At 47.1% G+C, this 72,089-nt stretch overlaps 1 protein-coding gene across 3 annotated transcripts; it reads left to right on the top strand.

Annotated features, from left to right (window-relative positions):
* Positions 1–33,364: 33,364 nt before the first annotated feature.
* Positions 33,365–60,395, top strand: MPND (MPN domain containing). 3 transcript variants are annotated; one of them, XM_086947071.1, is made up of 13 exons: positions 33,365–33,545; positions 39,080–39,350; positions 41,625–41,855; positions 42,830–42,977; positions 43,369–43,453; positions 45,380–45,476; positions 46,060–46,132; positions 46,434–46,510; positions 52,058–52,226; positions 52,918–52,988; positions 53,618–53,707; positions 54,212–54,304; positions 59,643–60,395. In XM_086947071.1, the coding sequence occupies exons 2-13, from the start codon at positions 39,138–39,140 to the stop codon at positions 59,727–59,729; spliced, it is 1,434 nt and encodes a 477-aa protein (XP_086803197.1). In that variant the 5' UTR covers positions 33,365–33,545; positions 39,080–39,137; the 3' UTR covers positions 59,730–60,395. The 3 variants fall into 3 exon arrangements, with proteins under 3 accessions (XP_086803197.1, XP_086803198.1, XP_086803200.1); XM_086947072.1 differs by having other exon boundaries at positions 33,373–33,550; XM_086947074.1 differs by lacking the exon at positions 33,365–33,545 and adding an exon at positions 36,202–36,323.
* Positions 60,396–72,089: the final 11,694 nt, after the last annotated feature.

The raw sequence follows: 72,089 nt of genomic DNA, 5'->3' as shown, positions 1-72,089 counted from the left end.
GGGAGAACCAATGCAGTAAGCAGGTACCCTTGCCAAAGAAATCTGCCTCTCCGTAACATTACCTAGTAATACCACTATATCCTCCCAGTATGTATCTAATTGTGGGCAATCCCATAGCATATGCAAGAGGCCCGTATCCACCAGCAGACAGCGGGGGCACCATGCTGAGTCGACATGAAAGTATTGGTTGATCTTGGCCGGGGTGAGGTAGGCCCTGTGCAGTATGAAGAAATGAACCAATTGGAATCTGGCATTCCTAGTGCTTTTCCAAGCCCTCTTAACTATTTGCGACCAGGCCAGGTCTGGTATGTCTTTATCAATATCTGTCGTCCATTGGTCGCGTAGTTTCTGCAGAGGCGGCAACCCCATACCAAGCATACGTCTATAAAGGCAGGTGACGGCCTCATAGGTGCCCGCTGCCATTACTACATATTGACACGCCGAGCCCACCGGTGGTTCCGAGAGGCCCCACCCCAGTACTTTTGGATGGCAGCTATCAGGGCTGTATGTATTAGGTAATGACCCCGCGGGAGCCCGAATCTCTCCTGCAGGTCACTGTAGGGCAATAAAGCGCCATCTTCGTATAGGTCTCCTGCAGCCCAAGACCTTCCCATTCTGCAAGGGCTGACCAATCCCCGCCATGTGGAAGGGCTGTACACATACCTAAGGGTATCTCCGGGGCATAAGGGCGCTGCATCTTAATCCGATTGTGGTACCGTCTACAGCAAAGCCTTAGAGTACGTTCCTAAGTGGAAGAGGTGTGGCGCCGCGGCGAGGGCGACTGACTCCGTAATATGGGGAACACGGTTCGATACCCGGTGCCGGCGGCAGATTAGTCCAGCACCATGTGACTCTGGGCAATAGCTTGCTTAATCTTCCCGACGGCCCCCAGCGCCTAGAGACTCTTACGGGTGATTGTTCGCGCTTTACAAATGTAGATTATTATTATAGTGGACAGTGAGTCCAAGTGCAATTTTTGCTGGAGTATAACAAACGACAGCACATGCCGGGCTACATCCGGTTCAAATTTCCGCTCTGGCCTCTGAATTCCAGCACCACTGCTTGGGTGAGCCCTTGGAACTGTTCAGCCAGATAATATAATTAGAAGTCAGGGACTGCTAGTCCCCCCTCCGCTCTCGGGCGTATTAACGTATCTAGCGCCACTCTTTGTCTCCGAGCTGTCTAAAATAGGCAGCAGGTATCCATACCGGCAATGTTCGGAAATAATAAAGTAGCCGGGGAAGTGCCACCATTTTCAGCAAGACCACCTGACCTGCTACCGACAATGGCAATGTTCCCCAAAACTGCATGCTAGATTTAAGACCATGCATCGCCCTGCCAATATTACCGTCCAACAAGTCTTCCTGAGCATGATAAACATGCGTACCTAAATAAGGAAGGCAGTGAGGTTCCCACTAAATGTCATGCATAGATGTAGGCGGGTTGTGCGTTGGGTCGACCGGGAAAACACAGGTCTTCGCTCAGTTGACCTTAAGTCCAGAGATTTCCCCGAACCTATGAAGCAAATCTTGCGTCCCCTCTAAATCATTCTCAACGTCCTTTTATAAACAGCAAAAGATCATCCGCGTACAACGAGATAAAGTGCGGCTGTCCACGGAGTCCTAGGTCCCAGAACGCCCTTCCCAGTCTAGCATTGATAGCCAATGGTTCTATGGCCAAGGCAAACAATAACGGGGATAGTGGGCATCCTTGACGCGTTCCACGGCCCACCGGATATGAGGAGGAGATGACCGTTCCTACCTTCACTCTGGCGCTTGCTGACGGATACAATATTTCGGTCCAGCGGACATAGCCCTCCCCAAGCCCAAAGGCTCTCATAACAAAAAACAAATAGGGCCATTCCAGACTATCAAACACTGTTGCAATATCCACGGAGAGGATTGCTGCCAATTTATCTCCATCGTGGTCGCCACCTAGTATACGTATCAATCGGCGCACGCTGCCCGCGGTATTACGAGTAGGAATAAAACCATTCTGGTCAGGGTGCACCAGACGAACCATGTGCGGGAGGAGCCGAGCGGCCAAAACCTGACTCAAAATCTTATAATCGGTGGTGAGCATGGAAAAAGGACGATATGCAGCAGGGTCAGTAGGGGCCTTCCCTGGCTTAAGGAGAGGGATAATAACAGCCTCCCTAGCCGAGGCCGGTAGCCAGCCCAACTTCTTAGCCTTCTTAAAAACCAACAATAACCTGGGGGCAAGGATGTCTATATAGGTTGAGTAAAACTCGATGGGAAGGCCATCGATTCTCGGAGTTTTGTTTCGCGCCATATATTTAATAGCGCATCTAATCTCAGGCAGCGTAATGTCTTGGCCAAGGGAGACAGCCTGCTCCGCATCCAGGACGGGCAGCTCAAGATCCTCCAGAAAAGCACGCAAGTCAGTTTCACCAGCCTGCAGTTGGCTATCATACAAATCTGCATAGTAGTCGCGAAATCGGGTATTGATCTGACGCTGAGTGTATTCAATTTGTCCCGTCGGGGAGTCCAACGCCAGGATAGGTGTGCTTCTAGGGAGTGGGTCGGCCAGCCACGCCAGCAAAGTACTCACCTTATCCCTTTCGGCATGTGCACGAGCTAAGTAAGCCCTATGGTCAAAGCACCTCAAGCGCTCTACGACTACAGCTACAGCTTCCTTAGATCACAAAATCAGGTCTCGCGCCTCAGAGTTAGTTGAGTGGGTGCGCTCAGCTCCCCTAAGTGTTTTCTCTGCGCAGACAATTTCCTGAAATAACATCTTCCGCACTCCCACCCATTTAGTGATGCACAAGCCCTGGATCACCACTTTAAAGGTGCCCCACTTTGGAGACGCCATTCATGATCCGCTACGCATAGACAACCGAGTTTGTCCACCTTGGCGTTTAGGGAATTTGCCAGGTGTTGAACCGCCATGGGTATGTCCTGCTGTTCCAGTCATTTCCAGAGACACAGGGCCTCTTGACAAAGGGTCTACGACCCCATCCTGCCCTGTTTGTTGCAGTACCACATGGCAGTAGTGTTGACCGTGAACACCTGCACCTAACTTCCCTTGACGTACGGTAGAAATGTTTTCAATGTCAGTCAGATCGCTCGGAGCTCCAACATGTTTATGTGGAGTCAGGATTCCGCCAGAGACTAGAGTCCTCTGATCTCCACCTCTCCCAGGTGGCCGCCCCATCCCAGGAGTGACGCATATGTCACTACTGAGGTATCTGGTTTTGGAAGGGAGAGAGTTCTGCCTCTAACCCAATTGCGGTTCGTTAGTCACCACTGCAGGTCTTTTGCAATTCCCTCCGCAATCTGCACCCTGTTGGAGAGTTTCCCCTGGTACTGCGCCCATTGGAACTTCAGGTCCCACTGCAGAGCCAGCATAAGCGATCTGGCGTGTGTCACAAGCAGGATGCAGGAGACCATGAGGCCCAGCAGCCTAAGAGTCATTCTCACCGAAATCCATAGCGACTGAAACATTGGTATCATACATAGCCTGAATATCCTGAAATCGCTACTCAGTAGGCCAAGCCCGAAACTGCACTGTATCCAGAACAGCTCAGATGAAAGGGAGCGTCTGAGAGAGAGTTAGGTGTGACTTCGGCACATTGACAGTGAACCCTTGTGAATGCAGGAGGTTCGCAACAGTCTGGAGGAGGGAGACGACAGCCTGGGGCGAGCCCACCTTCAGCAGTCAGTCGTCAACATAGGGGAAGACTGGCACCCCTGATCTGCGCAGATGAACTGCGACCATCGCCATCACCTTGGTGAACACCCAAGGAGAGCTGATAAGGCCAAAAGGGAGCACAATGAAATGAAAATGCTTGTGTCCTAATGTAAACCACAGTTAACACTGATGGGCAGGCAGGACAGGGATATGGAAATAGGTATCCTGCATGTCCAACGCTATAATCCAGTCTCCCAGGTCCAGGGCAGACAAAACCTGAGCTAATGTGAGCATCTTGAGCTTCATTTTGAGGAATAGTTTGATGGTTCTCAGATCTAAGATAGGGCAAAGCTCATTCTTCTTTTTGGGAATCAGAAAGTAGCTGGAATAGCAACCATTGCCTCCCTATGGCTCCCTTGGCCAAGAGACCTGCGACTTCCTCGCGGAGCAAGGACAAATGATCCTCCGTCAGACGATTGTGAGATGGAGGCAAGAGGGGGGAGGTTTTGAAGGAAGGGAGTAGCCCCTACGAATAATCAGTAAAACCTACCTGTCCAATGTTATGGACAGCCGGTGGTAGAGATGATGGCCGATTCTACCACCAACAGGACGCCCATGATCTTGTAGGGCAAAAATAGGAGGGCTTAGAGGGTGCAGCTGTAGGAGGATTGGTGGTTGTGGCAGACGTCTGGCTACCTGACCTACGGGGGGCCTATATGAACTGCGTCTTTACCCTTACACAGTCTAGGAGGTTTGTGTGGGGCGGTGGCTGGATTTGGGGAATTTGAAAGCCCCTTCTGTAGCCATGAAAGGGGCAACAGGAAGTCTGGGGATGACGCTGGCAACTGCGTGGCCCAAAGACTTGGTAGTAGCCCGCAAGTCCTGAAAGCGCTCCAGCGCAGAGTCTGCCTTGTCTCTGAAAAGACGGTTACCATCACAGGGCATGTCCATAAGGGAAGCCTGTACATCCCCTGAAAAGGGAAGTGTTCTCAGCCAGGCCTGGCATCTAAGTGACACTTTCGACGAAACCTCTCTTCCCAGTGAGTTGGTCATATCCAAACCACACTGAAAGGTGAACTTCGCAACGTCCCTCTCAATCTTGACCACTTAGGAGAGAACGACTCGGGACACTTCTGAGACCTGTAGAAGCACTTGCACAACCGTGTCCCACAGAGTTTGGGAGCAGCGGCCCTATAGGCATGCAGTGCTCACCAACCGCAATGCAAGGCTTGGGGAAAAAACATCTTCTTACCCATGTTATCTAGCCGCTCTGATTCTCTGTAATGGGGCTCGGCACGGACCGCACCATGGGATGTAGAGGCTTGGATCACCAAGCCCTCAGGGTTGGGGTGTTGGGTGAGGAAGTTCGGGTCCCCAGGTGCGGGGAGGTTGCAGTAGGCAATTATCCTTTTCTCAGTAGCCTCTATACTGGTCTCAGACCAGGTTCCTAGTTGGACATCTGTTAGTTCTTCATTAAAAGGGAGCAGAGGTTGGGCAGCAGAGGCTCCAGGTTGTAGCACTTCCGTCAAGATATTAGTCTCAACTGCCACAGAGGGCTCAAAATCCAGAACCTCAGCTGCCCTCTTGACCACCATGGAATTTGATGCGCCCTTCTCCATAGTAACAGTAGGGGGTCAAAGCATACCAGTATCTGGGGATGTGTCCAGACCACTAGAAAATCCGAGTTCCTCAGATTCCATATCTGGACCTAACTGGCATTCTAAAGGGTCCCATGACCCCTCCCATTCTTCCCCCATGCCTAGCCCTTCAGAATAGGGCTTAGACCTAGGACACAAGGGTCCTGTCAGCGGGGCATCAGCGTCACCTGAGGCGGCTCTGTGTCATCTGGTATCAAAATTGGGCTGGCATCGCTGGTGTATGCTGGAGGCGTCAGGAGCATCGGTGTTCGAGCTAGTTAAGGTCGCTGTGACAAGACCAGCGCCGGTCCAGATCCAAGACCGATCTGCAGGCGCCCATCAGAGCTGAGGCTGCAGCCGTTGGTGAGGAACAAGATGGGACCCCTCTGACACTGTAGGCCCCAAAGGTATGCTTGGTGTCATGGTCGGGCAGGAGGCACCCCAGACACACAAGGTGTGGGTCTATAACAGACATTTCGAGATGACAGGCGCCACACAGTTTAAATTCTGTCTTTTTCAAAGACATCCTTGACCGAACCAGGAGGAAAAAAGTCTGTCAAAAACTGACAGAGGGGTAACTCTCTGTCTGGATCAGCACTAACTGGCAGCGAAGGAAAATAACTGATGTCAGCACGCCGAGGTGGCGCCGGTATAGGTGGCGCAAATTCATGTCCGGCGTGGACGACGCACAGAGCTGATTGACGCCAACGACCAGTGTGCAAAGAAACCTCTCATGCAAAAATCTTCTGGATACAGTCGGACACCTGGGAAATTCAAAGGTAAAAAATCTGCAGCTAGATGTCTCTATCAGATTCAACACTTAATGGATACAGTTTCTGGAATTTGTAATAGACATGGGGTCAACTCACCTCCACCTTCCGACAGCAATTCTCAAACCTTATTAGCAGTTCTACCTTGTACTATAATACCCCTACGTCTCCTGTCTAAGGTAGTTGGCCTGCAAGCATCACTGATCAAAGTAATTTCTCAACATCTTCATCACTACAGAGCCGTAAGAGACTAAAATGTCAACGTCTTCACGAGGGTCTATCCTACTTAGATCTTGCCACATAGCTTATCCGGCTGTGTGGCAAAATTAAAACTGGCTCACCTGCGGATACTCCGAGGCCCTCTCAATTTAGAGAGTCTTTTTCCATCTTTCAGGCTCCGCTTTGCAACATAATCAATGCTTCCTTTTCCACTGCTAATGTACCGTCTCTCTGGAAACAGGCTTACGTGTCGCCCATTCCTAAAAAACCCACATTGGACCCATCTAAACCTGAGAATTTTAGACCTATCTCCCGGCTCCCTTGGGTGGCGAAGGTTGCAGAGGCCCATGTCAACAACGTGCTTACCCAATTCCTGCAATCAATGATACTCTGGATGTCTCTCAGAATGGGTTTCGATCTGGTCACAGCACGGACACCGCTCTCCTGGCTACCTGTGAGCATCTGCGGTCCATTCTTGATGACGGTCAAAGTACGGCTCTTATTCTGTTAGATCTGAGTGCCGCCTTTGACACGGTCTCACACAACATCTTACTGCAGCGGCTTGAGGTGGCAGGAGTGACTGGATCGGCCCTGGAATGGTTTAGATCTTTTCTGACCGAGAGATCCTTCAGAGTGTCTGCACCTCCATTCCTCTCCCAGGCACACCCCATAGATCAGGGAGTTCCCAAGGGCTCTGCCCTGAGCCCGGTTTTGTTTAACCTCTATGTCCAACGTTTGGCTGAGGTCACCAGGCAATGGGACCTTGTCATGGTCTCCTATGCGGACGACACGCAGCTGGTGGTTACTCTGGCAGAAGGTTCATCACCTAATGCCTCCAGGTTTAGAGAGGGGATGGCGGCTGTGGCACGCTGGATGGCTTCCAATTGTCTGCAGTTTAACACCAACAAAACTGAGGTCCTGCTGTTGGGGAAGAACGTTGATCTCTGGAACGAGCAGTGGCGGCCAACTGTTTTGGGCACTGCCCCTACGCCTAACACCTTGGTCAAAAATCTTGGGGTCTGGATGGACGCATCCCTTAGTTTTCGGGACCACACTAGGAAAGTTGCTGGCACCTGTTTCGGCCTGCTGCGAGGGATCAAGCCCTTATTAAAAAATTTAGACCGCACTACACACCAGCTGATTGTACAGGCTACCAATCTCTCACACGCCTTGATTATGCCAGCTCTCTTCTACTTGGGGCTAAAAAGGCCTAAATATGCCGGCTACAACGCGTTCAAAATGCTGCAACCAGAGCGCTTGTAGATCTCCATGGCTTCTGCTCCGCTGCTGATACTATCAGGAAGCTGCATTGGCTCCCCATGGAGAGTTGGGGGCGGGGGGCGCAGCCGTATGCCGAGAGACCCTACTGAGGGAGAGACCACCTTGGAGGTGGGGACAGGGGGCGCCTCGGTGCGCCGAGAGACCCTACTGAGGAAGAGAGCACCTGGAGGTGGGGGAGGGGGGCGCCGCCGTGCACAGAGAGACCCTACTGAGGGAAGTGTGGAGCTGGTCAGAATGCCGAGGCCTCTATCTGCTAGCGGGGGGCGGCATGCACAATGCACGCCTAAAGACTATATACTCTGTAGTCCATTTTGGTTACAGTTTTAATGGCTGATTGCGCAAACACCTGTGTTTGTGTTTAGCGCCTGTTGCCGACATTTTGGTTCACGTCCTGCTGGCAAAGCTGGAACCTGACACGGGCAGCTAATAGTTTCATTTTTCTGCGGTCAGAAAACGAGAACAATTAAATCGGGTTGTGGTTACATTGGTAATTTATAGAGCTGGTTATCACTCGCGTCCAAGAAAGTTCATGTTTTCTCATCTGAGACCCTGGAACAGCAGGCAGGAAGAAAATTACGCCCCACCTCTTTCAAAGTTCAGCAGCCGCCACTGATGTAGCCTTGTGAAGCACACTCTCGCTGAAGGTGACACAGAGGACGCAGCAGCTCTAGACAGGGCACATCACTCAGGGCAGCTCAGTAGGTTGACAGCCTGACACAGAGCTCTGCCTAGTGCCTAAAGGTCCAATTGTCACGTACTCGCCAGGCCTTGCCGTCCCTGTTTACAGCACTAAGAGGAACTTATGTGGAACTTCATGCCAATCTGATTCCGTTTGCCCCAGCTCCCACCCATTACTACGGAGGAGTTGATGCATGACCCTGAAAGGGGAAAAAGGAGTCCCATTTCCAGAGAAGCAGTTCACCCTTGGGACCCACATATGTCAACAACAGAGCCCTGGGATGAGATGCTTTTCTTCATTTATCCACGGCCCAGATATGAAGAACCCCGACCCTGCTCCGAGCAGTGCGCCCCGGTATCACTGGCATCACGAGGAGCAGATTCTGATGGGGAGTCCAAAAGCACACAGCAACAGGGAGGACACTATCTGCCGCCTTAAAACACCGACATTGACCCAAAACGCAAATATCCAGTGTTTTGTCTCTCCCCTTCAGATGCTCGTAGCTCCTGTGTTGTGACACTCGTTTAGTGTAGTCATTTTCAGTTTTAGTACACATACGCCCTTAGCTAGACCAGCCTATGTAGCCAAAGTCATTTGCATTGCAGATCCGGTAGTTTTCCTTTCCTACATGTCCCAGCATGCAGTGTGTTGACTTGAAAGGCAGGAAGGAATGTGACCACATCACGTTATTTCACCTTTAAATTGCCGACAAACCCATGCGTATCGTGGTTCATTTCAAAACACACTCATCCCTTTAACTTTATTTTGTGTCCGCCAGTTTACCAGGGCCAGGCATTTCCCACAGCCGCTTTCCCCGAATGTTTGTAAAAGAGAACACCATTGTTTACAAACAAGACGAGAAACGGATTATGCAGCAGATAATGTGTGAGTATGTAAACCAGCGTGTCGCAGAGTAACTTCTATGAAGCATAAAACAACCGATCGGCATGCGCAGTGGCAACAAACAACCAGAACCCGGGGACTTTGAGATGGCTTCTTGGATTTGCGCCACTGGTTTTATACCAGCATCACAAGTCCTGTGTTCAGGAGCGAAGCTATTAATGTGCGGCAGGTCCAGTGGCACCGGGGCCGAGACTGTCCTTTTTTTGCACCAGGGTCCCACTAGTTTGTATTTTTACCCACGCCTTTGACCCTGCACCCACTCCCCCCCCCACTTCCCATACTTTTTAATGCACTTCGACCTTTGATTACATGGTAGGCGCATCCTTCGTCACATGGCTTCTCAGCGCTAGCACATCCAGCTGGCCTGCTCTCCCACGAACATCCCTGCATGTTTATCAATCCCTGGAGGCGGTGCCTGTGAGAGCCGGGATGAGCTGGAAACAACCCACACCTGCAGCATGAGAGACAGTGTGTATGAGAGACAGCAGTGTGTGTAAGAAAGACAGCAGTGTGTGAGAAACAGCAGTGTGTGTAAGAAAGACAGCAGTGGGTGTGTTCAAGGCAGAGTCAGCAGTGTAAGAGAGACAGCAGTGTGAGACCTTTTATTTGTGTTTTGGTTTTTGAAACATAAATAAAACAAAATATTTGCAATGTCAATAGCACAAACTTGCGTAAATACGTGACCTATTGCATTGAAAATGGTGCTGGTGTCCGTCCCCCCCACCCCTGCTCTTCCTGGTTGTGCTGGTGTCCGTCCCCCCCACCCCCGCTCTTCTTCGTTGGGCAGGTGTCCGTCCCCCCCACCCCGCTCTTCCTAGTATTGCTTGTGTCCGTCCCCCCCACCCCCGCTCTTCCTGGTTATGCTGGTGTCCGTCACCCCCCACCGCCGCTCTTCCTAGTTGTGCTAGTGTCTGCCCCCCCCCCCCCCACACCCGCTCTTCCTGGTTGTGCTGCTGTCCGTCCCCACCCACCCCCACTCTTCCTGGTTGTGCTGCTGTCCATCCCCCCCACCCCCGCTCTTCCTGGTTGTGCTGCTGTCCCCCCCCGCTCTTCCTGGTTGTGCTGCTATCCGTCCCCCCCCACCCCTCCTAGTTGTGCTGGTGTCCGTCCCCCCCCACCTCGCTCTTCTTCGTTGTGCAGGTGTCCGTCCCCCCCACTCTGTCTGTGTGAGAGTGGCTATGTCTGTGTGAGGGTGGCTCTGTGTAGGTGGCTCTGTGTGTGTGAGGGTGGCTCTGTGTAGGTGGCGCTGTGTGTGTGGGTGGCTCTATGTGAATGACTCTGTGGGTGGCTCAGTGTGTCTGTGTGGCTCTGTCTGTGTGGCTCTGTCTGTCTGTGTGTGTGTGGCTCTGTGTGTGTGTTTGTGCTCTGTGTGTGTGTGCAAATGCAATAGGTCTCGCATTTGTGAGAGATTAAGCTATTGGCATTGTAAAGGACAATGCCATTTATTTATCTGTTTTCAAAACCAACACATAAATACAAAATTTGTCATTTACAATGCCAATAGCTCTAACTTTTACAAAGGCGAAACCGTTGCATTGTAAATGCTTGTTTTTCTGTTTAGGTGTCCTCTTGTCTGCGGCCTCTATGCGTTTCTTACCTTGTAGCTGTAAGCGCCGGTACGCCCCTTTGCTGGGGCAGCTGAGCGCTATATAAACTCTATTAACATAACATACCATCTGAATGCCTTCTTAGAGACATACAGAAAGGAGATCTTTAGGTGGCTATAACATATGTAACCTGGAATGGCATGTTTAGAGTCCCAACGGGACGTGATAATCGAATCACATGCCAGAAGATGGAGCTGTGGCTCCCTCTCTACAGGAGGGCGCTGGAAGTGCAACAAACTGGGATTGCACAGCAACTACCTAGAGTTACTGCTGGGTTCGTTTGGCTTCAAATCCCTGTGGCCACAACAAATTGTTCTATTTTCTTGAGGGTGTACAACTTCTCGGCTGTCCAATACATACACAAATTGGGAGGCACACAGTCCAAAATTCTGTCAAAAGATCGCAAAGAATTTCTGATACCATTGCCTTTAACAGAAATTGTCAGTGATAGGAGAGTACTTACTGAGTGAGGCAAATGCAGACTGGTTGTGAGCTCAAGCAACTGATGCATTTATGCAAGACTGAAGGGGGAGTCAGCAGTACGCCTTCCCTCCCTGTGCTTCGATTCAGAAAGTGGTCTCACAAAGAGAAAGTTGGCGGATCTAATCCTACTGACTCCAATTTTGAGTGCACAGGGTTTCTGCCCAGATCTCATGGAGATGTCTTGGGCTCCCCGATTCCCACTCCTCCTTTTCCATAGTTTCTGACAAATCCCAGGATTAAGATCCACCCTTTGGTGGAGTCAGGCCCGTTTCTCCTTATGACATGGGGAATTTCCAGGGATTGTTGGCAATACCAGAACTTTCCAAACAGGCTGCATTCTTAATCAAGAAAACTGGTCAGGCAGGCCTCAAAAACATGTTTTTAATCTTGGAAAGGATGAGTTAGTTGGTGTGTCAAATGGTATTTGGATCCTGTAGAGGTAGACATGTACAAGGTCATAAAGCTTTTGTCTCAACTTGCGTTGGAATGTTCAGTTTACAGAACTATGAACGCTTACACGTCAGCCACTTTGGAAAGCCAACTTTCATCAGCAAGCAGGCCAACTGGTAAAGACCTGCTGACCTGTAAACTACCTAGAGAAATCAGATCGTCACATCTGCTGGAACCCAAGTACACACCATTGTGAGATGTCAGTGTGGCCCTGAAGTCCCTTGAACAGTGGCTTGAGAATGAAGATTTAACACAAACAGCTATCAGCTAAATTGACAATACTGTTAGGCTTGATTTCTTTCAGGAGACGTTCTGATGTCAAGACATTTGATCAGGAAGGCAGAGAATTTTTGCTGAAGGGTGCTTCATTCAAAAACTCAGTGTATTAGTTGGACTTGGCCCTTTTGCAGGGTTATCCCCAAACTTATTGCTTCTTCCTCCTATTTTTGTTGGCTATAGGACTCTGAGCATTTTACCATGGCTGATCAGTGCTAAAGTCCATATGCTATCTGTGTAAATTGTTATCATGATTGGCATATCAGATTTACTGGTAATCCCCTAGTAAAGTGCACTGAGTGTGCCAGGGCCTGTAAATCAAATGCTACTAGTGGGCCTGCAGCACTGATTGTGCCACCCACGAGTAACCCTGAAAAGGTATCTCAGACCTGCCACTGCAGTGTCTGCGTGCAGTTTTAAACGGCCATGTTGTCCTGGCAAGTGCACCTACTTGCCTGGACCAAACCTTCTCTTTCGCTAAATGTAAGACACCCCTAAGGTAGGCCTAAGGTACCCCCATGAGCAGGGTACAGGATGTGTGAAAGGTAGGACGTGTACTAGTGTGTGTGACATGTCCTGATAATGAAATAATGTGCATTTCGTTTTTCATTATTGAAAGGCTATCTGTCCCATAGGCTTATCATTGGTTTGCACTGTAACGTTCTTACATGTGTAACTTGCAATAGGGACAAGATAGAAAAATGGAGTCTAGGCTCTGTACTCAGAATTTATTAACACACCTTTTGGTAAAGGAGGTTTTAAAATTCTGTGTTTGCAAATGCCACTTTTAGAAAGTGGACGTTTTCTTACTTGTGTGCCTCTGGCTGTTTGTGTATTCAGTGTCTGGAGTTTGACTGACAGGGGCGGGGATGTGCATTCACTCTAGACAGCCACTGGGGGGGGAGAGTTGAGGTTCATCTGGCCACTCCTGGATGACTCAAGGCTGAGCAGATTAGACCTTGGCAGCATTTAGAGTAGTGGGAGTTGTACTTGCACCTAAATAGGGCCTGCCTCACTTGCACAATACTGTCTCCACTCCCTGTTGTCATACTACACCAGTGAGGACAGAACTTGTTTGGACTGAACTTAGAGACCCTTGCACAAAGTTGACAAAGTCAAAATGGGGTACAAGTAGTGGAACTTAAACCCCAGAACTTTAGATCACTTCTGGACCCAAGAGGAACCTTTGCCAAGAAGAGCTGAAAAGCTGTGAGAAGGAATACTGCTGCTGTGCTGTGCTGGGCGACTGGAAATTTGCTGTGAACCTGCTTGAAGAAGACTCTCCAAGGGCTTGTGTGTGCTGGCCTCCTGTTCTGAAGTCTCAGGGACACAAATACTTCACCTGTAGCTACCCTGAACTCTGCTGCTGAGAGTTCTTACCTGCCAGGAGATGCCTATTCCAGTTTGGGCCTCTAGAGGTTGTTTCTGCTGCTGGGAGTTGGAAAGAAAACAGAAGAAAATTGACACATCGACCTTCTTGCAGATGTTTTTCCCGATGCAGCACCACTGTGCGAGAAGAATCTCCACACACCGCTGCGGAGACCAAGCAGCGCCTGTCACTGCTGCAATACCTGACGCATCGTGGGATCACTGCTGAAGAAACCGACGCATCGCCGCTTGCCGCCGCCACATCGACAGCCAGTGCATTCGGGATTTCCATGCATCGCACCTGTGCGGCCAGTTTTCCTGACACATCAGTCGCGGACTAGAACCGCCTTAGAGTCGAAGCATCACTTCCCCCTACAGTCCGGATTTGACACATCACTTCTGCTGCGTGCAACAGAACTGTTGCATCACTTCCCTAAGGACTCAGGAACTGGCACATCTCTTTGTTCTTGACATTTCGCATCTCTGTGGTTGTTTGGCCATGTGAATTTTGACGCATCTACAAGTACTTTGTGTAGAATCACACATCCATAGTTTTCTATGGACCAAGTTGCTTGAAACCTTTGAAAAGTCATATTCTTATTATGTGAATATTGGATTTTTTGTCGTTTGGTCTTGTTGAGTTTGAAGATACTTTATTTTTCTAAACTGGTGTGGTGTACATTTGTGATGTTACCACTGTATTACTGTGTGTTTTTAATACAAATACTTTACACATTGCCTTTGGGATAAGCCTATCTGCTCGTGCCAAGCTACCCAGGGGGTGTGCACGGGTTATCTAAAGTGTGTATCCCCCTTATCCTGACTAGAAGCAAGGGTCCCTTTTTGGACAAATGTACCTACCTCTGCCAACTGGAGACCCCCATTTCTAACAGTATTACTTATCAAAGTATTCCAGATAACCTCAAACTTTGTGCTGCGTATTCCCACAAAGATTATTAAGATTGAACCAGGGAGTTCAGAATGAGCAAGAGACCAATTATTTATTACAGTCAAACACTATATAAACCGGTTACCTCAGCCACGGTTTCCAAGTGAGTAAGACAGCTTATAGGGGAAGCAGACATAGATTTATTTATTGCTTGGAATACAGTACAAACGTTATCCCCGCACCATCAGCTCCTGCTGCCTTGAATAGTAAAATACATTAATTGTGCTCTTAATACTGCATCTTGTCATGAACTAATATCAACAATTTTGGACAAATTTATAAAATGACAGTGCAAACAGTACACATTTCCTGGATCTCTCACGACGTGAGATAAAATCACAAAGTGTGTAAAACAGTAAAGTGACAATGTAAGGACAGTACTGGAATATAACCAGCAATCAATAAAGTGACGGTACAAGGCTGAACTCATTACCTCCACTTTAAGCGTTGAAGGCCAGAAAATGAACGAGAATATAAAACAGAGTAAATTGGCAATGGAAAATACAGTGCAAATATGAGCAGTCGTCAGATGCATGTTGGAAGCAATAGGACAACAGTGCGGGAAGGGCCTAGCATATGCCAAATAGCTAACAATATAAAGTGCCAGTACAAAAAAAAAGATAAAGTGCAATCTCCCTTTTGATCAAGCTAGATATCTAAGCAATAAAGTGACAATGCTGATAGAGTACATTATTATGCTACAGCTGGCTGATTGCTAGCTAAACGCCGGCCGCAGAATAAAACGACAGTGCGAAAACCATTTGTGCTATTAAAATACTACTAAAGTGCTAAGCAGAGTCTATATCAATTCTCCAGTACCACAACTTCCACAAAAGATGTCCCCCATATATTTTTATAGCTTTGTATAATATTCAAGTGGACATAATAATACCAGTGTTCCCTGGTGCTAGTTTTCCTCATCTTCTTCAACCACTCCTCAAATGTACGTTTCAGGGGACACTTCTAGTGACTAGTAATAATTGACTGAGCCACCAAAGTAGAAATAAAAATAAATTGAGCACATTGTTTTCAGAACTGTGAGGGGGTAGTGAGGCCAAACAGAATCTTGCTGGGTGAAGATTTAACCTCACAGCCAACCTTAAGTGAAATATGCTATAAAAAAAAACTGATCTAATATTCGGAGTTGTCCTGGCATGTCATAAACATATCTCCTCAATTTCCCACTCACTTACATCTGGGCATTTTCTGGTAGAAGTGCAGAACATTTTGGAAAGCCTCTCTGTGGTGTAGCAGAGCATCTAAACATCATTCTGTGAAAGGTTGCCCCCCTCAGCAACGTAAGTCCATACTCAAATTTCTTGTCATAGGTCTCCATCTCAGTGTTCCCACCATTTTGACTGAATCTTTGCCCACTTATTAATTTCTGATGGCAAATGACACAGGGAAAGATGGGAACAACATGGTAAGGGGGTTTCAGCATGAATCACTATTATTTTAAATGTACAAAAAAAAGTCACTTCAGAGCGATAATGGTCAACAAGGTCTTATACCTCACTTGCTTCAGAATTTTTGGGTTCATTAATGGCTCTCAGCAAACTGGCTATATTACAGTGACCAAGCATATATGAAATTAAAGAATTATCAAATTGGGACCCCTGCATAGAAAAATTGAATAGCTATACTAAAATGGAGGCAGAATAGTAAGTCCTGAGACAGGGGAGTGCCAGGCCGCCCTCAGTCTTAGGCAGGCAGAGTATTTTTATTTATTTTTTATATTTCTTTTTATTAGAAAAAACAAGCAAGGCAGCAACAAATTACATGAAGTGCATAGACTGCGCAAAGGCGGAACATCCTTATATCGACAATAGAATAATCGACACATTGACGGGGGAGTAGAGGAGGGAGCATCAAAAACCTTAAAGCAATCAAGAAGTAATGCGGGGTCAGGGGGAAAGCGGGACATCAAGGACAGGCGTTGCTGGTGGTACACATATGTCACCTCTATACCGGTTTCAAGGACCCAATACTTTGTGCCACTTCCGGGGATGACCCCGAGCCAGGTATACAGTTTTTTCCCTAAACATACACCAATCCATGTTTTCCATCCACACCTCGAGGGTAGGGGGCCTCTGGGATCCCCATAACTGTGCAATATTACGTTTGGCGATCATTGCCTCTAGGGTCACCCATTGAGGTTGAGCCACGTTATGGTCAGTGCGTTCCCAGACATTCAGCAAGCAGCGCCTGGCTTTCGGCAAGAGAGCCACCCCCGTGACCTCCTGAATAACCTCCTGAACCTTCCTCCAATAAACAGCAACTTCCCTGCACTCCCAGATAATGTGGAAAAACGTACCCAGCTGCCCGCAAACCCCGTTGGCACAGACCCTCTTCAGAAAAGCCCATGCGAACCAGACGGGGACCCGTGACATATACTCTGTGTAATATTTTGAGTTGAACTAATCTGAGTCGTGCCGAAATTGCGACCTCCTTGGGGGAGGAGATCGCCGACTGTCAGTCCTCATCATCAAGCTCAAGGCCGTCACGGGTCCACTGATCTTGCAATTTCAACAGTAGGTCTGCCCTATGATTGATCAATTTTTTATATACAAGGGAGATAATGCTGTCCGGTATATGACCATCCAACACTCGGTCTTCCAGTGGGGTAGATTCCGGTATCTCCTCCCCAACCGGGAAGACCGAAGTCAATGTATGACGAACCGGAGCATAACGGAAATACTCAGACCCACCCAATTCAAACTCAACCTGCAGGGCCGAAAACGACTTTTCCTGCCCCTTGGCCCAGTGGTCTCCCACCTTATTAATGCCAATAAGATCCCACTTGTCGAACCCCCTAGTGTTCCACAATTTGCCAAACCTATCAGATCCGAAAAGCAGGATCGCCAAGGTCAAACGATCTTTCCAGCCTAACGCACTAGTGGCATCCTGCCAGACCCGAACGGCTGCCCTCGTCGGACCCGACAAAGACCTCACCACCGATTTAGAATATAGCGCCCTATAATAGTTGCCCCCGGGAAGTAACCACCGATCCATGGCGAAACCAGGGTTTAACTCGGGGCCATACATACCATGGTTGATGGCTCCTAACTGCGATGCCCCCCCGTCGTACCACGGGAGTGTTAATTTGGCAATCGCGATACGGGGCCTGCCATCCCACAACAGTTTCCTCTGTAAACCCTCAACTATCCGAAAGTAACTAACAGGAACTATGTCAAGCGTGTTCTGAAGGGCATACAAAAAAAGCGGAAGAGACATCATCTTAAAAAGGGCCGCTCGCCCAAGCAAGGAAAGCGGAAGCTTCTGCCAGCTCGCAACATCTCGCTTCAACCGATTCAAGGGAGGGAGAAGGTTTTGCTCATATCGAACCCGGGGGTCCATCGAAACATAAATACCAAGATATTTAAACCCCTCTTGCGCTATCTGAATAGGACAGTTACGCGGCAAAACAGGAGTATCACCACAGAGGACGTAAAGATAGGATTTAGCCCAGTTGATAATCAGGCCAGAGTTTTTACCGAAGGAAGTCAAAACGTCACACAAAACTATCAAAGACTTCCTAGGGGAAGTCAAGTAAAGCAGGATGTCGTCTGCATATAGGGAGATGCGATCTTCGTACTCCGGAGACCAGTAAATACCCCTCATGGAGGGCTTCCAACGGATCCAGGCAGCGAGGGGCTCCAGGGCCAGTGCGAACAAAAGGGGGGAGAGCGGGCAAACCTGTAAGGTACCCCGACCGAGACATAACGGAGCCGAAACACGACCATTAACCACAATCTGTGCAAGGGGGTCCGCATAAAGAAGCCGAACCCAACCAATAAAATCCGATCCAAAACTGAATTTTGCCAGCACCGCCCACAAATACGGCCATTCCACAGTATGGAACGCTATAGTGGCGCCCAAAGACGCCAAAATGGCCGGCTCACGCAACGTCGCGGCCCTCGCGAGTACTCCATGCAGACGCCGAAGGTTCAACGCTGTGTTTCTATGCGGGATAAAACCAGACTGATCCGGATGGATTAGAGCACTAATGGTTTTGATCAATCTATTAGCCAGTAGCTTGGCAAGAATTTTAGGTTCGGCATTTAACAGAGAAATCAGTCTGTACGAGGCACACCTATTCCTCGGTTTCCCTTCCTTGTGTATTACAACTATCGTCGCTACCCTCTGGTCGCGGGGGAGAAAACCATGGTCCCGGGACTCTAGGCTTTATGTCAAAAAAGATTCCCTTTGGGCACCTTAATAGAGAGACACCAATTCTTACTACTTCATACACAACTCAAACATAAACAATTATATATTGAAACAATGTCAGAATCATCATCGCGTCCCGGGCGTTTTGGCTATGGTCCTTCGTCGCTGTTAACAAAACTCATGATCCTGCGCCATGACGTATGGTTGGGGCGTCACGTGATCTCGTGCTTTTAATCGCGTTCACGGTGAGCTACGCGTTTTTTGTATCAAACCGTTTGGGACTGCACACGGGACGCTGGCGGACGCCTATCTAAGGTAACTACCAAATTTATTTAGGGTTACCTATAGCAGGCTTAACTCGCTTCCCCATTAGTTATAACTCTGGCCTGTGTTGTATATTTCTTCATAAAAGCCGGAATTTGAAACGGACTGAAATCGAGAGGATGGATATAGCTTTTGATTTTTCAAGTATAGACGTCATCATTTGAAGATTATCTATGTAAGTGCAGCGGCCTATGAATTTCCCTGCCATTTGGTAAAATGAGGGACATTGATTATTGATACTTACGAGTGTCCTTTTGTTTATGTTTAAATTCTTTGTAGATTGCGAACATTGAGACGTGTGTTATTACTGGCAACGCACCATTTCTCGTCCGTTTGGCCAATTTACTGTGTGCACATTGATCACAGCATTATGCTTTTTAAAGTGAGTATTGATATCGAGTCTAATGCCTACGTTGGATATTAGTGGGATATGTCCAGTGTATTAAGGACACTTTTTGTATACTTGCCTTATAGGTTCCAATTCTTATAGAACCACAGACTACATTTATGCTATGAATCTTTGAATACTAATACCAAGTAGCTTTTCATGAAAAGGATGTAAGTATTGCATCTCCATCTTGGGATCTAGGAGTAATAATGGGGATAAATACACCGTTACTTAATTTCTATTCTCCCTTGCCTTTTTCAGCATCCCATATCGATTTTCTGTGGCTGAAAATTATCTTTGAAATATTCTTTGTGGAACCCCGATTAAGGTATAGATATAGGAATTTATGGATATCTCTCTATTTAGGATAATGGCGAACACACGTATTTATGCTCGGTGTATCTTGTATCATGTGTTACAGACACTCTTGTGCAGTTTGAATCCATTACTGGGCATTACGCTGCTCGTGGTCTTTTTTTAAGAAAGGAGGCTCTTTAACCCCTTACGCTAAGGCAGTTTTTGCTTCCAAGGTATGTGTGCAAACGTAAGTTTTCCTTGTAGCATGTGATTAGTTTGCCGCCCTGGTGACATTTTCCATCAGCCAGTATGAACCATACTAAAATGTCGAGACCCACCTAAATATATGGTATCCATCTGTTAACCAATTATATTATTGTTTGGGTTTTGTTTATATGCACACATTATTTGCAGTGATTACTGTAACTGTTTTAATTCTACTATTGCAACCTTTTTAGGTGATATCTCTTTACCAATTTTGTTTGTTTAAATGTCGATATATGAAATGTCTGAAGCATTGTTTTGTATGATTATATGATGAATGTCAATGGCCTGTCATGTGTAATTAATTTAGAAACAATGTGTAGATAACTCGTAACTCCAATTTACTTTGTCTGCACATGTGTCAGGTGTTAAGGTTTTAATTTTTAATTATTATTCTTCTGGATTCTAAAACAATTTGTGTTTTGATTTCAGAAGTTTTTGGGAAGACAGCTAATATATTCCTGATGAAGGCGGCTACTACACACCTGTCCGTCGAAACGCGTTGAGAAATAAAAGGGAGAAGTACACTGCACATTAATTAAGGATTATTCTGACAGCTGCGGAATATCAATTCTTATGGTGTACCTCCTTTTCTAGCAATAGGAAGTCTTTATGGTTTTTGTATATTTCTGTTCCTCTGTATATTGTCTGTGTTCCCAATTTTAATTACGTCTCTATTTTAATTGTTTTTAAGATATCTGAATAAACTGTGCAGACCTAATTTATTTGTTGTTATAGAGTTATGTTACTATGATTCTGACATTGTTTCAATATATAATTGTTTATGTTTGAGTTGTGTATGAAGTAGTAAGAATTGGTGTCTCTCTATTAAGGTGCCCAAAGGGAAACTTTTTTGACATCAAGTCAGTACTGGTACCCTATCCCTTTGGCTTTGGGGTCCCTCTCTCTTTTATTAGAGAACCCGGGACTCTATGAGCATGTCCCTTAAATATGGAGCAATCTTGTCAGGTCGGAGCTTGTACAATTCTATAGGCAGACCATTGGGACCCATCGCTTACCGAAACGTAGGGAACGCATAGCTAACGCCACCTCATCGGCAGTAATTGTACCATCCATAAGTTCCCTGTCTTCCACAGAGAGACACAGTAGGGCAATATCTCGTAACAATAAGCACGAGTCCTCCTCCGGCCTATCAGACGCGGGAGATTACACAGTATGAAAATTATCCGCAAAACACGCCACTATCTCTTGTGGGTCTGTCACAATAGCTCCACTCACTGTCACAATCTCCGGTACCACACTACTCGCTCTATCCTTTCTATCCAACCATGCTATCAACTTGCCTGCCTTGTCTCCAACATCATAAAGACGCCCCTGTTGTTCCCGACTAAGAGCTTTCGCAGCCTCTGTCACCAACATCTTATATTCCAGCTGCTTCAATTGCAAAACATGTAATCCAGAACGGGTCACCTCCCGTTCCAGCGCTAGTTCCAAGTCAGCGATCTCAGTCTCTATCTTTACCACTTCTTCCTCTTTCTGCTTCTTGACTCCAGCAATCAATGACAGGGCTTGACCCCTAATAACAGCCTTAAACGCTTCCCATAATGAGACCGCGGAGGAAACCGAACCTTCATTCTCCCGAAAATAGTGATCCAAAGCCTTTACAAGTTCACTGCGGGTCTTGGGATTGCGAAGATACCAAGGGTTAATCGGGGCTACCCGCCCCTCGGCACCTGATGTTAATTCCAACCAAAGCCACAGCGGGGAGTGATCGGAAATACCCCGGGCCATATGCCTGATCTCTTTAGTACGAAACGCCTGTGCAGCCGGCACCAACACATAATCAATCCTAGAGAGGCTACCATGGGCGCCCGAGTGAAACGTATACTGCCTCTGATCAGAGTGAAGCAATCTCCAGCAGTCCACCAGGCCTAGAGTGTCCATGAAGTCAGGTAGCCATCCAAGTACCCCCATAGATCCCTAGGGGGTGTCTATCGAGCAATCCGAAAACCACAGCGTTAAAATCCCCAGCAAGTATCAGAGACCCCCCGGGGAGATCAAGCAAAACTCGTCCCAAATCAGCAAAGGTAGTGGATTGTAGGCCAGGAGGGACATAGACAGAGACCAAGGAAAGCGTGCGGCCCTCCCACCATCCCGAAATAGCCGCATAGCGACCCTATCATCAAGGACCGTGGAGTCTATCTCAAGTGGGAAAGTGTTCTTAATAAGACTTCCAACACCCATGGACCCAGAGGAGAACCCGGCATGTGCAACTAGACGATACCCCTTCCTGTTCATGGCATGACATGTATTTCCTACCAAGTGGGTCTCCTGCAGTAGAACAATATCAGGGGAGTGACGTTTCAGGAGCTGCAGTACTACCCCACGCTTAATCTTATCCCCCAGCCCGTTAACATTCCAACTCATCAACCTCAACCCCCTACCCCCTATTATGAAAGAGAAAGAGGTTCCAGCCCCATGCAAAACCCAGCACATATATAGGAAAGTCTAGCAATAGAGCGCCTTGCAAAAACAGCAACCAGAAAACAAACACCCCCCTAACCCCACTAAAACAACCCATTATAACACCCCCCAGCCTGCACCCCTGCATACGACTAGAGAGCCACCCCAACTCGCAGTGTGCCTGTCGCCCCCACATCTAAACTAAACTACAAGAAGTGAAGCTGAGGAGGAGAAAGACCCACCGAAATTCCCGCAACCCCCCGTTCAAACCACAATCAGATGCACATCATTAATAGGATATATCACAGTAGCAATCCCACAAATGTCCACAGAAACTGGACAAATGGCACTCATTCCTGCATCCCAAGTCCTCCCTCTGCTCCACCAGGCTGACTCTCTGGTTCCTGTCGGGCCGGCAGAGTGTCCAACCAGTCGGCTACCACCTCGGGCTTATCAAAGAAGTGAACCCATTCGTTGTATTCGATCCTCAGCTTGGCCGAGAAAAGCATGGCATATTTGAGACCCATATCTCGTAGTCTTCTTTTTACTCCCAGAAAACTGAGCCTCTGTTTCTGGACCGCCTGCATGAAGTCAGGGTAGAAGCTGATAGAAGACTTCTCAAACTTCAAGGGTCCACCCGCCCTCGAAGCCTGTAGGATAGCATCTCTGTCCCGAAAATTGAAAATCCTTGCTATCATAGGCCTCTGCGGGGCTCCCACCTTCGGTCTGCCACCCGGGATCCTATGGGCCCGTTCCACAGTAAAAAACTTGCTCAGTCCCTTGGGGGCTAGATGTTTGATGATAAGGTCCTCAACAAAAAGGTCAACCGCTTGTTCCTCCGCCTGTTCCGGAACACCAATTATGAGGACATTGTTCCGCCGAGCCCGCCCTTCAAATTCCTCCAGGCGACGGATAGCAAAGTCATTGGAGGATTTCAGGTTACGGGCCTCGGTCTGCAGATCGACGACATCAGCAGTTACGCTCGACGTGTTTATGTCCAAAGATTAGACCTTTTCATTGGTTTTTGTAAGGTCCGTACGGATCAAATTAACGTCGATCGCCACTGTATCCAATTTATGAGCAAGGGTCTCCATTTGCTTTCAGAGGGAAGACTTGATACCATCGATGGCGGCCATCACATCCTGCAAAGTCGGTTCCGTTGCCGGATCGCTTCCTCCAGCGATCGGCTAGGTCCACTGGGCGAACCTTTAACCTGAGCGAAGCGATCCATCACGTTGGTTTGGGTATAGCCACCTCTTCTCGTGGTTTTTCAACCTCTGTTTGCCCCCCCTCCGATTTGTTTGCCATTTCGGGATACTCCCAGGTATTATCCAAATCAAGAGCGGGGGGTGGGGGGACACAAGCAGGCCAACCAGAAAGCGGTAGACAGCACCCAACTGTAAGGGATGTCGACCAAGATGCTAGAGCAGCATGGAGTCGAGAAAGCGAAAGTCTAAAATGGCTCTCAGGCGAAGGAACAGAAATGGACAAAAAGACAATTTATGGTGCAGTCCAAGGCCAAAACTCCAAATATTGTTCGGCGCGCCCAAGTACCGCTCAGGATTCAAGCTTTCGAAGCGATTGAGGCGTCCTAAGGCCCGGGGTCCAACCCGGGGTCCAACCCAGATGACAAAAACGGAAGCCAAAGTGGAACCAGACCGACTGCCTCAGCTGCCTTAGGCCTTTGTTGCTCAACCGCGCCCTGGGCACCGTGCCAACTCGGGCGCCGGAGATCCAAGATCCGAAGGCCGCAAACTTTCCAGCGCCACAACTCCGGTCTCCGTGGTCCGATTGGGAAATAAATTTCAGTTTTCGCTTCTCCTGTGGTTAATCCACACGAAGACGTCAACAGCAAACAGGATCAGTGACCGGATATATTCGGGAGGTTACGTGGGTCTCGGGAGCCCTATGCTCACGCGACCATCTTGGTTGCGCGCGAAGCTCCTCCTTCAGGCGGAGTATTTTTAATACTAACCCTGGAAGATTTATTGCCCATATGAATGTTGATAAACTGCTCTCCAAATTGCGAAACAAACCTGCCTCCAACTTGCAGGGGACATTTATTAAGAGAAATAATATCAGAGGTAAGTTTGACATCTTTATTAGCAATATGTGCCCGATCAAGGAAATAATTGTTCAGAAAAGGGGGTGGTGATGAACAGAGTGTCTGAATTAAGCAGACCACTCTTACCCAGTCCAAAGATCAGGGCTTGATCCATCACCGTTATTTATCTCACTGCACCATCCCAGCTCAGAACCCGGAAGCTTGTTTCCTTCCCAGTGTAAGAATTGGCTTGGTAGTTTGGTTTGCCCTGTTCCCATCATGCTCTGGGACAGGAACAGACTAATTTGCATATAGCCAGGTTCTGAGCTGGGATGGTGCAGTGAGCTGAAAAACGGTGTTGGATCTAGCCCTGATCTCTTGACTGGGTGAGAGTATTCTGCTTAATTCAGAAACTCTGTCCATCACCACCCCTTGTTGTTAAAGATTTTGTCCACCCTAAGCGTGGAAGGGTATACTCAGATGTGAGTCCCTTGCTCATTGCACCATCAGGATTCAAGCAAGCCGGGCCGACGATGGCTGAAATGCCAGAAACCGGCCCCCGGAAGCTTGTTTCCTTCCCAGTGTAAGAATTGGCTTGGTAGTTTGGTTTGCCCTGTTCCCATCGTGCTCTGGGACAGGAACAGACTAATTTGCATATAGCCAGGTTCTAAGCTGGGATGGTGCAGTGAGCTAAAAAACGGTGTTGGATCTAGCCCTGATCTATTGACTGGGTGAGAGTAAGCGTGGAAGGGTATACTCAGATGTGAGTCCCTTGCTCATTGCACCATCAGGATTCAAGCAAGCCGGGCCGACGATGGCTGAAATGCCAGAAACCGGTCCCCGGAAGCTTGTTTCCTTCCCAGTGTAAGAATTGGCTTGGTAGTTTGGTTTGCCCTGTTCCCATCATGCTCTGGGACAGGAACAGACTAATTTGCATATAGCCAGGTTCTGAGCTGGGATGGTGCAGTGAGCTAAAAAACGGTGTTGGATCTAGCCCTGATCTTTTGACTGGGTGAGAGTATTCTGCTTAATTCAGAAACTCTGTCCATCACCACCCCTTGTTGTTAAAGATTTTGTCCACCCTAAGCGTGGAAGGGTATACTCAGATGTGAGTCCCTTGCTCATTGCACCATCAGGATTCAAGCAAGCCGGGCCGACGGTGGCTGAAATGCCAGAAACCGGTCCCCGGAAGCTTGTTTCCTTCCCAGTGTAAGAATTGGCTTGGTAGTTTGGTTTGCCCTGTTCCCATCATGCTCTGGGACAGGAACAGACTAATTTGCATATAGCCAGGTTCTGAGCTGGGATGGTGCAGTGAGCTAAAAAACGGTGTTGGATCTAGCCCTGATCTCTTGACTGGGTGAGAGTATTGTGCTTAATTCAGAAACTCTGTCCATCACCACCCCTTGTTGTTAAAGATTTTGTCCACCCTAAGCGTGGAAGGGTATACTCAGATGTGAGTCCCTTGCTCATTGCACCATCAGGATTCAAGCAAGCCGGGCCGACGATGGCTGAAATGCCAGAAACCGCTCCCCGGAAGCTTGTTTCCTTCCCAGTGTAAGAATTGGCTTGGTAGTTTGGTTTGCCCTGTTCCCATCATGCTCTGGGACAGGAACAGACTAATTTGCATATAGCCAGGTTCTGAGCTGGGATGGTGCAGTGAGCTAAAAAACGGTGTTGGATCTAGCCCTGATCTCTTGACTGGGTGAGAGTATTCTGCTTAATTCAGAAACTCTGTCCATCACCACCCCTTGTTGTTAAAGATTTTGTCCACCCTAAGTGTGGAAGGGTATACTCAGATGTGAGTCCCTTGCTCATTGCACCATCAGGATTCAAGCAAGCCGGGCCGACGATGGCTGAAATGCCAGAAACCGGTCCCCGGAAGCTTTTTTCCTTCCCAGTGTAAGAATTGGCTTGGTAGTTTGGTTTGCCCTGTTCCCATCATGCTCTGGGACAGGAACAGACTAATTTGCATATAGCCAGGTTCTGAGCTGGGATGGTGCAGTGAGCTAAAAAACGGTGTTGGATCTAGCCCTGATCTCTTGACTGGGTGAGAGTATTCTGCTTAATTCAGAAACTCTGTCCATCACCACCCCTTGTTGTTAAAGATTTTGTCCACCCTAAGCGTGGAAGGGTATACTCAGTTGTGAGTCCCTTGCTCATTGCACCATCAGGATTCAAGCAAGCCGGGCCGACGATGGCTGAAATGCCAGAAACTGGTCCCCGGAAGCTTGTTTCCTTCCCAGTGTAAGAATTGGCTTGGTAGTTTGGTTTGCCCTGTTCCCATCATGCTCTGGGACAGGAACAGACTAATTTGCATATAGCCAGGTTCTGAGCTGGGATGGTGCAGTGAGCTAAAAAACGGTGTTGGATCTAGCCCTGATCTCTTGACTGGGTGAGAGTATTCTGCTTAATTCAGAAACTCTGTCCATCACCACCCCTTGTTGTTAAAGATTTTGTCCACCCTAAGCGTGGAAGGGTATACTCAGATGTGAGTCCCTTGCTCATTGCACCATCAGGATTCAAGCAAGCCGGGCCGACGATGGCTGAAATGCCAGAAACCGGTCCCCGGAAGCTTGTTTCCCTCCCAGTGTAAGAATTGGCTTGGTAGTTTGGTTTGCCCTGTTCCCATCATGCTCTGGGACAGGAACAGACTAATTTGCATATAGCCAGGTTCTGAGCTGGGATGGTGCAGTGAGCTAAAAAACGGTGTTGGATCCAGCCCTGATCTCTTGACTGGGTGAGAGTATTCTGCTTAATTCAGAAACTCTGTCCATCACCACCCCTTGTTGTTAAAGATTTTGTCCACCCTAAGCGTGGAAGGGTATACTCAGATGTGAGTCCCTTGCTCATTGCACCATCAGGATTCAAGCAAGCCGGGCCGACGATGGCTGAAATGCCAGAAACCGGTCCCCGGAAGCTTGTTTCCTTCCCAGTGTAAGAATTGGCTTGGTAGTTTGGTTTGCCCTGTTCCCATCATGCTCTGGGACAGGAACAGACTAATTTGCATATAGCCAGGTTCTGAGCTGGGATGGTGCAGTGAGCTAAAAAACGGTGTTGGATCTAGCCCTGATCTCTTGACTGGGTGAGAGTATTCTGCTTAATTCAGAAACTCTGTCCATCACCACCCCTTGTAGTTAACGATCAAGGAAATAAGCAATAGATATCCAGGACATAATCCGAATAAAATATCCCAAGCTCTTTCTTGGGATAGAAATCATAATTGCGCCCAACATCCTCAGAACAGGTAAAAACAGCAATGACTGTCTTTGATTCATTAATTTTATAGCCCCCCCACCCTCGGGAATCATTTATACCTCTGGATGGCTTGCAGAGCTGTCTCTATATTCTGCCTTTCTGGGAGAAAATACAGGGCAGCTTCATCTGCACATAATTATATTTTTGCCACGCCCAGAAAGGGAGGGTGAATACCGTTATGCAAATGGATAAATTGAGCCTCTGGTTCTGTAAACAGGGCACATACCCTGATGGGTCGCCATAGTATGGAACACTGTTTCAGCGTTTAAAGTGTTTATTAGTATTTGAGCTGATGTATTTTCATACAAGCGGTGCTTTCGATTGGCTATTCTTCGGCAACAGAAACGATTACCCCCCTAGATGCCCTTTTTCTCCAGTAGAATGTGTATCCTACTCAGGACCCCGGGAGCAAAAATGTAAGCCGGCTGCTGATTTGACTTATAGGGGAGCCCATCTGGATCTTTTTTGATTCCTGAAAATGTCTGTTTCCCAAGCATTGAAATGAACACGTATAAAGCATGACGTTGAATGCTATTAAAGGAGGCAGTAAATTAAGCGGCTCACATAGAGAAGCGACCGTGAGGGGGTGGCTCAAAGGCCCCAGGCTTGATTTGATCAAGCAGTGTTCAGCTGGCTGTAGGGAACCCCCATGAAGTTTCGCCAGCAAACTGGCTGGGTCCGAGATGGGGGATTATGAGCTCACTCAAAGCAAATTTATTGCTCAGGCATTAGAGACCTCCGATTCCCCAGCGGACGTGTCAGACGACAGCAAGACCTCTGGTCCGCTATTGAGCACATCAAAAAGGGTGTCCTTGGGGGGAGAGCGGCAGCCCAGATTACATCTCTATGGAGAGGGTGTCACTCACTGGACAGGACTCGTTAAACTTACAGGAGAAGTGGAATCGAAAGGAGACGGCCGCCCTTTGTCTAATGCTCAAGCAATAGGTGAGACGTTCTGTGACCAGTAAATATCTACCAAGTGCCTTGACAATACTCTCAAGGACCAGCGAATCAACAGCATCCAGTGTGTCTTGTCAGCTGACAGACACCTGAAGAAATTTCTCTCCCAGAAATATACACAAGGCTGTCCACCTTTGTCCAAGTCCTGATGAAGACCCGCCCCTGATGCACGTAGTCAGCGCATCACCACTAGGGTCGAAACTTCGACGCACCATGTTAGAGATCTAACTGTAAAAAGTCTAATAGGTGCAAAAGAAAACAGTTTGCCTAATGACCATTGTGTTCACAGTTTACAATCTAGAGCAATTGAACCCCCATGTATTCATGTATGTATGTTTTTAACCTGCACTAGTTCTTCACAAACCACGTTGTATTGTATTGTATATGTTCACTTGTCGTTTGGACAGCATAACTAATGTTTGAAATAAGTCAAAATATTGAGAAAGAGTATTACTAAAGTTTTACTTTCTCTACTAGTTTTGTTTAGTGCTACTACGTATGTACCCCGGCAGGGACATATCATTGCAGTCACAGAGTGGAATACCGTGTTGAATGGTATTTTTTTCCGACAGAACCATTGTTTGTTTAACTACCCGCCCAGGTTCAGAGGGTCACCCCATTATACTTAATGCTCTCCAGGGACAAAGCCTCAAGCTCGGTCTCGGACTCAACTCGCCGGATTTAAAAGGAGATTCAACACCAGCGGAATATTTAAAAGCAATACATTTTTCCCTGGTCTATTAAGTTATTTTATGCAAGATTCTAAATGAGATAAAGTCATTAAAGAATATGCAACAATTGCTAAGCAGGTTACGGATCGATTGTCTAACCTCAAGGGGAAGGTTTCACAAGCTTTTAGCAGGATGGAAAAGATGGAGCAGCGGGAGGACAAACTGACCCAGTTCACTGGGGTAGTGCAGCAGCTTGTGAAACAGTTAGTGGATCTAAAATTAAAGTAAGAAGAGTTGGAACATCTCTCTCGAAGATCCAACCTGCGAATAGCAGGCATCCCTGAGCATAAGGAAGATGATGAGGGCCCAGTAACGTTTTTGACTAATTTGATTAAGAAATATGTCCTCCCTGATCATCTGACATTCTTAACAATTGTTCGAGTGCATCTGGTGCCTACCCACGCCCTGGCTAACGTGAAATGTCCTTGCAGGTTTTTAATTACCTTCACTGATTTCTAGTTAAAGGAAATGGTCTTAAGAAAAGCAATTCAGGCGAAAGAGTTTGGAGTGAATAAAGTGTACTAGATTCTTATTTTCTCGTACATGCCCATAGATTCAGCCCGCAGCAGAAAGTACTTCAAGGCTTTGCTCCCTGCATTTCACCAAGCGGGGGGGGCCAGGCTACAATTTCCCACCAGGCCAACCTGAACGTTTTATACAATGGCTGGTTCAGTCTGTTCACCTCTGCTGAAAAGGGGCAGAAGCTCCTGAAGTCTATATCTGTGAATACATACTTAAGGCAATCTGTTCTTCATAACTTACACATCTGTTTATTTGCAGAAACGGCTGCTGGGTAGGGAAGCTGGGCACGCCACCTTAGTACCAGATGGGCCAAAACTGAGTCTATGGGGCCACAGCAAGGGAGGGCCAGGAAATTAGGGAATGCTGGTGGCGGAGGGGGAAACAAAAGTGTGGTCTAGTTGGGAAATGGTGTTTATTCTCAACTGGATATGCTACTGCAGGAAGTTGTGTCAATGTAAGGGGAAACTTTGCTTGGGTACAGTAGAGGAGTATGGTCTGGAATTCGTAGCAGGGCCAAACAGAGACATTGGTTTCCAGTGTGATACAAAGGGTACATACATGTATAATAAGGGCATGAACTTCATTATAGTCGGCTAGAAAGCAAATGGGCTAAATAATAGACGTAAGAGGGATGCCGTCTTTTTGAAATTGTGGCAGTACCATCCCTCTGTCAAGAGGTGCATTTTGTCCAGGGGAAAGAATGTAATAAACTCCGCTATCCCTGGGTCAGCCAGTGTTTTTTTTCATCCACAGAATCAGTTCACAGAGGGACAGTGGTGGTGATTAGTCGTAAAGCTCAAGCTTGTTGCCCCTTTCCCGTAAGGGTTGAGGGAGGTTTTTGGGTTATAGTTCCCATGGTAATCTCTACTGTAAGATTTAATATGGTTTCCTTTTATGCCCCGATTAATGACAACATCAAGTATTCTCAATAATTCTTATGGGAACTATTAATCTCCCCAGGATGCCTATTATAGAGGGCGATTTCAACTATCGCCCCTTACCTGGGCTTGATTCCTCTAATACGAACCGCAGGCAACATAAGAGGAATACAGAAAGTGTATTTTTAGACTATTGTTTAAGGGTGGAGGTACAAAATCTATGACATAAGCTAATCCCAACAGCCAAAGTGTATTCTTATTATTCTAAGAAGTATTGGTCCGCCTCACGGATAGACTTACTTCTAGTCCCTCTAACCGTGTCAAATATATCCGCCCAATAACATGCTGAGGCCTTCTCAGGCCATTCATTTGATGATTGTCTTGAAATTCTACACGTTTCACTTGAGAGCAACAAGGAGATGGGTTATGCATGAAACAATGTTGGGCCAGGAAGCTTATGTCCGGTCCTTGTCAACAGAGATCGAACATTTGTTCTCTATTAATGCCCATATAGCGGAGGGGGCTACTATTTGAGAGGCATTTAAGGCAACATATTTAGGGGTCTAAATTCTCCATTTTGGCCATCCAAAAGAAAAGCAGGATAGTTTACAAAGAACAGCTGACAAGGAATACTGTATAGTTTTAGTCGAGCAGTCACCTAGCTCTCTAAATTTATGGCAGGAAAAGAAAGAAGCTTTGAAAGATTTCTTTCAGGTTAAGGAAATTCTTAATAGTTGGGCCAGGAATTGCCGGGTGTATGAAGAAGGTGAGAAAAGGGTTAACTTCCTGACCTGGATGGCCAAGGAAAGAAATTAAAACCTATTCACCAGTATAAAAGATCCAATTACAGGAAAGATAGAAGAGCAAATATTTTAGCTTGTTTAGTGTCATTTCTATAAGACGGGCATTGGCTTCCATTTCTTTTGTTTTGCGGAACTGGCTAGAACATATCACGAAGGCTGCAAGCTGGTGTTCAGCTTCCACCTTTAATACTTTTTACCTCAAGCCTATTACAGATATCGCATCAGCTTTGAACAAGCATAATTTGTGCTTCCAGTCTTGCTACATAATACAACATATTATAGCTTACGCAACAATGAAATTTAAACTATTATGGACTATGAGGTAAAGATTATTCCACCCTTTTTACAAGTATTTAATAAACTGCAGTGTAATATTATGTTTCCCACTTAAAATGTCAATAAATTGAACTATTTCTGAAGATTATTTGATTCCTCTTTTTATTACCCCACCTGAATGCCTATTAAAGGAACATTCAAGGTTGGAATTGGTTATGTCCAATGTGTGAAATTCAAACTAGTGCACTACAACCAAGTCATGCAAAGAAAGAGGGAGTCAAGATGGGGTCATCGCTATTCAAACTCGTGTAGAGTGGTCATCATTAGCTATGTTTTCAGTAGTTTTCTTACTGTCGCGTTCTTCAACGTGTGCTTAACAGAATGGCTAATTCTGAATATGACTCGTTACAACGAGTCAGTACAAAGCGTGCCGTTACATCGTGGTCGTTACTACGACCGCGATGTTACCACGCTATGCCATTACAACGCAAGTTTTTACATGGACTTGCGCTAGATGACGAGCTAACATTAGAAAAGTGTAATTTACTCTTCCAGCTCCAGTCCATATAACAGTAGGGAAGGGTTGGGATAGTAAACTACACTATTTGTAATGTTAGCGCGCCATCTAGCGCTAGTCGATGTAAAGACTTGCGTTGTAATGGCATAGCGTGGTAACATCGCAGTCGTTGTAACAACCGCAATGTAAAGGATGTTTCCTGTTCACACACATTATCACTAGTACTATTTCTAGTTCTTTCACCCCCAATTAACCAATCTCAGCAAGGCCGGAGACGCCTTTTTATTCCACTAAGCATTTCCCCAGCAGGCTGGAGCTCTTGGAAGCCAGTTATGAAAGCCTAGGGCCCGTCTAGTGCCTGTGTACCTTTTCCTTGCTTGCACAGGTTCATTGCACCAGGCATGGGGTGGCTTCCAGGAAGGAGGAGAAAGTGAGGGGTGGTGAGGGGAGGTAGTGCGAAAGTGTTAGGAGAGGGAGACCAGATGGTTTGAAAGAAATAAAGAGTAAGTCTACGAGGAGACTTAATGTTTACGGTTGGTTTAAGCATTTTTGCCAGGTCTGCTTTTGGTTCCCCAGTTCGGCCCTGGCCTTTAGCTGTATAATACAAAAGTGGTCAACGGATGGCCACTACAACTCCAACACCCAGAACTCACCGTCCACGAGGTGGGAGGCGCACCCGACACTCAACAGTCACAGAGGAGGCCGCAGTCACACCCAACGGCCTCTCACGACTTCACGCGCAACGTGCTGGCGGAGGGGCAATAATAACATCCCGTCACTCGGACGCGCAACACGTCACGCTCCTACGAAGACGTCACGGTCACTATTCTCACGGACGGAATAACAAAACACACACGCACGCACACAGCGTCAGCTCCGGTGACGTACACTGTCCTCGCGGACGGACGAGTACGTCACACACAGCTTCCTAACGGGACGTCACGTTCACGGTCTTCGCGGATAGAATTAAAACGTCACACTCTTCTTCCTCGATTTGGAGCGGGTTAGAGGTGGCTTGTGTAATCATGGGAGATAACCCTGCCTGTGTACATACGTGACACTGTAAAAGACGGCACCATGCGGGCGCAGAGACACGGTACACAACGGTGGTGGTGGTTCTCTCTTTCGCACCGTTGCACACAGCGCCTGCGCGTTACGCGCTATTCTGTGACTGGCTCCTTTCCATCTTTCCAATTACGTCACGGTGGACGCGAGCCAGTGGAGGTAAGGTGCTCGTGACGTAGGGTACAGGCAGGGTGGCTATCGTCGGCGTAAATTCGTATGTCAACAATGGTCTCGCTCGCAATAATCTACCAACTGCTTTCGGCCCAGAAGCCGGCCCGGTGAGCGAGACCTGCGGGGTCACCTTCCGAGGAACTAGGCAGTCCGTCAAAGGACGGCAGGTCGGTGTTAGAGGTGAGGTACGTGCCATACTTACCTAAATTGATAGGGGAAGGCTGCGGCCTCACTTCTTCCCACTACAAAAGTAGTGGTGTTCGCGAGCTGGTTAGTGGCTGCATTGGAGATACACCGCAGATGTTTACCCGCTTATACACCTACTCTGTGCCAGTGAACAACAGCAGCACAACAAGTATATCGGTGTTGCATCTGTCTGGTGGGGTAGGTCATGTGTTCAGGTACCGGCGTTATTCTCACGCGGGATCCGTGGGAATAAAAGCACCTGCCATTACTGCTGTGCTAAATACCACATACATACAATCAAATTATCAACCACCCACGTTGCAGCCCCTCATCTGGAATGTGCCAGATGGTCCTATTCACCCAAAGCCTATGACAACTGAAGTGTTGTTGCTCTTGTGTTAATCATCGGAGCTCATTTTAATCCAGGTTGAAGAGAAGCTGATCAGAAATTTCCGCAAGACAATCTTTAAGCACAATGACAGTACGAGGCAGGAATCACATGGATAGGTGTGAGCTGGGAGACTTAGCATTTAAAAATAAGCATTTGCAATGCAATAGGTCTCGCAGTAGGAAAGTTTGAGCTATTGGTATTGTAAATGACACATTTTTTATTTATGTGTTGGTTTTGAAAATAGCAAAATTAATAGCTTTGTCATTTACAATGCCAAGATGTTAATTTTTTGCAAATGTGACACCTATAGCATTTGTAATGGTTAGAGCGGCAGACCCTGATGCAGAGGTCTAGCCCGGGACCAGATTTCAATTCCCCGCCTCGGCAGGTCTTGGGCTCAAAATTCCACGGACCTGATAATTCTCGCCTCGGTGCCTATTCTAATCATGGAGTCCCACTCTGCAACTCTGGGCAATAGCTTGCTTAATCTCCACAACGGCCCCCACAACGCTAAGGATGCCTGGCCTTCACCCTTGGGGTGCCCAGGAGTGGACACCTCACAGAAAAAGCCAGGACGTGTTCCACAGCGGTATTAGTACAAGCGCCTTGAGACCCTTGCGGGTGAGTAGTGCGCTATACAAGTATCAATTTACAATTTTACAATGTTTTGTATTTACATGACTTAGATGTATTGATATTACAAATAACAATGGCTTGTAATTTTTTAAAATAATTAATACTTAAATAAAAGTTAATGTAATTTATAATGGCAATAGCTTAAATTCGGAAGCAAATTTGCTCTCGTAACTAAACAAGTCAAACCTTGTGCAAATGACAGGACAAAAGAGCAAACATGAGCTTTTGCAGACATCGGAATGGCTATAGCATGTTATTCTGCATTCTAAGGAATGGGGTATTAGATGAGGATCTGCTTATTAGCCCACCCCGTGCTAATGCTAATGAGTGAGTGCACAATTTACACAATCAATGTGCAGGCCTATTTCTGTAATCAAGCCTGTGACGTTCATATTGCAGAATTGATAAAGCCTTGATTCGGCCCTTAAGCTTAAGAGCACCATCAATCTGCACGCGTTGACGTAGCACTTAGAATTTTCTAGAGGCCACCATAACATTCCCATGCTGCCTAGCCACATTGCAACCACGCACACTTTCAACCGTGCAAGGTTTCTCCAGTGTTTGAAACAAAATATGATTGATTGAGCTATTCGAGAATGCAAAAGTGGCTGCAGTGCGCTATAGAAATGTTGAGTGTAAAAAAATAAAAACATAGTTAATTGGTCTGTGGTTTCCCACTGAAAGGTGTGTGTAATAGTGCAGCTTCCTTTGAACAAGCATTGTCCGTAGGCTTCGTTCTGGGGCCAGGTCAAAGAAATGTAGGTGCACATTCCAACAAATGACAATTTGCACCCTTTGTACTGTTTATCCAGCATTTTAAGAGGAAGCCTCTATATTTGGTGGGAAATATCCGTTTTTATGGTAATATGCAAAATCGCTGCTAAGCAGAAGCTTTTAGACTTATTTTGAGCGTGAGGACAATGTGCACCCAGAGCTCCGTTCAAGTACCCTTCTCAACTCACATTAATTGCACATGCAGTGGTGATGAGCGCTCAGGTAATAGAAACATGCAAGCAGAGTTATGGAAAATGTGCGCAATATTTTTAGCCGGTTGGTTCCCATGATTCCTGTGGTCACCTCCCCAGCGACCTGCCTGACGAGTCACACACAGCCGGGGCTATTGTGTGCTGCTGCCCTCCCAGGAGAACGCCTCCCCCTGGGGAGCAGTGAGCACACGGAGCCTGATTTACGTAAAGAAGTTCTTATATCGCGTGCAGTGCTTATCGATGGTTATTTAATAGAAAACATGAGCAAAGCCGTTCAGAGGTTGAAGTGCATCAAAAGTTTGGGAACTGTTATCCTCAATGGATGGGGAAGGGTCGTGTGTGTTTGGGGCAGGGACAAAGAGTGGCTAAAAAGAGCAAAGTATTAAGACATTATTGTGTGTTTGCAGCACTTTGCACCTTAATGTACATACATATAACACACCTTAAATGAACAATAAATGCAAGTTAAAGTAATATTTGGGAAATACGTTTTTTTTTTTGTTGGGGGTGGATGGGGGGGCGGGGTGGGTATATATGGCACAAACTAGACCTGAAGATGTCAGAGCGCTATACATGAGTACCAGTTACGTTACAGACGGTCACATTCATTTTCTTTTTTGTCAGGCACGGGGAGAGATTACGTGATCTACCCAGAATCGCAGGATGTTGAGAGTCCCTGCGGAGACTCGAACCCGGCTTCAATGAAGTCCACCCCAACCCTTGGGCCACATCCTCGCCCTTTCTTTTACGTTTTGAAAGGTTGTGATCACTATAAATATCTGTGCGTAACCAGTCCCAGAAATGAATCATTGGTGCACTAGTGGGGAATAGTAAGGTGTATCTATGGTGCTATGAGACCCCAGCATGTGACTTAAAGCACTATTTTTATTGAACAATCGCATGATTCTAGCGGCCCTGGTTATATTGTTGGACGTAATCGCAGAAAGCTTAGGGAATGAGAGGCATCAAAATCCAGGTCGGTGGCCACTCCGGGATGTACAGGATTTTAATTGACCCTTTTCAAACCACACCTTTAATTACAGAGGCCACGTGTCTCGGAGAAGATTCCGAGTAAACTTCTTGGGCCACTTACTTTTTGGACAAATCATTGGGCTTTCCTAAAAGGCGTGTTCACACTATGAACTCTGTCACCAGCTCAGAGTTGCGTCTTCTCGCCTGTGCATTAGATCCATCTGCGCCTCGGTGGGTGGAAGGGCCTGGCCTCGCGCTCCTTTACAGGGGTGTCCAGGGGTTACCTAAGAGCCGGGACGTCTTTATATAACCGGCCGGGCTGGGACGGGACCTGCGGGCGGAGCATGCTCCGCCCCCTCGCGGGTCTGTACTAGAGGCTGCGAGGAGGGGGAGGCGCGGCCAGACCGCAGCACCCCGCGGCCGGCGCCCGCCTGAAGTGAGGCGGCTTCACCACCTCAGACCCGGGGGTGTCGGACATCTGCCCCCGCTTTGCAGCCCGAGGGAGGCCGGAGACACACAGCGCCAGCGCGGACCGGGTAAGTGCAGGAAGCGCCCCTTGGTACATTCCGCGCGCCTGTTACTGCTCCTGTCCTCCCAGCGCCCCTGCAAGTGCAGGGACCTGCAGCCAATGGGTTCAGTGGGTGACGGTACAAGGGTTGTCCAGATAAAAGCAAACGAGTTCATAAAGTAAATAGTCAATCATGTGTTCATTATTCAGGATCGTGATAGGGTCCGTCCAGCACTCTTGTTTTTCGTTTGTTTTCTTTGTGATTTAATCTTTTTCGTTGTTGTGCACCATTACCTAGTGTTTTAGTCTAGAAACACTTCTTGAATGTATTGCGAAAAGTGAGACACTGGGAAATCCCAATGTCTAAGTGGTAACGTTCTGCACACTTTCACATGAACCGCTTGGTTCTCCTCAGGTATACGTGTAAACCAAAATAATAATGATCCATACAGTTTTCCTTATTTCAAAGATCTCTGTTTATTACTTCTTTATCATTCATCTGAATTCTTTCGTTTCCAGGACAGCTTTAATTATCATCTCCCATTTACCCAATGCATTTCGGGTCTATGGGGACCCTTCTTCGGGGGTCTTTAATACTCTAGTTGTTAAAATGCATGTTCTCTTGGCTTTTCCTAGAGATGTAGAAATTATATTCAACTTGCAGGTTTCAAGGTCATGAGTTCCACAGCTTGGCTGGAGCAATTGAGAAGGTACTTTCTCCAAGGTCGCAGTTTTTACTTTGAGAGCTACAAACAGATGATGACTCGTAAGCAATGTAGGCGAGAAACACTGTTGTTGGCTTCCTGATTAACAGGAGCCCGCAGACTGAGTCAAAAACACACTGACACCAGGCAATAAGTGGGGGTAACCATGCTTGAAGGATCCTTCCTACCTATATAAATTAAAGACATTCTCGCTAAATGCTCACACACCCGTACTCCAAATTCGACCAACAACCTCCTCATCAACTCTCCCAAATAGCTCTCCACTTAGACATTGGGATTTCCCAGTGTCTCACTTTTCGCATTATTCAGGATCACCATACATTTTTCGAGAGGTGCCAAGCGCAAGAATCCGGCCACATTACTAAAAACAAGGGCGGACGTGAGGAGTAGACATAGACAAGGGTAAAGCGACCATGAAGGGATACAAGGGAATTATGAACCAGTGAGAACCAGTGGTGCGCGCGCACCACAGAGGAGCAGGGCCGGGAATCGAAAGTAGTGGTGCGCGCGCACCACAGAGGAGTGGGGGGAGGGAGCGAAGCGAATGCGCGTTGCAGCGGGAGGCGGACGAAAGGCAGGGGGCACGAATCCTGCGCAGCCTCCGTCCTGCCCCGCCCGTGCACCGCAGCCCCCGCCTTTCCCGTAGTAGAAAGTTAGCGGGCTGGAAGTTGTTAGCCTGTCCCTGGCCGCGTCGCCCCCGCCCACCCATTAGGAGCCCAGGACCCGGCGCTCCAGATATGATGGTCAGCAGTCGGAAGCAGGTGAGAGGGAGGCCCCGCGGGGCCCGTGCAGGAGCGGACTCCCTAAACTCAGACTCCACCCTGCGTGTGTGTGTATGTGTGCCTGCATGTTTGTGTGTGCATGCGTGAGTGTGGCTGTTGCTTGTGTGTGTGTGTGCATGTGTGTATGTGTGTGCTTGTGCATTTCAGGGAATGTGAGGCAAGAGATGTGCACGGCGCCGGCCTAGACGTGCTTGTCCACAGACACCAATCGCTTAGCGTGCCCGACCCCTGTCTCATATTCCCAGGAGGAGGACGACATTAGATACTTCCCTGGACGCAATGCTTCGCATTGCTTTCTCCAGCTCGACCTAAAAAATAATGTGGCCTATCTTTTGATTAACATAGATTTTTGGGTGTGACTCAGTACAACGTTTACATGCTTTATTAGCTAAAGTAGAAATGGAGTAGTCAGTTGTTAACACTTGCAGGTGAAGATAGTTCTGAATAGTTTGAACATTTATGCTAGCTTTACCTGCTATGCTCATTATCTTTCTCCCCTGCTGTGTTTTTTCTTTCTTTCTTGTGCAGGAGTACCTCTAGGTCTTAACCTCTTCAACAGCGATCTGGTGATTTTGATTCCTTAACAATGGACTCGCAGTCCCCAGGGGCAGAGGAAGGCCCAGAGGAAGAGGAGGAAGAACTGGAGACTAGCATGGAAGACCATGAGAGTGAGATCCCCGTTAAAGTGATGCCAAGTGGGCGAGGCTGTATCCTGACTCGGCGGGGGATCACATTGCGGGTGCTGCTCAAGGATGCCTTGATTGAGCCGGGCGATGGTGTACTGTCCATCCACTATTTGGTGAGGCTGAGGGGGTGCTGGTTATGAACTGTGCGTGGACACACGCGGCGCTTCATGAAATTGTGCAACGTTTAGCAGAAGAAAACTACACTGGTGATCTCTCATCTGCTAAGCTAGGCTGTAAATTTTGTGAACCATAATGGGTCAGAAGCTTGGATAAAAATTTGAGAGCCTTTCATTCAATTAGGACAAGATATCAGTAGTTATGTAAGTTTGTAGCTTTAAAATACCTATAAAGATGGTTTAATGTAACATATTTGCCATGGATTACATATGAGGGGGGGACTGAATGACCACTTTACCAAAACAAGTATTCTGAAAGCCTATAAAGCTCGCCTTTGGGAGCTATTGAATTTTCCAATGAGTTTTAGCTATGCTGTCCAGCAGCCCAGATGCTGTACACCATAGCTAAAAAACATAGTAAGAAATGGTTCTGTGACGCAGCATTTGTGTCAATTTGTAGGCACACGCACTACTCACACATGCGCCTTCAAAATGACATGCATGTTTTTTTATTTGCCTATGTAGATCGGTAAATAAAACATTTTTAAACGGTAGTGCGAATGTGTCATTTTTGTAATTTGGAAGTGCTGCTGGGGAGCTGCAATACAGAGTGACAGATGGGAGGAAGCAACACGGAGGGTGGAGATGGGGTGTAGCAAGTTGGAGGGGAGAGGTGTAATAGAAGCAACACAGAAGATGGGGTGTGGAGGAGAAGGAACAGGTGTGATAGAAGGACGCAGGCAGGGGAAAGCAACACAGAGAGTAGAGATGAGAAGTAACTGGTGAGAGAGAAGGGCGCACAACTGAGGTGGAGCAACACAGACGATGGAGAGGAGAAGCAATGGGCAAGGGAAAAAGAGGGTGTGGGTGCAGTGAAGCAATACAGAGGATCGAGTGGGAAGAAGAAGCAACAGCATTGGAGAGCTGGTGGGGAGAAGAACACGGATGAGAAAGCAATAGCGGAAGTATACGATGGAAGTTCAATATGTTGGGGAGGGGGGGCAAGTCAAATGACACCAGTGATAAAGAGCAGCCTAAAGTGCAGTGGGAGAGAAGTACATGAGAGTGATAGCTGGAAAGCACATGCACACCTGTAGAGTTCGTAACCCAAAAGAAAATAGTTGTGCTTGAAAATAAAGCAGTAAAAGCTAGCCAATCAAACACATGGTAAACTATGTTCCATGGAAGCAACAAACACAAGATTGAAAAGCTGGGACGCAGATAAACAGGCAATTCAGAGTGACTGGAGAGCCAACTAATGGTAAGTAATGGGTGGGCTCCAATCCCCTGTATGTTCTTAGTAAGCCCATAATATGTCGCCGGCAACAGACAGTGAAAGCATTGTACAGTATGGTTGACGTGAAAAGTGACCACCCCACCCCCCAAGAGAAGCCAGTCTGCCAATACAACCTTCATGTTCGTTACCTGATACAAGCCCTGACTGTTTGGCCAACATTAGTTTCTATTTTGTCATGTAATTTTCCTTGTTCCAATTAAAGTATGTACCTTCCTTTGCTGGAATGAAGGATGGTGTTAGCTGAAATACGAGGACAAGCAGAGGGTGTCTCACATGGCAGGGGCCACTTAGCTGCTACGATTAGCATAAAGATATAGAGACTATAGTCCCTCCCATCCAAAATGGCATTTTCACGTTTGTGAGCAATTAATGGCTGAACTGAGACAGAACTCTTTTTGCTCTTGCATGGACCAAAGCTTGAACGTCCATGTAGACTTCTCCCTTCTAGTTATTAGAGGGTACTTAGGCTGTGTTGCAAACCCCCATAGCACATTTTGCTGTGATGCATGGAAACTGCGAGTATCAGACTTAGGTATTCTTTCTATTGTACAAGGCCTTCCTGTTCAGCTTTACATATATTTACCAGGTGAATAAGCTGTTGTCAGTTAACTTTGTAAATTCACATAGTTGGGTTTGCTAATGACCTACGTCTGGGCGATGTCACTATTTGCACATTTTGCAGTGCTTTCTTTATCTTAAGGCTACAGTATATACCCAGAGCCATGAAAAAAGAATCCAGTAGAAATGATAAATTGAATGGGTGGAAAAGATCCTAATGTTATGTTGGAGGGAGAGGGTTGGGCCCTTTCCTTGTGTTTGCTTTTTCCCTGGGATTACATGAGAGGTTTAATTGAACTTGTACAAGTTACTTTGTCTTATCATTTAGGTGGACAAAGGGTAGACAGGAGAAGAGTTGCTCAACGTCATGCGCTTTTATCTCGTGTGTCTTTTCTTCTCCCATCTGAACTTCTTAGGGTAAACGGTTTGTTGGCGATCTGTTGGCCGATGGCAAGATTCGGTGGCAGGAGACGGGGCAGGTCTTCAATTCTCCCAGTGCCTGGGCCACACACTGTAAAAAGTTGGTGAACCCGGCCAAGAAGTCTGGGTGTGGCTGGGCCTCCGTGAAGTACAAGGGGCAGAAACTAGACCAATACAAAACCAACTGGCTGAGAAAGCATCAAAGCAACATTCAAAACATGGATGTGGTAAGTATACACTTTGATAATCTGCTCTCTCACTTTTCTTTGTTACTCAGAGGGTGTCTAAGTATAAGGAGGCCAGGAACCTGGTATGTTTAAAATTATATCAAATCTGATTCATAGGTTTTCAGGGGCTGGCGTGAATAATGCAAAAAAATATATACTTATTTAGGTAGCAGTGTTACTGCATGAGCTGCAGTCTTTCTTTATTAAGCACATCATAAGTTTTACACATCAGGAATTTCCATACTGTAGATATGTTGCTGAGATGGAATAAGTTAATGATTCCAAGCCCCAAGATGAGATGTCTGAAACCCATGCAGACATTTAAATAATAATCCTTCATAGCGTATAGCAACGATTAGGGTCCTCGTCTTGGATGGGGGAACGTAAGGGCTGTAAGACTGGGAGCTGCAATTCTCTATTTCCACAAATGCCATCTTGTCACAGTCTTGTTCTGAGATTTTGCTATGGAGATGCTTCATTCTGAGGCCCCGGCATCTGTCAGCTTCTTGTTTTCTGTTAAGAAAATTCAACTCGTGGTTTTATTCATGTGTAGTGAGTGAGTTGGTCCAGTGTTTTGTCTTAATATAGTAGTATCTGAGGAGACCACCAGAGATTTGTTTCTAGAGAGGGTGCAGTATTTTTGTGTAGAGTTCCTACCAATGTTATGCACACTAAGGTAAGTATCGACTCAGTGCTGTGTTTTAAGAGACCATGGCACTATGCTTTCTACCAAAGGAGAATTTAAGTTAGACTATTTTTCTCTCAGATAGGCTTGATATTTTGTCGGAAGATGCCTTAACACTGTGTTTGTAGGCGGAGGAGAGCTTTGTCCTGTATTTTGTCTTTGAAGTGAGACCCGTCCTTCTTTTTTGTCTCAGAAATGTCTCAGAGTTTCAGGGTTGAGAAGACCTTGGTTGGGTTGGTGTTCACTATCTTTTAAGTGTCAGGGTTGACATCAGTTCTTTTTCCCACAGAGCCCTGTTAGCGAAGGAGAAGATGAGGAAGCTGCTGATGAAGATGACAAAGAAGCAAGAGAGGGCAAAGCGCCCACCTCGGATACTAAGAAGGCTGAAGACATGAGCAAGAAACATCTAAGCAAAATTCTCTTGGATCAGAACACTGGTAACAATAGGCAACTCATCTGCTAATGGAGAGAATAAATCTGTAGGACAGAGAGGCAACATGTATGGTGGGTGTGCATTTTTCGATGTGACAAAGTATTAAAGGAGTCTGAGGGCTTGGGCGAAGGAGAGCCAACAGCTATTGTGGAGAATGGGACATTCCAGGGAGGCAAATGGATGAGGTTTTTGGGAGAACGACCAAGGGGATTGGAGGAGGAAGCAGAGAAGCTGGAAGAAGATAATGAAAAGTGAGCAAGAAGGTACTGATGCTATTGAGGGTGGGGTAAGTTTAGATGGTATGACACTGAAGGATGTGTAGGAGAGCAGGTCACACTTTGCAAGTGTTAAAAAGGAATTGACGAGCGTTGAGACAAAACTCTTTATTCTTGTAGATAACTGCCAGAACGGGAAGCGCCTGGAAAGCAAGAGCCGCACGCCTGTGCGCTATGCCACCCTGGGAGCCAGAGATCCTTCCAGGTATCGGACAGCGCACTGTCCTCTTTCAACCTTTGCTGTCGCATTGATTCTTGTGTTTCTTTACTTGGGTATCTTTCTTGCTGAACACTAGCCACTTGCCTGTCTGCATCTTTCATTCTGGTAAAAGAGGGAGAACAGTGGCAAAGGCTTGTCGTCCGCGAGGGTAAAACCAAGTGAAGCATAGGTTCAATACTGTATTTCATGAGTACATAGTCATGCAGTGTGGCACTCTGTACCAGCCATATATTCCATCCTTAATGTAAATTCTGATGTTCGTGCCAGCCACGCGATCTGTCCCTCTCTCCTTTCCTTCTCAGGCCCATATATAGAGGTATGGAAATGCTACGTGGTCAGGGCGTGATCCACTAGGAGATTTTACATGGACGTGATCCACTAGGAAATTTTACAAGGACTACTTACAGGGAGGGGTTAAGCTGAGTGATGAAATGCCTCCGGTAGAAGATGCTCATTTCCTCTTGGATCGTGCCTTCTATCAATAATTGTTTCACTCCTTAAGAATTCATGGCACCATTTTGAGAAACACAAGAGTTAATACTGCACCCATGGGGTACAGAAGCCAGTGGTATTGATATTTATCGGGTGTAGTATATGACCTCCCCAAAAAGCACAGTCCACGGGTTGCTCATCTTTGGTCTGTGTGTACATTTTGGATGCAAAGCCTCAAACAGATTGTAATTTTCGGTCCTGCCAGGTGGTGGCACTTGGTTTGTAGCAGTTGGTAATGGAGGAAATTCTGTGGCGTACAAGTTAACTGTGGCTCAGTGACTTTGTAGTTCACATACTGTTGTTTGTGTGGCCCAGGAGCACATATTCAAAGGGTTAGATTTTTGCAATGTACAGCTTGTCCCCATACTTGTTTTAGGGGCTGCTCAGGGTGTCACGGTGGCGGCGCTATTGTAACGAATAGACTCGCACTGACTTTTACTTTACACATGCAGCCTCTTTTCGTTTTGTTAATTTAACGACTTTTCAGTGAAATATGTTGCTTCCAGTACAGTAGACAGCTGAAAGTAGCGAAATGCATCCCCATCTCTTCTGCTTGTCCGGTGTGCCCTCTACTGAGGTGAGGTGTCCCATGCTGGTACACTTCATGCAAATGGCTGCTTTGCCGCCCTGGAACAGTTGCTCCTCTTAAAGTTTATATGCAGTGCTTGTCCCTGTGGCCGCCAGTTCTAATGTCTATGGCTGGAAGTGAAGCTTTCATCGTCTTGGGAAAACTGAAGACTGTTTGCTTAAAGATGGCAGTGCTCTGGCCTCCACCACCAAACCTTGTCTTTGACATGTTTGGTATGCTCACCCTACGGTGAACAGATCCCACCCTTCTTCCTGCTGGAATTCTGTTGGGCCCATCTCCTCCCACTCCAGTGTCTCATTCTGCCATCAACATCACACAGATGATCACGTACATCCTCACCGTCTCTATTGCGCATTCATGCACAGCCCTACACCCTCACACAGCTATCTTTGCACATGCATGCACACACAGGATAGAAATCTTGCACTTTTGTAACATGCATTAACGTGGTGGTGTCTGTCATATGTGCACACTTGCACCGAGGGTAGCTAGCTCAGGTGTGTGTGAGAGACAAAGCATGCACAACTTCTGTTTCTTCTGTGAGTGAAGTTTGGACTGCTGTTAATGTTTTTCTTGTTCTCGGTGTGTGAGGTTGCGTGACTGCTGTTACTTGTGTTGTACCCATACTGTGTGTTAGGGAACCTTGCACTACTTCCAGGCACCCTTCCCGTATCTATTGTTAGAATTTTGGAAGCTCACACAGATGTCATTCAAGCATTCTTGATCCAAAATGATCTTTGAGGACCGGATAGATTCAGACCGTTGTTTGTGTGTATCGTACAGATGCGACACACAGCGTAGAGTTTCACGGCTTGTGCTTTGCCTTATAGGGATCCGCACACCCTGGTGGAGATAACTTCCTTTGCAGCAGTGAACAAGTTCCAGCCTTTCAATGTGACAATATCCAGCAATGTGCTGTTGCTGGTGGTACGTATTAATAACTGTATAGTGTCTCCTCCTCACACTGGTGTTAAAACTCACCTTTCACATCCAGACTGAATGACTGAGATGGTCTTTATCTATCTTCAGACTTTGCACTTTTTAGTTGCACTGCTTTTAGATTACAAGGCCTGAATCAGCAGAAAAACCCTGCAGTCAGCACTGGGCATTGAAGAGCTGCATTCAGATGACTGATCAGTGCATTTTACCCATTATTATGAATAAACAGTTTCCCTATCTGTATGGTAAGACCGTGTATTCTGTCTGTTGTCCACAGATTCATGGGTTGGTATTCTGACAACTTCCAAATACATGCAGCTTGTTTTCGATATTTGGTCTATATTTGAAGAACTGCTCCTCTCCCCCACCATACAGAGATGTATGCTCTGTTACCTTAATCGCATCCGGTGATTTGGGATTCATGCACTGGTGATTTTAGATTGCACTCATGCCTTGCGTTCGATCTCTTGTACCAGAGATTTATGCTTCGTTGCTTTCTGAATGCAATAATACTTGCTTCATATTCCCAAATTCCAGTTTCCTTTAAACCTTTCTTTATCTGTCTCTTCAGGACTTTCACAGCCACTTGACGAGGAGTGAGGTAGTCGGTTATCTGGGAGGCAGATGGGACACCAGTAGCCAATGTAAGTACCATTAGATCTGTCTCATTGGTGCTGTGGGATTTAGTAACTGCCGCACAAGTGTGGGACATGGGATTGCTGTGCTCTGGTTAATGATTGTAACAATGGCAGAGGGAGGTGATCAGGCGAAGAGTTTAAATATGAATAAAATACATAATATGTAAGTGGACTCAAAGCAATGTCTGCATCATGCTGTGGAAGTGGCACTGGTATCTGGGGAAAAGAGTTTCCATAGATTTTAGATTCTTATGTGAGAGGGGTTTCTTGACTCCTCATTTATCCTTTATGTGCTCTCTCCCTTCAGTGCTAACAGTGTTGCGTGCGTTTCCATGTCGCACTAGCCTCGGCGATGCAGACTCGGCTGCTGCAGTGGAGGAAGAGGTAAGCTAGTATTGCAGGAGCATCCCACCTGGCAAGTGTCTTGTGAAGCAGCTGGCATGTGGGTTGCAGGGTTTAGCAGCATCAACCATAGGTTAAAAGAAATAGTAGGAGTGACTGCTCAAACATTTCATTTGTGTGATGCAAAGCTCAAACCAATGGCAGTATGGATACAGAAGCATGTGATCTGTCCCAATATACCATCTAATTTAACAATAGTTTTAGTTCTCATGGCTCAATTTAATGTGGAGAAGCCATGTTAATAAAAGTCAAGGAGGCCACCTTCTGTTTAAGGTCTGGGACCAGGGAAAAATATTCAAAAAGAGGCGGAAGTCCCTAAGGGAGCCACCAAGGTGGTCTCAAATACTCATAGATGCCAGTTAACGACCTATTTTTTGCAATAATACCAATCTCACAGTGATAAGAACCTCCAATTTTCTAAAGAGTATCTCAAAGGCCTATTGTGGATATATAAACTGTGTAGTTGCAGCTCAAAATCTCATTTAAATCAAAGCATTTTACAAAATTCACCAAATGATTAATTACAGGCAGAGAATTTTTTTTCTTCAAAAGTTGTGGCATATACCTATTCAACAATTTTACAATGTTGTCTAAATAGCAGAGACTGAAAAAATACATACAGTCATAATACAAAATACATGTTACTTCTGAGGAAATAATAAGCCTCAGGTATTGAGAAACTGTCTTGAAGAAGGTTTTTAATTTGCATTTCAACCGAAACGCCGTGTCGACACCTGTTCCTCATGAACATTTTAACTATTGCCGTATATTGGTTTTTTATGACGAGTGGTGCAGCCTTCTGAGCACAGGAACAAGAGGACGCCTGCCTGGATTCCCGCGACTCTTATCTTGCGGCGGGAAGGCGGGGCAGCATCCCCATCCCGCCCAAAAGTGCACGGTCTTCCGGGCGGGAGTTAGGACAACCCTCTTAGGCAGCGGGGGCGTGCTCCAACCACGCCACTTTGGGCATATCGGCCGGGGACACGCCCCCCGCCTGCAAAAGTTTCCCGGGCGGTCGGGGCACCCAGCCATACGTTCGGGGTGACCGAGAGGTCTCCCCTTTCCATATGGTCCGGGATGCCCGCCACCCCTTCCACCACCAATCCCTTGTCTATAGGCCTTTTTTCCTTTCTAGAAGTGTAATGGACTGTATGCAATAAAATTGTTTCTCTGTTATAGGACCTTTTCTCCTTTGTAGCAATGTTTGTAGTATGTTGAATACTATCTTGGGACGTCCGTCAGACATGGGCGGGAGTAGCAGTGAGGGATATATCTAGCTGTAATATAAGATTAGGCATAGGTTTTTTCCCATTAGTAGGTAACTAACTGTCGTATTTATTTAGTCTTCGGTCGGCGGTAAGGTCCTGATCGGTGAGCAGTGATTTCAAGGTCCCTAGTGGGGGCGCCACCCATTATCGATGGGAGCGCCCGGGGGGAGGTGTCCATTGGCCCCTCCCACGGGGGGCGGTTCCCATTACGGATGGGATCGCCCAGGGGGAGACGGCCATAGGCCCCTCCCAGGGGGAGACGTCTATATGCCCCTCCCACGGATTTACCGGGGGCCGGATATCCGCTCCGGCGGAAGAGAGTGCGGGGGAAGGGGGTGGTTGGGGGAGTCCACGCTGTCCTTCTTACAGATACCCCGCACGGGAACTCGGACGACCTTAAGATGGCGCCGAGCGAAAGGGGGCCCCCATGACAAGGGAAGTTACAGTTGGCTATGAGGGTAAAGCCCTCTGCGCATGCACCACTCTCACGAGAGGGCGGAAATTTGGTGATAGGGATCTGACACCGGTTAAGACCTTGCCATTGGCCCCTAAGGATAGGATGTACAAAATTCGTATGCAATGCATTATGTCATCATGTTAGACTCGGTTAGGAAAATCTTTGTATTAGAGATTTGTTAAGGTTAGCCTGGATACCTGTCTTCATCAAGTGTAATGAAAGTTGAATTTTGTACATGATAAATGAAACATTTTAATTTAAAGTTTTAATTTTGTTTCATATTTTAATAACTACGGCCGGGGGAGTCGTGAGGCTTTGATTTAAATGAGATTTTGAGCTGCAACCACACAGTTTATATATCCACAATAGGCCTTTGAGATACTCTTTAGAAAATTGGAGGTTCTGATCACTGTGAGATTGGTATTATTGCAAAAAATAGGTAGTTTACGGGCATCTATGAGTATTTGAGACCACCTTGGTGGCTCCCTTAGGGACTTCCACTTCTTTGAGAAGCCATGTTAAACACTATCACATGCCTGTGGTCTTGGCTGTGAAAGCAAAAGACACACAATTGATGGACGGAACGCAGAACAAATCAAAACATTCTCCCCCAGGCAAGAGATCTGGTTTAAATCCATCATTCTTGTGTTCACCATGCCACCCCAGTTTAGATAGAGAGCGATATACCATTTTCTGAAAGCCACCCGTTTGTGATGTAGATAGAACCATGGGTATCGTTAAATTGGATGCATCTGACAAGGCCCAGTTTCGAAAAAGATCACTTGATCTCTCGAGAACAGAAAGTGTCATAATTGATGATTTTTTTTCATGAAGTAGTTGGGTGCAATTTTCTCAGTGTGTGGAGGATCCTCTTTTTCTTTTTTTAGTGTAGAGAGAACAATACAACATTATCTCTGTTTACAAACCATGCAGTACAGCATTCCTTAGTACTGTTATCGCCTCTCTTTCAAGATGTGATTCAGAACTTGTGAACACATTTTGAAAACTACTGTTTGCTTTACTGACATGGAATCTTACAGCATATGACTGAGAAATGAGCCGATTGATGGAGGATGACTGGCTGCCTAAAAATTCTTAGGACAGATGAGAGTGATTGTAGAGGTAAAAGATAATTGGACGCTGTGTTACGTACAATTGAGACCTTGTTAATTCAAATGTAAATCGAAGCATTGACAAAGATAGTCCAAAAGTTTACACAATTGTCATATTCCCACAGAACTAGTAGTCCCAGGTCACCGCTGTAGCTTTGCGGGAATACTCAGATCTTCTTGCTCTGAAGTTACATGGCAGGATTTATAAATAGTATATTTCTGTACACAGTGGAGTTACAAGACTTTCTAGTGGCTTCAATTGGTTTTGTATTTCCTGTAGCCATCATTTTTATACCATCGATCAATAGCATGCATTCGGGTAGGCTGGGTGTATTGCACTCCTGGAGTTCGGGTATATGGTGGGCCCAGACGGTATCTTGTGAGCAGTTCCATAATAAACTCTGTTAGACCTGTCTGGCTTTTTGGCGAAGTCCCTCCTAATTTTTATTTATTTTGTCCACTTTTTGCCCCTCATACCCTTATTAATTTTTGTGTCTACTGACTTTTTGTAGGTGTTGGCCAGGGGGATAGGTGTTCTCTCTCCCCCTCATAATCTTTTACCTCAGGCCCAGAGGCCTGTTCTGACAGGAAAGTTGGCACCACCTAAAATGGTGGCCACCAACTGCCCCAACTGTCACCAACAGAACTTGGCCATAGCCTAACATAGGGCATTCCAGAACCTTCTGGTCCATTCTGGACCACTGAAGGGCAGCCTATATAAGGCGGAATGCGGGGCAGCCATTTTGTCTACCTGTGGAAGTCAGCTGGAGGACAGGCTGTAGCTGAGGGTGGGAAGAGGTTGGATTTAGGATTGACCTCCTGGACTGGGAAGCTACCTTATTGGTCCAACCCACTAATCCCCTGTTGGTTACTTGTCTTGGCCCCGCTGTGGTAAGTTACTGGAGACCCTGGGCGCCTAGCTTGCCCCTTGTCTGAATTATACAGGGGAAGCCTTCAGGAGAAGGAGACTGTAGTGCTGCGGTGCGCAGTCCTCTGCCCAGCAGAGAGAGAGGCTCTTCTTGAGCAGTGTCCAGTAGAAGTAGGGGTGAATCCTTGTGGTCCCTGGTCCCCCCCCCCCTCGTGCAGTGGACATCTGTATTCTGCCACTGGCTGCCGTGACTTTCTTTAGTGGCAGACCCTTTCCCCCCCCCCAGAGCTCATCACTTACTGGCTGGGCGGAATCGAGTGGTGGAGAAGAGCCATCCTTGAAAGAGGCAGAAGCCGGGCAAGGCTGAGTAAAGTGACCCCCAAGCCTGCTCTGAAAGAATAGCGCTGGAATAGCGCTGAGGTCGCTGGAACTGTGAGGAGAGGTAGCGAGGCCGTCGCTGGACGCAGGCGCCGTCCTGTGAGAAATTCCCTGGTCCCCGTGGGTGAGAAGAGTGAGGGCGTAGTGTTCTTGCTAGGCGCCAGCGCGCACATCTCCCCCTGAACCAGGGACAGCCTTGTAGGAGGGACCGAGGACTGAGCCGGTCCTTTGTGGAGTCGCTTTTCCCTCGCGCATGCGCGGAAGAGGCCGTGTGTGAAGAAGTCGACGATGTCCGTGTCTGAGGAGAGCCGAGAGAAGGAGGCGGCTTGGGCGAGCGCCGAGGGACAGATCCTAACGGTGAGGAGCAGCCCTGTTGCGAGGCTGCCTCCCCGTGTCAGCGCTTCGGTCCTGCTTGGGAAGGTCTCCGCTCCTCTGAGAGGGAGCGAGGAGGCCGAGTAGGAGAGGAGAAGCGCCTTCGAGTCCAGAGGGTGAGCGGAGGACCCGCCTGCTGCCTGCTCACACAAGTAAGCCGGGAAGAGTGAGGGGTGGCGAGGGAGAACTGGTTAGGCCTCCCGCTCGTCTGTCTTCTTCCCCTAAGGCCTGAGAGAAACAAGACTAATTGATCCCAGAAGCCTGACTTGTTCAAAGGGGCAAAAGAAAGTACAAGGCCTCATAGAACTCCAGGCCCTTGTCAGTGCCTAACAGTTTGCCCCCCCAGGGTGGAAAAGAGGCTCTAAAGAGCAAAAGCCAAGTACAAGTCATCTTTAATTGGTCTAAGAAAGCATAAAGGTTACCTGCCAGTCAGTGTGATAATACTTGTTTATATGCAATGAACTAGTAGAATTAACTGGAAACTTACATAGCAGATTAAAAGTGTTATTGCTAATGCTGGGACCAGTTGTAGAGTACAGGTCAAATGTAGGAACTATGCCTAATTAAATGCTAGAAACGCTAGTAATGCAAAGTTGTTGATTAAGGCGAGCACCTTGGCAGAGACTGAATTAACTTCCTGATTGATAAGAATTGTGCTTTCATCTCCAAGAGTAAAACTGCATAAGATGTCAATTTAGTAAATGTGAAAGTCTAAGGGGATTTACAAATTGAATGTATTGCGTTGAAATTCTCTTTCCACAGACAAACAGGTGTTATAAGTTCTTTTGAAATAAGTGTAAATTTTCTTGTGTGAATACTGAGAGCTAAAGCCAGAGAGAATCTTATTTTTATATAAAGCAGTACGTATTTTCCCATATTTTTGGTGTAGTGTTTTCTTTTTGAGTGCTATTGCGTGGAATTACTTTTGGGTGGTCTGCAACCTTTACACTATGCCTCTGTTATGCTAGTCTTGCCCTAGGCCAGGCTACCTAATTCCAACAAACTCTAACCGTGATGTTCTTTCACCCACCTTGCCGCACTTCTTGTAATCATTTTTCCTATGATTGCCCCTAGATCTGCCAGAATCTCTTCTTGCGTGGCCTCTCTTTGGTTGGCTGGTACCACAGTCACCCCTTCAGCCCTGCAGCACCCTCTCTTCAGGATATTGATGCTCAAATGGAGTACCAGCTCAAGCTTCAGGGCAGTGACAACTGCTTCCAGCCCTGCCTTGCCCTCATTTGTGGTGAGAGGGACATGTGATGGGTGGAACCAAGGGGTGAAATATATTGACGCCATAATGCATTAGTTAAAAAAAAAGATATAACATTTTCAGACCTTTCTCATTGCTTTTGACCGCTGATACATTCACCACATTGTTTGATCACATGAAGGTATATGCATTCTGCTACCCAGGCAGGCATGGATAAGAAAGCCTTAATGCCACTTGTATTTGTTGCACGTCCTTGCTGGAAATGGGAAGGCAGACTGTATTTTGGTTGAGTGCATGGAGTCTCTGCTGAGACTCCAACGGGAATACTGGTTGCATGGGTGTATGCTAGATCTATGGACACCTGACCTTACTGACACACTTAAGACACATTGTTTCATTCTGGTTTCCTACCTACTTACAGAAACCACTTTAAATCATTGTTGACCTGGGTTGGATAAGAAACTGCTTTCTAGAGGTGTTGCTAATCATATACTAGTCTAATTGTACCCCCCACTACTCTGAGACTGCTACAAACTGGAGAGCTATTCTGAACTAGAGATGTTTGCCCTTTTCAGAACCACACAGGTAAAAGTTGTATTCGATAAGGAGCAATGCTGCTCACTACCTATAAATCAGTTTTCCTCTAAATGTCTTGGTATTTCAGTTCAAATAATGTTTACAGCTTTGTTGTTCTGTACTGAAACAATGTTCCCTCTTCTAATAGGTCCTTATCACCATGGCAACCAAGGCATGGAGTCCAAGATGGCCCCATTTTGGGTCATGCCACCTGCAGAGGTAGGTTCTGTATAATACATGTGCCTGCCCTGACCTGTAGAGTACTCTCCATCAATGGTCTAGATATTCAGATGTGCACGTATTAAATGTATGGTGGGAGCCCTGAGGTGACAGCCCCCAGCTGGGATAAGGTTTTTGCAATGCCCCTGTGACAGGATTACACCTCACTCTGGAGCCTGGTATAGGAGTAGGGAGTCTGCCACCCAGTGCAGTGGTGGTCACAGGCTTGTCTTATTCCAGGATTTTAAATGTATATTGGATCTGTTCTGGTAAGGCGTGAGAAGACACATGGAACCAGAATACTAGCTGTTGATTTTGAGTTGCACTCTGAAAAAGTTAGTATGACCTTGAGACGGTGACTGTAAGCTAAGCTTTAACTCAGCTAGCATAAACAAATATTGTCGAATTATTTAGCAGGATCCTGTGGCAATGATATTCCATGATCTAGCTGTGGGAGGGACCCGTCTGTGCAATATGTCTTTTGTCTGTGTAAAAGGAATGGGGGAAGCCAGTGCTTAGACCATGTGTTGGGTTGGTGCTTCTTTACATCGCTAGGTTGACTCGAGCTTAGACTCCACGCACTAACTGTGTGTAGAAATCTTGACTTGATTGTTCTCTCACTCATTCAGCAACGGCCCAATGACTATGGAATCCCCATGGAGGTGGAAGCCACCTATGTGCAAGACACTTTCTTGACCAATGATGTCCTTCATGAGATGGTGAGGCAAGACTTATGCTAATATCACATCAAATAGTACATACCTCACTTCGAAGTGTCATGTATCTGCCTGCAACTTGTGTAAATGTTTTATGATCAGCATTTGGATAGCACATTTCTTTCCCTTGGTATGGCCATGTAGTGCTTTCAGCGCAGAGGGCGACTTCTCCACAGTTCTAGGGTGTGCTCTGAAGTATTCACGAGGCAACATCTTTGGCACTACAGCAGTCATAAATACATTAATGGAAGGTTGTAGTTTGTGTTTTCTGCTGGTTGAAAGTGTGCATCCTTCGGTCAAATTGCTTGCGTTTTTGGGATTAAAACAGTTAGCTGCTCTACCTTTTTGATACTCAATGTTTTGGGATTATTTGGGTCTAGCAATGTGGGGAAGGCTTGCAAGGTGTGCTGGTGTTTATGACCTAGTACCTCGTCACCTCTCCGATGGATCATTCATTGGAAGCGCCTCATGGTCGAATAAACTGGACATGTCTTTTTGTTGCTGCAGATGCTCTTGGTTGATTTTTACAAAGGAGCCACCGACATGGTGAAGTTTCAAGAACTTTGGAACGAAGACCAGACCTACTTGGATAAATTAAAGGTAAACCCCGGCCTCTCCTATTTAGCATATATCAACTTTCTGCTAACACCCATGGCTTACCTTGTGTTCACAAATCCAGTGTACCTACTTGCCTCCACTGTATATCTTCCCGTGTTATTATTTTTTTTTTTTTTTTTTTTTAACATTGAAGATTTATTTTAATTTTTTTCATGAGCAAGGTGTTTCAAGATAATAAGACAATTTATATGGCTTCAGACAGCAGGTTTTTTTTTTTGGTTTTTTTTAAAATATTTTTATTTTTCATTTTTTCTTATTAACTTGCACATTGAATTACACGTCATACTTTTGTACATTTTACAAATTACATCCATTATGTATCTCTGGTTTGAAGTTTTCGAAACAATATAAACAGTATAATTATATAACAATATCATAAATCATAATTCTAACGTTCACTGTTCTTTTACATTATCTTACAATGCCATCCTTTCTTTCCATTTGGTTATTGGTTCCCAAATTTTCAACCCGAGTCTCCTTCCCTTTTTCCCCTTCCGTGCATATATGGCTTTCTCGAGGTTATAGCTAGCTAGTAGGTTTGCCAGCCAAACTTGCATATCCGGGGGTACCTTGTCTAACCATACTCTTGCTATTGACAGTCTCAATACTGCAGTGGCTATAAACATAAATTCTTTCTGGTCCATTCCATCTTGATTGTCTATTCCAAACAATAACATCCTAGGTGTTAGTTTAATTCTTATATCAAGAGTATTACTAATAAAATCTTCTATGCTTCTGATCAAGGTATGCAGCTGAGGGCAGGTAGCTAACATATGAATGATGTCTGCATCTCCTGCATTACAGCGTGGACAGGTAATACCAGTGGTGCCTCCCCACTTGGCTATTCTAGCGGGGGTATAGTACAGCGAGAATAACGTCTTGTAATGCTGTGATTGCAGGGGACCCGAGCACAAGATATTACATCCCAAATTCAAGGATTCTTCAAGACTTCCAGGATCCACTCCCAATTTTCCAACCCATTTGTTGCTAACTTTCTCCAAGTCGTCCACCTTCCCTTTTGTTAAAATTGCATAAAAAGATCTAATTGTGCAGTCTCCTACTTTTATCTTTTCCAATACTTCATTACTGTTAAACCCCACCCTACCACCTTGCTTATGAGAGAGGAAGCTCCTTACCTGTAGGTATTTAAAGAAGTCCTTCCTCTCAATTCCATACTTAGCAATAAGGTCTGAAAACTGGATTATCCCGTCCTCATCCATTACATCCCCAATCTGTTCTATCCCTTTCTGTGTCCAACCCAGCATTGTTGAATCTGCAAATATTTCTGCCGGGAAAGATTTGTTTTTGTAGAGCTTAACATACCTATTATATCTCCCCATTCCCATTTTTTTAAGGAATGCATTTCATATCCTGTATGCTGCCATCAAGGTCTTAAACCTAGTTCTTTTATAATATCCAAACTCAACTCCATTTAAAAGATTATTTTCCGCCTCTACCCCCAGTATAATAGCATAAACTTCTGTAGACATAGTCGTAACCCCAATATCGCTTCCTCCACCCCCGATTAGGCCCTGCATAAACTGCAGTGCTGTAGCCATCTGATACAGCCTAAAGTCGGGGGCCCCCCAGCCCCCTCTCTCTCTTGGTAGGGTCATGTATCTGTAAGCTCTTCGGGTTTTTCCATGTGCCCAAATGAATCTATTGAGCACCCTTTCTAACAAATTAAACCATCTAGCCTCAAAAACTAACGGGATAGTACGAAAAAAATATAGAAATTTAGGTAGGATTAGCATTTTAACAACATTCGTACATCCCATGAGGGAGAGGTGCAAGTTGTTCATCCTTTCTAGGTCTTTTTTGACTTTATCTATTAGAGGGGCCAGATTCATCTCTACTATCCTCTCCAGACTTGCCGTTAATACCACTCCTAAATATACTGCTGAGTTAACCACCCTATCATCAGCACAAGGAGTATATCTATTCTTAATAATCTGAGTCTTTGTTCTATTTAAACTATACCCTGATATTTTTCCAAATCTCTGAGCCTCTATCTCCACCTCCTTTATAGCTGAAATAGGGTTAGGAGTTAAGATTGCTACATCATCTGCGTAGGCTAAGGACTTCACCGTACATTCATTTATCCTCATTGGTGGTATCTTTTCATTATCTTCCAGCCTGCGCAGTAATGGTTCCAAGTATAGCGCAAACAGCAGGGGAGAGGAGGGACATCCCTGTCTAGTCCCCCTGGCAATTTTTACTTTATCTGAAAGCCCCCCATTCACTCTTATTCTTGCTGTTGGATTCCTGTACAGTACATGTATAGCTTTTATGAAGGGTTCACCCAGCCCACACCACCTCATTACATACCAAAGATATTCCCAGGCGACCCTATCAAATGCCTTCTCGGCATCAAGGAAGAGTGCTGCGACAGGGTCCCCTAGGATATCTGCAGAGTCAAACATCGTAATCACAGTCCTTACATGTTGCGTAGTCCCTTTCCCAGGAATGAAACCATGCTGGATAGGGGTTACTAACTGCTCTATACGACCCTGGCATTTCTGGTGGCTTTCCTTATTTTAGAATAACTATTATATCAGCCCCCCCCCCACCCAAATGACTCCGGGCTGGGTTCCCCTACTTGTACTTGTTGCATAGTTATAAACATATCTGCCAGGAGTACATTTTTAAATGTTTGATAAAATTCGAGCGGGATTTGGTCTGGCCCCTTCCCGTGTTATTGTTGATGGGTTTTGATCTTAGTAAACTGCCTCCACCTCCTCCTTGTCACAATTAATAATATACATCTGGCAAATGGAATAAAAGTGATTGTCTACTATATTACTGCTTCCCCTCCGAGCAGTCAGCTTTATAATGTGGAAGTTTGGACAGGGGCAACATGACCATCTAATTGTTAGCCTCTTTCGGGCAGAACTGTGATATGCCCCAGATGCAGATTAACGTCATAGGTGTGCTGACACGCATACTTTGGGCACATACTTCTTTAATGCATCAACTGTTTATTAGTGACTGCGGCTTAATGTTGAGGGCACTGCAGCCGCGCTGGTGCCCCATATGTTCAACCCGCCTTACCATTACTTGTACACTACCATCCCTTGCTATTATGGTAGTTCCATGCCCCGCCTCAGAGTCCTGGTATTGGGACATTTGTATGTTTCTCGATTGTCGCTTGGGCAGTCTCTCTATGTGCAGATTACGTCCTGCAACAATGATGTTCGGTCTTGAAGTCTGTTCCTTCCATGGCCTTGTTCAGTTAAGATTCACATTACAATTAAACCAAGACTTTTTACACTAGCTTCGGACCCCTTTAGTACAGGCTTTTCCGAGGCACTAAGGTGTCACTGGCCTTGTTTTGTAGGCGGTTCCTTCTAAGAGTGAGCCGGCGTTGGGTAAAGATCTGCTGTAATAGTGAAATGCAATATTTATGCGGTCTTTGTATTTCCATAGCTTGCTCTTTGGAGATCCCATGTGATGGTGAGCAGAGACTGGTCTGTGTTTCTCGTATCTTTGTATCTGCTGTCTAGTTGTCACTTGTTCTATTCAACAGTGATGTCTCACTGTTCTTTGGACGTTTGGAGCAAAGCTCTCCTGAGTATCTGCAAAGGGATTTATCTTGAACTTGTTATTTAGCCACCCCCTGTAATGGGCAACAGTGACATCTCAGAGGTAATTTTAGCTTTCTACTTTTCGATTAGAGATGCCCTTCAAAAGTCAGCAGTGAGTTCTCAATGTTGATTAGGTCTCAGAATTTGTGGATAGAGATTCTCCCATAATAGTGGACGGGAATATATGAATGTTAATTCTATCTAGGAAGTTTTCAGTATAAATTCCCTCTAGCAATAAATTGAGAGTTCGACATTTTGTATTATATTTAATGCATTACACAGCAGATAGCCCTCCTGTGCTGTTGGTCTCTCTGCCGCTTGCATCACGGCTTTGCCTAGTACATTTGAGCTTGTGTACTGATTGGGATACAGGGGAGCAATCTCTCTACTAAAGGGTTTTCTTGGCCTTGTTCGACAGATTCCACCGCGGATGTAGAGTTTAATTTCTGTCATGGTATCACTGACCAAGATACAGAGAGTTTATCTCCAAGACTAGGAGGAGAGCAGCTATTGACCCATGTATTGTATTAATTACACATGGATAATTTATATCCAAGACCGAGACGAGAGCAGGCACTGACCCTTGTATTGTTGTCAGTGTTCGTCTAAGTGGGAGATACACAGATTCAGTGAAGAGTAGGTTCAGTCTGTCCCTGGGGGCTCGATCCATGTTCAGCCTCTTAGATGGCACTCCTGCTCAAGATGTCAGTCTCTTTGCACTGGTTGCACACGCCGCTACAAAACCAATTTGTGCTCTTATGCTGCTTGCGTAATATGGAGTGAAGAAAAACAGCATAAGAATATTGATAGCTTTAAACTGTGTTCCGCAACATTACAAAATCACTGCATAATAGCTGGTCTGCTGAATCAAATACAGGAATCATCCAACATGGGTCTAACCTCCATTTTACTTGAAATAATTATAGAATATATTCTGTGTGTAATTTATAATGCAAATTAAGTTCTTTACACTTTGTATCTCAACCAGATTTTGTAATTCCTGTTCCTCTATCCGTTTCAGACACCTGTCCCTTTATCATAAGGAAATGTAAACTGCAAATCTCTGTAAATTAAAAAAACAAACCAATTTCGTATTCAAAAAAGCGCTGTAGATCTTTAAATAAACTGCATATATTGGAGCACATTACGAAATATTATAAAAGGCAGTGTTTGGATACATGTACATTGCAAGCTTCCATCTCCTCTCAGCAGTTCAAATGATTACCATTATTCGAACCATGTAAAAATTGGAAAATAGATTGCGCTACTCTTACATAGCACACTTTTTGTGCTTAAAGATCCTTTTCACAAGTATTGTACATGTTTCAGTGATAAAAACCCTCATTCTCAAACAACTCCTAAAAAAATACTGGCCTGGCACTTTTGCTACTTATTTTAATAATGATATCACAGTGAATGTACCTCACAGCTAGACCCATCCTCCAACTTGAAAAGGAGAATACATACTCACTCATTACAGAAACACAAAATAATGAGCAAAAATAACAGGAAATCTACTTGTGCCACGTTTGCCCTGGTGCAAATAGTTTTCTCCTTTTACGCAAGCAGCAAAAATAGCACAAGTGGTGTGCCCTGCTCTTTATGCACCAGCGTAAACTTTCTTAAGTATGGCCCCTTATGTTCAGACATCAACACTCTTGCTCCAGCCATGCATCAGATCTTCTTGTAATGAGCCTGAACGAGGGCATTTTATGTTCTTTCTCCTTCTATTGTAGGTATCTTTGGCCAGCAGAACTCCCAAAGACCAAGGCTTCAGTGTGGTCCTGGAGCAGGTCTACAGCCTCCTCAACCATCTCAACTGAGCCAGAGCCGAAAAAAGCACCACATCAAAAAACCTCCACCCGGCCTACCAACGTCACACCCAGACTGCACTGTAATAATAGCTGGGGCATTTGCTTGGGCACAACCAAATAACAAGCGATGCAGAACAATTTAAAGGCAGAAGAACCAATTCCATGATAACTCTCGCTGCACATCGGGATGCGCGTCACCATTCCAAAGTTGTAAAACCACTATCATTTCTAATGATTGTATCTGACCTCAAAGACTTAAGGATTAAAAAAGAAAACAATCCAAGCAGTTCTTAGGCACGCTTATCATTCGAAGCAATGGAAGGGCGATTTATTTAGGAAAATAAACAGAGAACGGGATTTTATATTCCACTTAGTAAATGGTCAAGGGAGGTCCCTCCGTATCCCTGCCTCTGCCATTCCATTTCTCCAACAGAGAAGAAAGTTGTACATAGTTCGTAGAGGAGTTTCCACATGAAAAGCAGGAAGCCAAGAAAAATAAGAACAAAACAAACTGCTTGCAACTACAGATGAAATGTGTCTCGTGCTCATCATGAACATTAGAAATCTCTATTGAGGTGGATTTCACTTTGCATTCAGGGCTCCAATACATTTTCCCTTCGTATAATGTGTAGGTATTCTAAGTTTTGATAATAAAATAATTTAACTTTGTGGGAATCCCTCTGTTTGTGTCCTTTTCTTTGGGTTCTAAGTTCTGATTGCTGCACATCTGTTCCAAGAAAATTTCCTGCGTCCATCTACAATAACAAGCATCATCATACAATCTGTAGTCGTCAACGTCTCTCAGATCAGCCAATGACTTACTTGTAATAGTATCTATGCACTGCTTCTGAAATGTATTTATTTTAAAAAGCCCTGGCGCACATACCAAAGCTATCTCGGCGACCTTCTGAAGTGCATTGCTTTTATCAAATTTTAGTGCCCTTTCTGTCCCTTTAATCAGCCTGGCTGCACCAAAGGAAAAACTCAATTTACAATACTGTACATTCAACTCGAACCTGATGTCCTACCGCTTGGATATGTATTGCTCATTTCAAGGAACTATAAAGGATATCATCCATGTGCCCACAACAGCAAAGAACAGGCGTGTGGTGGTCAGAATATACGTTTGGAAAACGGTCTACAGAAGAAGCACAGTCGGTGCTCGAGTAGAGCAAGACAATTACAGGATTCCTCTCCTCACAAGCTGCAGCCCTTCCTTTCTGTTTTTAACTCTTTCCCTGGGATCCGGACTTTGGATCAGTGCTATGTACATTTGCAGTAAGTTTGGTTCCTTCTATTCATAATTCCTGCTGCCTGGGAGAACTGGAACACAAACGCCGTTCTATCTAAGCTGGAGGTCTTCTGTGCAGGAACGGATACCGCATTTAGGACATAAAGCTCACTTGAAGTATAGTTCAGCGTTCTGCTGAAGCCTCATGTCAGTACCCCGATTCATGTGCTCCTAACCAACAGGGTTTTTTCCTGTTTGATTTTTACACATGCACTTTGAAATTTTCAGTACAACTACTTTAACATTTTTCCAACCCTTTCTCTCTTTCGGTGGGTGATGAATACTCTGTGAAATAGTGACTTTTTGCTATTGTACAACACATTTGAGAGTTTGGGATTCAAAACACAGTTGTTTTCACTGAGTTTAGGACCTTATACTTGGTGTAAAGTGAAGTACAGAGAACAGTGTAGGAAAAGACACTTAGTGCATTTCTCAGGTAGGAACTTGGTAGGCCTTCTACTGGTTCTTCACTGCTCAATTCAACAAGTCTGCATCCGCACTCTCAATTTGTTCAGTTTTTGTTCCCATTCTCAGATACACATCCAGTGTTGTGATATCGGTAAACATAGCGAGCGATCTTTGGGTTCCTATCCCACACCTTAACACCAAGAGACACAGTGGCAAGGTCTAAATAAGCTATGTAAACCAGGCATCTTTGATGTAGAGACGTTTTGATGAGGGGATCCTGGCAGTCTTTTTTTCTTTTCCTTGTGCTTACTGAGGCTTGTGCAGGTCTATTGAAAAGAAACCAGGGGCTCTTTCGAGTTCAATGAAAATGGAAATCCTCTAATTTGTTGAGTAAATGTTAAATCAGTTGGGGAGCACCACTGGTTTTTTTTAATTCTCCCAAAACTGGAAGGTGTTCCATTACCTCCAAATTCTGCCATTAGTTCGTAAGTTGGCTAAGAGACTTTACAAAATGTCCTTATTATGATCCTTCTGTCTTACTTTTTTTATACAGCCTGGAGGTAAAATTGGAACTGTAGCAGTCTGATTGGAATGCAAATTTCTTGTTTCAGTTCTTACTTCCCTGCCCCTTCAGTCCTCTGGAAGAGATGTCCAGGTCAGACAGTACTTTTCCCTTTGCTCCGTACATGCCATTTAAATTTGTTTTCAAGGACCTCGACATTTTAGCCATCCTTTCTAACCTAAAAATCAAATTCCTGTGTCTTTTAATCCTAGGTATTTGCATATTACATAAGTGCTTCTCTGTTCTCCATGAGGGAATAAGTGTCCCTAGGTCAAACTTTACTGTCGGAAAAAGATATAAAAAGAAATATATATATATATTTGCTATTAGATGGGAAGAAATCCAAGTGAACATGATTTTCTCTTCTTGACCGTACTATTGCCAAAGGAGTTGGGTGGGTCGCTTAACTGATTTTGAATTTGATTGAGATATATATATATATATATATATATATATAGATATAGATATATGCACCAGCAATTCCAACCACTTCCGTTTGTACGGCGAAGCAGGAACTCAGACCGACCACAGCATATTCAGGCAAGGTAAAGTTTTATTTTTGTTCCTTCACAGCCAGCAAGACGCGTTTCGGGCTTCAAGAGCCCTTGATCACCTTCAGCTATCTGTATGCCACTTTACTTTATTTTCAAAGTTTTATATAGCGCGGACAAGATCTTTGCAGATATCAGAGCGCTTTACAGTAAACACGGGGTAGGGGAAACAAGCGGGAGATTAAGCAAACTTGTGGGTACAAGATAGTAATGGGTAGTAGGTGGGTAGCAAACTAGGATAGTAACCAGATAAACAACTTGTGAACGAATAGACAATAAAATAGACCGGCAAAAGCAAACTATTGGGTACAAGATAGTAGTGGGTAGTCGGTGAGTAACAAACTAGAGTAATAATCTGATAAACAACTTAGTACAATAGACAATCAGAATAAGCAATAATACAAAGTCTGTGCACAGTGTCCTGTACAACCAAAAAAGGGTTCAAGTGCGACTAGCCATAAGGATAGCTTTTGCTTCTTTCTTAAAGAGTGGAGGAGATCAGCCTAGTTTCGGGAGGGAGGGCATTCCAAATCCTGGGTGCCATTCCTGAAAAGGAGCGCTTGTACGTTTTTTCCTTCCGGAATCTTCGAGGTTTCAGGAGGAGATTCTTTGTGCTTCTGTTGTTTCTCGAGCCTCCTGATAAAGTCAGCTTTTGAGTGAGGTATCTGGGAGACTTGTGGTGTACAGCCATGTGTGTCATACAGGCAATTTTCAGCTGTATTCTGGCTTCAAAAGGGAGCCAGTTCAGGGATTTTAATTCAGGGGAAATATGCGAGTGTTTTCTAGAACCAGTGATAAGTCTCGCTGCAGCGTTCAAGGAGGCTCTTAGGGGTGCTGTTGTTGATAGGGGGAGTCCGCTGAGAGCCACGATTCCGTAGTCTATGCGTGGAATGACTAGGGATTGAACTGCAGTTTGGAAGTCCTTAGCTGGGAGGAAGGGTTTATGTTTCCTCAGAGTGTTGATTTGGAAGTTAGATCCCTTAGTTGCTTTGTTGATATGCAGCTGCATGTTGAGGTTGGCGTCAAGAGTGATGCCTAATGATTTCACGGAGTCCACGATGGTGGGTTGGACATTGAATGCAGTTAGGTGCTTAAGCCAGGTTTGAGTGGTGGAGATTTTCGCCGGAGGTGAGATTAGAAGGAACTCAGTTTTCAGAGCATTAAGTTTGAGATAATTATCGGCCAACCATGATTAAGTGTTTTTGAGCGTAGAGTTCAGAAGTTTGATGTCTTCCGGGGATTGTAGTTTGAGGTAGAGTTGAGTGTCATCGGCGTACATATGAAAGTGTACATTAGATGCTTGGAGCAAGGTGGTGAGTGGTTCCATGACTAGGTTGAACAATGTGGAGGATAGTGAAGATCCTTGAGGGACGCCTAATGAAACAGGCACAGCTGGGGATAGCACGTTGTTGATCTTGAACTCCTGAGTCCGGTGACGTAGGAAGGAAGTGAACCATTTGAGGACAGTTCCCGATAGACCCATTCTGGTGTTTAGTAGCTCAAGTAGGTTCTCATGTTTGACGGTGTCAAAAGCTGAGGAGACATCAAGTAGGATGAGGAGGCAGGAGTCATTGCGGTCTAGGATTTGGAGGGCGTCGTCAATTATTTCTGATAGATACATCTGCCGTGTGGATTCCTCACCTTGTGAATATCCCCCTTGCGTCAGCAACGTTCGGAAATTTTCTTCGTAGCACGCCGACGTGGGCGACGTCACAGGAGCACGGCATCGCACGCGACTCCTTCTGACGTCACCGACCCCATATCAGGCCCACGCCGGCGTGATGACGTCAGTTCCCTTTTTTCCGCGTCTCCGACGCTAACGGTTTTCGGGATCTTCTGTGATACCTAGTATCTTTCTGTTAAATAATTGTCACTGTTTCTCTCTTACGACTTGGTTCTTCTCCGGAGATGTCGTCGAGGAAAACAGGCTTTAAGCCATGTAGGTCTTGTGCCCGCATGATGTCCATCACTGACCCACATAAGGATTGTTTGTGGTGTCTTGGTTCGAGTCACGACGTCAAGAACTGCGATTCCTGTTTTAAAATGAATCCAAAGGCGCTTCGAGAGCGTGAAGCTAAATTACTTTTGGCGAAAGTGAAACAGGATTCTGGACGATATTCGAGATCGACGTCACGAAGATCGAAGTCGAAGCAAAGGTCTCGGTCGAAGTCGGGATCGGCGTCGAGATCCAGAGCGGGTTCGAGGTCTGGAGAGGAGTCGAGATCTAAAGCGAAGTCAAAATCCAGAGAAAGATCTAGGTCTAAATCTAAGTCGGCTTCCGGTCACGCTTCGAGCTCCTCGAGGAGAAAGCATAAGAGGAGGAAGCACAGTTCGAAACATCATTCGGAGATGGAATCCTCTGACTCGAAGAGAAGGTCTCACAAACATCGTAAAGACTTTGTCTCTCCTTCGCCTGCTTTATCAAAAGAAGGTTCTCCGGCTCCGGAGCCGTATCCTCGGAGCATGAAGAGGAAGAAGAGGTGACTCCTCAAGATCCGGCTTCAGCGGAGACTCCTGTGAACCCAGAAGGTCAGGGTGAGGATGTGTCGGGGCGGTCTCCATTGGAACATCCGGTAGGTCCGTACCCTTCCTTTCCTGGTCCTGGACAGGATCCCTCGCATTTTCTCAATGCGATGTTTGGAGTATATTCTAGGGCAATGTACCCCACTGGAGCGCCTGTTGGTTCCATGGGTCCATTATGGTACAATCTGGGTATTTCTCAGTCGTACGCCCCAGCTCCATTTATGCCTTTCATGCCGGCGCCTGTTTCACCATGGCTCGGTACGGCTCCACCGAGGTCTTCGACTCCGCATGCGGCTTCGCCGACTCCGGATCGACCTCGCAGTCGAGATCGAGGTACCACACCTGTTCATGACTCTCGTTCTGCTGCTCCGGCTCCTCGATCGACGTCGGAACCGGCTCCGTCGGAGTCGTTACCGGATCCGTCGACTTAGATTCGTTTGGAGTGGTCGAGGCGAAGAGCTCAGCGTCTTCTCGAACAAAAAGATGATGAAAGTTCTGATGTGGAAGAAGGCGAGCTTCCTGATCATGATGATGATTTCGATGAGCTTCGGGATGCTAGTGGTCTGGAACTATCTCCCGAGTGGGGTCTGCCTTCGACTTCTGATGCTCCATCAAGGGACGTGGCACCCTATCACGTGGTTATTAGGAAGGCTGCTGACCTTCTTAGCTTAAAGCTGCCCACAGTGGAGTACAAGCCCAACATCCTCACTGAAGTCTTACATTCTCCTTCTTCAATTGTTGAGCCTACACTGCCATTTACTGATGCCTTGATGGATCCAATTAAGGAGATTTGGAAGAGGCCGTTGTCTGCTCCTGCAGTTTCGAGGGTTATTGCAAGGCGCTATAGGGTGGCTCCTGATGACCCTGCATTTCTTTCTTCGCATCCATCTCCGGAAAGTCTTGTGTTTCAGGCGGCTTGCTCTAATAGGGCTGCAGGCTCTTTCCCTCAAGTGCCAGCTGACAAAGAGTCTAAGAAATTAGATCAGTCTGCGAAGAAGACTTTCTCTTCTGGGAGCATGGCTCTTAAGTCATCAAATGCTACTTGCCTTTTAGGTAGATATGTGCATGCGCTAATGGACTCAGTGAAGCAATTGTCATCAAAACTTCCTGAGGAGGATAAGAAGAACTTTAATGAAGTGGTCTCTGACACTCAGGCTGCGGCCCGCATGGTCATTCAAAGCGGCATGGACACTGTGGATTCTGTTGCTAGAATTATGGGCTCATCCATTGCGACCAGGAGAGCCGCATGGTTAAAGTCTTCTGATTTCTCAGCGGATGTGCAGTCTACATTGCTGGACTTACCCTTTGAAGGAACTGTGTTGGACAGGCCACATGACGGGCCGCTCTCCCCCGGCTCGACCAGGCCCGAGCCCAGTCATACAAGCACCACACACCACCATTGTACGTCCTACGTCCCCTCAGGGACACCTGCCCTCGAACATGATCACCTCATGGGCCCGATCCACTGCCGACCCATGCGCTCAGCCTGGGCCGCCATCTTGGACACTTCATCACGAGGCCGCCTGGCCCCCGATCGACCTCAACCCTGGGCCTAGCCCGGCCTCAGACATTCCGGCACCACCCTCCACCCAGGAGGTGAGCGAGCTACTTGGCAGGTCAATGGGAGAAAGAGGTGTCGATGGCTCTCCCCCGGCCAGTGCCGCTCGCCCATCGCCTCCCCGGGCGCTGGCTCCACCCCCCCGCTGGGTGTCTGGACTCCCTCATCCCGGACCTCCCGACCTCCAAGTGCGAGGGTCCGGACATCAAAGCCCGCCAGCCCTATAACTGGGGCAGCTCCAGAGCAGGAAGGCAGTTGTATCTTGGAGTCGAGAGACGTAAAGAGGAACTCACCCTGGACGGACTACTGGCGCTGCCGTAGCTCTGTCCTGTGCACCATCGTCCTGCCTGTTGGCGCTGCCACAGCCGTCGTAACCTTCATCCTTCATCGTCGTCCGGATCTGCTGGCGAGGCCGCGGACCGTTGTAACCGTCATCTGCATCGGGACCTGCTTGGCTTCTCCACGGCCCGTCGACCATCCGTCATCCATCCCGGGACCTGCTTGGCTTCTCCACGGCCCGTCGATCATCCTTCGTCCATCTCGGGACCGGCTTGGCTCCTCCACGGCCCGATCAGCAAACACACCGAGCTCGAGGATTGAGAGCTATTTAACTCATTGGCAACTAAGACTGTCCCGCTACCCCTTTTTCCTCAACCAGAGATCAGAACCGAGGGGACCCCTGAGTCCAGACCTCCTTGTATCATATCAACGTAACCTAAGAATTGCCTATAAAGTCTCGTTAACCTTCAATCTTGTGTGGTGTCCGTCTGTGGGGGGGGGAAGTTACTTATCTGTACAGTCGTTGGAGACGGCTCTCCCTGGAGACCTCTCCCCGTAATCTCGGCCGACCCTCCCGGTCCGTCTAACATTGGTGGCCAGCGGCGCGATCCGAATCACCGCATAACGTACAGAGAGTAGCTCACCCCACAACGAACAACAATGTCAACTAAAGAGAGCGGATCAACTGAGAAGTTCCAAATGGAAAAACTCGAGGAATACAGCCATCGTGAACTAAAGCAGTTCTGCATCGAACTAGGTATCGCTACCACCGGACTAAGTACCAAGGACGATTTCAAGCATGCCCTAGAATCTTGGGCAGAGACCGGGGATGTCGAAGCCCCTGAGCAAAGCACCGCGAAAAATACCAGCACGGGCCCTGAGGGGCAAAGAACCAGTCTCTCGCAAGACGAGATCCAAGAAAGAGAAAAAGCCCGACTACACGAACTCGAAATGGCCCGACTCAAGATGGACATAGAACTCAAATTGGCCGAGCAAAAAATAAACTTAGAGCACCTTCGCCTCCGAGAAGAAAGAGAGGAGAAACAGAGGCAAAGGGAGCTCGAGGAAAAAAGACTAACGTACGAGCACGAGCGGAACCTAGCCGAGATCAACCTGCGCAAACAGAATAAAGAGTTAGGGGTGCCTGACCGACCGTCCACCCCAGGGACCACGGAGAAAAAAGTGCACATCCCCAAGGATGTGGTCCGAGAATATTTTCGAGAAGACGACATCCAGCAATGGTTTAAGGCCTATGAAATCGCGATGACTGCGCACCGGATCGATAGAGCCGACTGGGGAGCCGGCCTATGGGGCAAATTCCTTAATGAGGGCCGCGATACTCTGTTACAGCTCCCAGACCACCAGATGACCTCCTACGACCATATGAAAGCGGCCCTCCTCACCCGCTATGGCCTCACGCCCGAGATGTACCGTCAGCGGTTCCGAGACTGCAGACGCATTCCAGGTACAACTTGGGTGGACTATGTAACGTACTTTAGCAGAGCCTTCGAAGGCTGGATCAGAGGGAACAACGTCACGACCTACGAGCAGCTGTTCAATCTGATGGTATGGGAGCATCTGTCCAACAATTGCTTCATTGAACTACGCCAACACCTCCTCGACAGCAAGTTAACCGATCCCCGGCAGCTCGCAGCCGAAGCTGACCGGTGGGAGATCACCAGAGTGGGCCGGAATGGGTCCTACGAGCAGAACAGGAACAACAATGGTCACCCCCGACCCAGAGGAGGAGGAGGGGGCCAAGGACGAGGAAGAGACAACACTCCGGCCGCCCCCACTACCAGCACCACCCCCCCGGCCAACCGGGGCAGCACCCCGGCGCGACCGGGATACAGAGCCAATGTTACATGTCACCGATGCCAACGAGTCGGCCACTATGCAAACGACCCAAGCTGCCCGCAGTATCAGAGTCCAAGACCCCGCCAGGTGGCCGCCGCGGCACTAGGGGAAGAACAGATCTCCGAGGAACAAGAAACAGACGAGCAAGAGTATCAAGAGTGGGAGCCAGCAGCCATGACTCTCGCGTGCTTAGGGGGAAGAGACATGGTCCCGCGGGTCCCCCTACCCGCTAACACCCAGAAGTACAGCCAATGGGTGAGCATCAATGGACAACGGGCCGAAGCCCTTCGAGACACCGGGGCCAGTGTGACAGCCGTCCGCTGTCATCTGGTGACCCCAGAACAATATCTACCGAACATTCTCTGCCCTGTACGATCCGCCGACAACTCAGAGAGTCTGTGTCGGATGGCCTGCGTCCCCTTTGAGTGGGGAGGGGTCTCCGGCATGCTGAAGGTAACGGTCCGAGACGACGCCCCCGTGGACTGCCTCCTCGGAAATGACCTGGAAAGCTCCCCGTGGGCAGCCGTGGAGCGAAAAGAACACTTGGGGATGTTGGGCGTCCCAGACTGGGCGTGCGTCACCACCCGGTCCATGGCCGCCCGTGCCAACCCTCACCCCGAAGAACCAGAATGGCCGGCGCCACCGCCCCCGGTCGCCCCCGCCGAGACCCCCGACCATGGTATCCCCCTCGAACTTGCCCAACCTTCCGACCTTGCTAATCTTGACCAGTGGGCTCAAGAAGGGGGACCCACACAAGAACAATTTCGTCAGGAGCAGGAGACTTGTCCCTCCCTTGAGGGACTCCGACAACAAGCGCTCGCCCAAAGCGCAGGGGATACCTCCGGAACTCATTGGGTCTACTGGGACAATGACCTATTGTACAGCGAGCAACGAATCGCCGAGCTAGGGGCCAACCGAGTACTAGTGGTGCCCCTCCGCTTTAGAGACTTCCTGCTAAATCTGGCCCACGATGTCCCCCTGGCAGGGCACCTGGGACAAGATAAAACCTACAGCCGCCTAGTGACCCACTTCTTCTGGCCAAAAATGAGAAACGATGTGCTGCTGCCGTGCCTCCTCTTCGCCTACCGGGAGGTCCCACAGAAGTCCCTAGGCTTCAGCCCATTCGAGCTGCTCTATGGGCACCCAGTACGGGGGCCACTCAGCCTGATCAAAGAAGGCTGGGAGATGCCTCCGGCCAAGAGTCCGCCCGATGTCTTCCGGTACCTCCTCACCCTCCGCAACCAGTCCCGAAGGTTCAGAGACCTAGCAAAAGCCAACCTAGAGACAAGTCAAGAGGACATGAAGAAATGGTATGACCAGAACGCCTCATCTATTGAATTCGAGCCGGGGCAACAGGTCTGGGTAATGTCCCCCACAGAACCGTGCGCTCTCCAAGACAAATGGACGGGACCCTTCAAGGTAATCGAGCGCAAGGGTCCTGCCACCTATCTGATCGATATGGAGTCCGCCCGGAATCCGCTCCGAGTCCTCCACACCAACAGACTGAAACCCCACTTTGCGCGAACAGAACTCAGTCTCTTGATGGCCACAGACAATGGGGTTGAAGACGACTCCGAACCTCTCCCTGACCTCTTGCGGACCCAGGAGCAAGACGGCTCCGTGGATGGGGTCCGACTCTCGGAGTCCCTCACCAGAGAACAACGCCACGAGTGCCAAGCCCTCCTATCACGATTTGCCAGTCTGTTCTCCCTCACCCCAGGTGTCACTTCCTGGTGTGTGCACGATGTGGACACCGGAGACCACCCTCCTATCCGCCACCGGGCCTACCGCGTACCTGATCGGGTACGGGCCTGCATCCAGGCGGAAGTAGCTAAGATGCTCACGCTCGGGGTCATCGAGCCCTCAGACAGTCCATGGGCCAGCCCGGTCGTACTGGTCCCCAAAGCGGCCGCCCCCGGAACCACACCAGAACTCCGGTTCTGTGTCGACTACCGGGGCCTGAATGACGTCACCAGAACGGACGCACACCCCATCCCCCGGGCAGATGAACTGGTCGACCGAATGGGCGCTGCCCGCTACCTCAGCATCTTCGACCTGACGGCAGGTTATTGGCAGATCGGCCTCACATCCCGAGCACAAGAACGTTCTGCCTTCTCCACCCCCGATGGCCACTATCATTTTAAGGTCATGCCCTTCGGCATGAAAAATGCCCCAGCGACTTTCCAACGGCTCGTCAACCAGGTCCTGGCGGGGCTCGAAGAGTTCAGCGCCGCCTACCTGGACGACATCGCTGTGTACAGCCACCATTGGACCGAGCACCTCCACCACCTCCAAGCAGTACTACAAGCCCTTCAGCGAGCTGGCCTCACGATCAAGGCCAGCAAATGTCAAATTGGACAAGGGTCGGTGACCTACCTCGGACACCAGGTGGGAAGCGGCCTAGTGGCCCCTCTACAGCTGAAGATTGCCGCCATCCAGAACTGGCAACCCCCTATCACTCAAACTGAGGTGCGAGCCTTCCTGGGCCTCACGGGCTACTACCGAAGGTTCGTGAAAGACTATGGTACCATCGTGGGGCCTCTCACCGAACTCACATCAAAAAATCAGCCCAAGAAAGTGAACTGGACCCCAGAGTGTCAAGCGGCATTCGAACAGTTAAAGGCCGCCATGTGTTCCGCTCCTGTGCTCCAGGCCCCAGACTACAGCCGGGAGTTCATCGTCCAGACGGACGCCTCCGACCAGGGCATTGGGGCAGTCCTGTCCCAAGTGAACACCGAAGGCCTTGATCAACCGGTGGCCTTCATCAGCCGGAGACTCCTACCCCGGGAACAACGCTGGAGCACCATAGAAAGGGAAGCCTTCGCTGTGGTATGGGCCCTCAAGAAGCTCCGGCCCTACCTTTTTGGCACCCACTTTCGGGTACAGACTGACCACCGACCCCTGCAGTGGTTGATGCATATGCGGGGGGAAAACCCAAAACTGCTACGCTGGTCCATCTCCTTGCAAGGTATGGACTTCACGGTTGAACACCGGCCTGGGTCCGACCACGCCAACGCGGATGGCCTGTCCCGGTTTTTCCGCCTCGACGAAGAGAGTCCCCAAGAGGATGGGTAACTCTCCCCGCCTTCAGCTGGGGGGGACGCATGTTGGACAGGCCACATGACGGGCCGCTCTCCCCCGGCTCGACCAGGCCCGAGCCCAGTCATACAAGCACCACACACCACCATTGTACGTCCTACGTCCCCTCAGGGACACCTGCCCTCGAACATGATCACCTCATGGGCCCGATCCACTGCCGACCCATGCGCTCAGCCTGGGCCGCCATCTTGGACACTTCATCACGAGGCCGCCTGGCCCCCGATCGACCTCAACCCTGGGC

This window comes from Lissotriton vulgaris, chromosome 12 (genome assembly GCF_964263255.1).
Source record: "Lissotriton vulgaris chromosome 12, aLisVul1.2, whole genome shotgun sequence".
In the NCBI taxonomy this organism is placed as follows: Eukaryota; Metazoa; Chordata; class Amphibia; order Caudata; family Salamandridae; genus Lissotriton; species Lissotriton vulgaris.
Note: the sequence above shows the minus strand (reverse complement) of the source record. Positions and strands in the feature narration are given on the sequence as shown.

What these genes read in the sequence shown, in the direction of transcription:
- MPND (XM_086947071.1), top strand. Translation starts at nt 39,138, where the DNA reads ATGGACTCGCAGTCCCCAGGGGCAGAGGAAGGCCCAGAGGAAGAGGAG. An exon ending in GCAATGTGCTGTTGCTGGTG is followed by an intron (nt 45,477 to 46,059) that starts GTACGTATTAAT and finishes CTGTCTCTTCAG; the next exon opens with GACTTTCACAGCCACTTGAC. An exon ending in CTGCCTTGCCCTCATTTGTG is followed by an intron (nt 52,227 to 52,917) that starts GTGAGAGGGACA and finishes CTCTTCTAATAG; the next exon opens with GTCCTTATCACCATGGCAAC.